This window comes from Ornithodoros turicata, chromosome 3, assembly GCF_037126465.1.
Source record: "Ornithodoros turicata isolate Travis chromosome 3, ASM3712646v1, whole genome shotgun sequence".
Taxonomy (NCBI): Eukaryota; Metazoa; Arthropoda; class Arachnida; order Ixodida; family Argasidae; genus Ornithodoros; species Ornithodoros turicata.
In genome coordinates, this window is record NC_088203.1 from 34,980,293 (window position 1) to 35,052,381 (window position 72,089).

General features: G+C 44.9%; 1 protein-coding gene across 3 annotated transcripts; it reads right to left on the minus strand.

The window, feature by feature from the left end:
* Positions 1–22,085: 22,085 nt before the first annotated feature.
* On the minus strand, positions 22,086–58,210 carry LOC135390204 (acetylcholinesterase-like). 3 transcript variants are annotated; one of them, XM_064620162.1, is made up of 9 exons: positions 58,022–58,210; positions 48,402–48,655; positions 38,064–38,370; positions 30,764–30,980; positions 29,958–30,193; positions 28,435–28,635; positions 25,557–25,811; positions 23,636–23,862; positions 22,086–22,367 (listed from the first exon to the last, which is right to left on the minus strand). In XM_064620162.1, exons 1-9 carry the CDS (start codon positions 58,085–58,087, stop codon positions 22,220–22,222), a joined length of 1,911 nt encoding a protein of 636 aa, XP_064476232.1. In that variant the 5' UTR covers positions 58,088–58,210; the 3' UTR covers positions 22,086–22,219. The 3 variants fall into 3 exon arrangements, with proteins under 3 accessions (XP_064476232.1, XP_064476233.1, XP_064476234.1); XM_064620163.1 differs by lacking the exon at positions 58,022–58,210 and adding an exon at positions 56,799–57,003; XM_064620164.1 differs by lacking the exon at positions 25,557–25,811.
* Between the last annotated feature and the right edge of the window lie 13,879 nt (positions 58,211–72,089).

Sequence of the window (72,089 nt, forward strand, 5' to 3'; positions counted from 1 at the left end):
ACATGTTGCAGCTGCAGCACAGACTTTTGTTTTGTGACAGCATACTTTCTTCCAGTTGCACAAAAAAAGAAATATGTTTTACACAAAGAAGAAGGTATTACCACTGCAAGGTGCCAATAGCGGGCAAAGAAGACTTTCAAGAGATGAAAGCACTCATACCAATAACATAGGTATGCGTATGGTGTTGGGGGTCCTCACTCCACAGCTGTTGGCCCAGCTTTGTGCTAAAGGAAGATTGGATACCTCACTCAGCAGTGCAAACAATTGAACAGTCATACAATAATCATCAGACACAAGAAAATATGCAACATTAAACAGAAACTAAATATATCATAAAAAACATAAACATGAAACAGCATTGTGCACCCGCTACTTCTTAAAAAAAATTTGTCTGCACTTTGCCATACCACTAACAGACAGGAAACAGAGAGAATGGGGAAAATCGCCTGTGATTGCCTAGTTGCTGCCTTTAGAACTGCTTGTGTGAATTAAAGTTCATGCACCCTGCACTGACACAACCGTCAGATGTCAATCATACTACATTGATCTTTGGTATTTTCTTTTTCATGTATATCACCAAGAAATGTATCAATGGTCAGTATCATCACAGAACTCTCAGAATAAAGATGGCGCATGAGAACTTACAGTGTGGAACGAGGTGCAGACCTCATAGTCTTCATTAAAATATGCGCAGACCGGCTTCAACACAAAGATATGTTGTCCTGGGCAGCCGTTTTCATCACGGGTGCCCTATATGGGCTGCAGCAACTTTTTGCGGCTTCAATTCCAGTCTCCTTGGGCACATGACACAGATACGTTATGTATAGATGAATGTATTTGGAAGTGCCTTTGATAGTCATAAAGGTATACTTGAGGTAGTTTGCATTCACAGCAGAGTACATACTCGTTTGCTGCTTGCTTCTTGTCTGTATACGCCCAGACCCTGTCTGGTAATAAAATAGAGAAAGAGATAAGTCCACAAAAGTATTTAAAAAAAAGGGCCTATACAAGAAGATGCCTGAAAAGGAACAGGCGTTGTCTGCAGGGTGTCGAACCGAAATGTTTTTCGTTCCGGTTTTTGTTCCGGGTCTATCATAAACGGTTCGGTACCGGTACTGCTCCAGAGCAAAAAATAAATAAATAAATAAATAAATAAATAAATAAATAAAAAGAATAAAAATACCGGTTCATACAGGTTTTAACCGGTTCCACCCCTAGTGGGCATATGCGTTCCCAGAAGAAGAAAAATCGATTTTGCAAAATGTAAAGCCGTTTATTCCGCATACATCGTGTTTAATATTAATAGGCAGCTGAGAAATTGGTAGCTCCTGGCTCCAGTTAAGAACTTTGAAAGAGAAACAATCCTGAAACAAAGGAAGGCTGTCCGTTCAAATAGGCCTTCTCGATGTGGAACGTCCATTGGAAGGACGATGTGGAAGGACGAAGTCCATTCGTATATCGACGTACATTCCACCGTAACCGTATCCGTGATATGACTTCAGAACACGTGACGTCACAATGAAAAAATGGCTAAGAAGCAAGCGAACTGCATTACGTAAAAACCCTCAGACGTCAGTCTCATTCGCCTATTCGTAGTCCAAACCGGCGAAGTTTTTTCTTGTACTGAAAACCGTTCAATTATTTTTCTCGGTTTCAGTCCAGAGCGAAAAAAAACGTATACGGTTTCGATTATGTTCCGGTTCGCACCAAAATAGCGTTTTTTTTTCGGTTTTCGGTTCGCTCCGACACCCTGGTTGTCTGCGTCAGAGTAAAAGCTGTATAGCAAAAAGAGTATTGTGCTGCTACAGTATCACTTCATCATGCAAACACCGCTCAGCTAACGAAACGTGTCACAACATTATCGCGTACCCTTCGCCAGATTTTCGTTAAACTCAGAGACGCGCAATCGTTATTCTTCCCATTCAAAGCGGGCTTTGCTTGCTGGTGCGCCATCAGTGCGATACCGTAACTTGATACCCGGTCATATCAGGCGATGTCGACGAACGCTTTTGGTGCTAACAACGAAGATACTCTAACGTATACGGGACAAGGGAAAATCAGGGTGTCGAACCGTAACGTTTCTCGTTCCGGTTTTCGTTACGGTTCTATCATAAACGGTCCGGTACCGGTTCTACTCCGGAGCAAAAAAATAACGGTTCATACCAGTTTTAACCGGTTCCGCTCCTGGTGGGAATATTCATTCCCAGAAAAAAAAATCAATGTTGCAAACTGTAAACCCGTTTATTCCGCATACATGGTATTTAATATGAATAGGCAGCTGTGAAATTGGTAGCTCCTGTAAGTCTGTTCAAAGAGGCTTTCTCCTTTCTTGAAGCGCATGACACAGACGGACTTGTTTGTCGTGATGTCATACGTAAACCCTTGCTGGATTGGTGTGATCGCGTCCCATCCGAACGGCTGTTGTTGCTTCCGAACCAGTAGGCACCACCGCTCGAGTACAACGCAAAGCGAGGAACACTTTCACTCACAAACGCGCACGACGGCTCCGTTTTCTTTCTTCGTGTCCCGTTCACAAAAGAGGCGTCACTTCGCACGTGCTTGCCTTCACGGGTATGTAAATGTATTCAACTTCGCAGTTCTCAAACAAGGGACGAGCTGCGCGACATTACCGATAGAGAAGCCGTTACGCAGCCCTCTTGTGTCGTTGTTTAGTTGAGGAGAGTTTGGGGGAATTAAATAAACGAACACTACGGCACATTGGTACAGAGTCACAACCGGTCAGAGCTCACTTCAGAGCACACGACATCAGTTTCATTCGCTTATTCGTAGTCCAAACCTGCGAAGTTTTTTCTTGGACCGAAAACCCTTTTAGAAATTTTTCGGTTTCCCTCCTGAGCGAAAAAAACGTATACGGTTTCGATTCTATTCCGGTTCGCACCGAAATAGCGGTTTTTTCGGTTTTCGGTTCTGGTTTTCGGTTCGCTCCAACACCCTGTTGAAAATACGTCTCGCCTACGCTTTTACCAACATTTCTGCTACTGTTTTATCCACATGTTTGTTTCATGCATTCTGTATAGAGCATTGATATTTGCCTCATAAATAGTGCAAACACTTAAAATTATATGAACGACGGGTGTACACAATGACCTCATGCGATCAACGTCGGTTAAACGAGATCAAGGGTCCCTCGACTTGGATTTGCGATTCAACTACCTTTCGACAGCGCTGTGAAGGATTTCTAAAATAAATATTGCGTCCCGAATTAACCTTATTAATAAAAAGGTGTAAGGGTCCTCAATCTCGGTTGAGCGTTCAATCTCGTTAACCGGCGTTGGTGAACCCCGGCCTGTATTTCAAATGTCCACAAGGGTGAACGCACACCCATCCACTAGTTCCAGAATGTTACACATTGCTCGTTTTAGTGGTTTTAAAGGGTAAGTTTGAAGAACATGCATGGCTACGACGTGGCCAGTGTGACAAGTGAGAACATAGCGGACGGCGACAGCATTCCGTTGGAGAAGGCGCCATTCACCCCGTATTTGGTAATAACACACAACGGCGGCGCATATTTCCCTTTATTCTCAAAAGCTGACAGCATAAAGGGCATAATAAGAGTTCACATACCTTCAAAATCTTCTTGCGAAAGCCCACGAGGGCAGGCACAGCTTTGACTTTGACGGTTTGACAGTCGGGGCATACTTGCGTTCCTCACACAGGATCACTCTGGTTTACACTTCGCAAAATAAACTTCGAGAATAAACTCCCCAAAATAAATCATGAAAAAATCCACGGTGTAAAGATAAAGCCGTAAAAATCAACTTTTGCGATACAAACGTTTCAGATTCAAACTTTCAAAATAAATCGTCTCTGATTAATCGACAGGCACGACAGCCTCAGAGCAGCGAAGGCGTTTGGCTCCCCCGTCTAAAAATAGTTCCCCGCAGGCTGTGGCTCTTCGCGGTGGGCTGGGAACGAGAGTACCGAGTCTGGACGAATCGTTTACTGTATTTTTCGCCGGCTATCAGGATTCTGTTGACGCTGCAGTTAATCCTTTGTTCTGCTGCTCGCCTGTCAAATTTCAGTATGTCGAACTCCGAATTCGTGTCGTAAGTCACCAAATCAGTTCCCGGTGTTGGTTACAGCTATGGTGGACACCTGCTGTATGATAAACGTTGTCTCGGACATCGCCATTCTCCTGCAGGGCTGCCTTGGTTGTGAAATCGGCGAGTTGAAAAGTGGCAATCGACAAAAAAGCCCGACACCTTGTGGATGTGTTTTGTTTGTCCGTCTGTGTGGTTTCCAGCCTCAGAACCGTACAATCGTGAAATCGGAACTTGCCTGTGTACTTTCCTGAATCTGGTTTTCCTTGCGAGCCTACGTTCTGATAAATGCAGGGAACAGGTACTGGACAGGCTCTCGAAATGCCTTTCTGAAAATAAGCTGTATATGAATGTGAAGAAACTGTTTGTTTGTTTTCAAGTAAAAACTATTTTCTCTCGGATGAATAACTTGAGTCAGCAGAGTTGCCTTAATTTTTTGTAACCAGCATACGGTAATCTCAAAGTGTAACGAAATAAGATTCTAATTTCAGGAACATCCACATTGAATCGCGCACCCTCCTAGACAACGATTTGCCATGCAGAAGCTGCAAGAGATGTATCTAGACATAATACTTCAAGCACTTTGTTTTCACTGGTCTTTGGATACCCTGCAACCTGAGCATGCCATTTGCAAGGCCTTAAAAACCATAAAAATTTATCACAGAAATTTTTGCATCGTTTTTATTCACGTGGATATACAGTGCAACTTCTGGTTATCAGATGTCGGAACTGAAGAAAACCAAGAGCCATAAGTAACTGAAATCAGAAGTGTGAGAAATGAATGGCACCCTCTGTTGTATTTGTTTGCGTCCCTTTCTCTCCTATGATCTTCACATTCAGAAATCCCCAAGTACGTTTATTAGTAGGTCACTCTTTATGCTAAGCACCCACGCCAAGAAAAGGTCTAAAATTTACGGTACCAGCTACTTCATTGTATGCAATGGTACCCTTGCACCTATTTTTACAGCTTATAAATATTGTGCTGAAATATGAAATCGCTATAAAACTTGCGTCCTGCGCGACATTACATTAAATGTGCTGATTGCAGTTCTGCAGCGATGTTTCTCCCTCACGTTCAAGTTAAAGGGGAAAAAAACGCTCCGAGACTTACTCTCACACAGCCATTATTTCAGGGCCATGTCCTCACACTAAACGGTCACGAGCGTGTTTTTGAAAACTATAGCGGCACATAGGGAAGCTGACGTTGCATTTGCACCGACCTTCTATTTCCAATAATTAAACGAGACCCAATTACTACATCCACTTCGGATCTAGAACATGTTGTCATCCCTTATAACTGCAAAAATATGATTTCTCTAAGAATAAAAAAAATCAGTCCATGGACACGCTATATGCACCGCACCTACTAGAAATTAACCAGTGGTTGCTGAAAATATACTGGTATTTCTGTTTTATGTGATGTATGGCCCACATTTTCTTTTTGACCAGCTATGCCAGTGTGGGAGCTCGTACGCCAGACTAGCTAATTCCTCCTCTTTGTCCTCCATGCGGTCACGTGCATGTTACATTACAAGGAAGCTAGCTGGCACTAACAGATCCAAACAGGTGATTTAACATGAACACAATCAGATAGCAGAGTGAATAACAACCACCTTTATTGACTTAGTGTGCTTGGTCGATGGCGACTGAAGGTGGCATATTTCTTTCCTCACAATTGTTTTATTGGTTTGCTCCAGCTAAAAACAGAAGCCCATACACTGAGCAGCAGGGCATAATAAAACCTTCCATAAGCATCACTTTCCCTCTTTGGCTTTGGCAAGCATGGCTTTGCCTACACAAGCATGACTTCGACATAAATGCTTTGTGCCGTGATAAAGGGTACTATGACTGTGTTCGCAGTACCATTTAAAAAGTTGGCACCTATATGGCTAGATTGCCGCCCCTTATTGTGTGTAGATATTCTGATGCCTGCAGAGCTGTAAGCTGTTCTTCCGGGTGAAAGAAAGCTTGAAGACTGCATACGTTGTGGCTCACTGCCAAAGACATACGGTTGGAGAAGAAATTACTGGACATAAAGCACAGTGAGGCATGCTCCACCCAGGCCACAAGAAGGTACCATTACTTTGAGCCACATTCTGTTAATACAGCAAAAACACCTATTTCCACTGAGAGAAAGACTGTGGGCTTTTTTTTCTGTTGTGGGAGAAGGGCACACGAGATCATAATAAATTGTTTCCAAAAGCTGTTACGTCGCATTCTGACATGATCTGAGCCAATATGGTCAGCTGATGCAATAAGATCTACAGAAAACACATGCCAGCAGATTCTGAACATGCTATAGGAGAGGGTCTGTCCTTGAAATGATGGGATATGTTCACTTTCCAGATGACTTCAGGTATGTGAAAACAATCATAAATGTTGACAAAGCTGTTATGAAGCAGCGACTGCAACTTATCTGCAGAACTGGGCAGAACAGTAGAGTGCAAAATTTGTTCAAAGTGTGCTATAGCGTCATACAGATGGGATATGAATGAGCTGACGAAATATTTTTCTTGCGTAAGAACAAATACACCTGTAGGTTCTCAAAATGTAAAAGTAGAGTGTCGATTTTGGCAGGAGACAGCCACAAAGGCATCTTTTTTTTTTCCTTCATAGACGACCTCAACTGAAGAACAAGCTGCAGCACATTATGGTGACAGTTTTTTTTTCTTTTTTTTAAAGAAAAATAAACCTGTAGATTTTCACTATGTTATACGAGAGGACTGGTTATACAAATAAGAAAAGGTTTCTCTTAGACGACCTATATGTGAACATACTATCTGGAAAAAAAGTAATGTTTTGCAAGTGCTTGACATTCTCAAAAGCTTGGTTCAACAATGAATATAGATCAGCTTGATATTTTTATGTGACGCTAATCCCCATGCAGCAGTTTACAAGCACAAATAATCTGGGGCTCCTTAGAGAATGCTAATCTGCCAGAAATTTATCGTAAACTGGACTCAAAATGTGCTCCATTCTTGAGCTCTCACCACATCACCAGATTTATTCTCGTTCTACATGCCCTTTGGGATGGCAGACCCGTGCTTCGCTTCTAACACCAATGATGTATATAAGTGTATAAGTATATAAACGCAGAAATGATGTATATGTGGATGTCAGAAGGAAGCTCATAAGGGACAACTTTCTGATATTTCGGCACAGCTTAATGCACCCCCATTGTTCAAGAAAACGAAATGATGATTTACATTCTATATATGCATCGTCCAAAAACTGCGCACAATTTTTTTCAGTGATATTTAAGAGAGTCAAGCTACACCTCTGGCTGGTTTTGGCTGGAATAGCCCAGATTGTACAGTTACACGAGCAGATGTATGTCAACATTGAAAATATGAAGGAAAAAATGTATTTTAAAATGCCTCACTCAGTTTACTACTTTTTACAGCATACACATTGACAGGTGTTCTTTATCATAAAATGGTTTTATTGCCAAAATCCATGAGAACGACCGTCATCGCATTAACAAGTTTCAATTGTATACCAAGTAATAACAAACATGTGCTTACTTTTTCTGCAATCAAGACGTAAATTACGTCGTTGAGTTGCAGGCTTCAATGAAAAATTACTGCTAGTGACGTCACTGCTGAGTGAGTACGTCACTGCTAGTGACGTAACATGTGATGCCAGTGTCTTTCACCCCATCCCATGTTATTCCATGAGGAGTTAGCATCAGAATCAATGAGCTTGCATGATGCACTTATGAAGGGTTATTTTATGTGTGCCGATAAACATACTGCAGTGCTAATTTAAAATGTAGTTTGTGGCTGTGGAGCACACTCATATTCAGTATGCCATTTGAACTAGCGGAGCATTTTCTTGCATAAACATTAAATGAGTGAAGACCCCAAAAAATGTAAGCACTGTTTACGTGCATTTGACAACCTGCATTTTTATTACTGAGAGGCTCTCTTCGTAGCAATAGGGCAAGGGTGCTGGCAATGTGGCACATGTTCATAAAATGTAGAAGAGACACAGAAAAAAATTGACAGCATATGATGATCTCAATCATGTCATTGTGTCCGTGTTTCTCTGTCTCCTGTTCTACATTTGTTAATCTTTTTGTGTAGTTGCTGGATTTTAGCCCAACAGCAGGGGTCAGCAATTGGAGAACACCCAGAACATGCAAGGCATACATTTCCTCATTCTCCGCATTCCTCATTCAAATAACGTTGAAGAAGTAACCGTGCGAAGGAACAATACAACAGTGAAGCTGGCTTCAGTACATTACAATATGTCACATGTAACAATATACAGGGTGTCCCAGAAAACGTGTCATTGAATTATAATAAAAAAACTACGCCACCTAGAATAACGCGGTCAACAGCATTTGTTCTTATTAGGTTTTTGCCACCTCCTAATGTGAATGTCATGTACTCCAAGTTTAATTTTGTAAATATTTGCGAACTGAATTCGGAAATTTGCCAAGTAAAGGTCACTTTTTTACCCCACCAATACGAAGAGCGTGCTGAATTCACTCAAATTCATGATAATTCACAGTGATATTTACGAGCTATCCCATCGAAAAAAATAGCCGAATATCATGCTTTTCGGAGCACCGGACCATAGCGCGCGATGACTTTTTGAGCGCAATCGCTCGCAGTGCGACGAAAGGAGGTTCCGAAGCCAGCCTACAGAGTGATAGTAGAAAAAGTAACAGTTCCTAAAATTGGGAGAAGGAAACATTATCCCAGCAAATGTCGGACGTGATAAGCCGTGCTTGTTTTATCTCTTTCTGCGATGTCGGGGAGGGCTGGGTTTCCAACCTCCTTTCGTCGGACTGACAAAGATTGCGCTGAAAAATTCATCGTGCGCTATTCTGTGCGACCTCCGTAGAGCATGATGTTCGGCTATTTTTTCCGATGGGATAGCTCCTGAATATTCCTGTCAATTATCATTAATTTGACTAAATTCGACACGCTCTTCACATTGGTGGGGTAAAAAAGTGACCTTTACTAGGCAAATTTCCGACTTAAGCTCGCAAAAATTTACATAATTAAGCTTACGTTACACGACATTCACATGAGGAGGTGGCAAAAACCCAGTAAGAACAAATGCCATTGACCGCATGACTCTAGGTGGTGTAGTTTTTTTATTATAATTCAATGACACGTTTTCTGGGACACCCTGTATAGCATACATCAGTGTTTCCCAAACCGTGTGTCAGGATCCCCATTGAGGCCGCGATAGCCCAAGCAGTGCCCAAGAGAAAGCAGATGAAGTGAGCGCAATATGCGACAAAACCAAGGAAACTATCTCGCTACAACCGCATTATATTGAAGTTGTTTTACAAAAATGCAAGTTCAGTTCAGCGCACAATCTGTCGGGAAACAAGCTAACTTGCAGCAATGCTTTCAATCAAGAGTATCCCTCACTGTATCATGACGGAACCCAGGACCTACATCAGACGTCACTTGCGCGTAGTATAACATTCATATTACTGTATTAGGGCAGAGTTCAAGCTTCCTAAACAAGAGCGCGCACACGCAAATGCACAGACGGTGATCTGAGTTGTCTCGCGACGTAAACTCCCAATTATTAAGACACATGCACAGACGGAGAAAGACATCAGCTGTCACACACACAGCCATCCTGAAAGCTATGCCCATCTTCGTTGATGCACCCACGAATCCACAGGAAAACTGCCGAAGCTCTCCCACTAGTATTAAATACCTGTACCTTGAACTGCAAACAATTTGGTGCACACTCCACAAAACGAGAACAGCTGATTGCTGATTTCATGGGCGCGGCCATGCGTGCCGAGAAAGGCAGTTCAACGTTCAACAGAGGGCCAATTTTAGCTGAGTTCGAAGGTGGCGCAAGTCGTCGGTGCAACAATTTCCTGAGTGAACTGACCTCGATCAGCTCAGATAGCCAACACTTTCTCGTTCTTTTTCTTTTTAGTATCATTTATTATTATTTTTGTTTTTCCAATTCTAATCCCAATTCAAATTTAAAATATAAATGTCTGTTACTTTTGTTTAAACTTTTTCACAACATGATCAATTCATCATTATTTTAAGTTAATTATGCTGCACGTCAGTATGGCTTCAGAAATAATGAATTTTGTGTAACGCTTCCCCAGCCCCGCACAAATTATGGTGTACAGTTATTCTGTTACTTTGCGGGAAAGCATTGGAATAGTCTTCCGTCACAGGTACGAGAAGTATCTAGTGTCGAGATGTTTAAGCGGCTGTTCTTCTTCTTCTTCGTCTTTCTCCGCAGTGGCGCATAGCACGGGGCAATTGGCCACGAATCATGACATGAGGGCCCAATTAATGACGGTTACGTGAAGCGATGAGAGGATGAGATGAATGAAATGACTGAATAAAAGATGAGCGGGGGAATGGAATGACGACCTGACAATCTACCAAAAGACAGAATGGAAGATGCCGACAGTGGAACATCGTGAGCACGGAGCGGGACGGCTAGGAACATGGCGCGTTGGGATGAGTAGCGCGAACAGTGGAGAAAAAAGTGTTCAATAGTTTCGTCTTGCTGGCAGTAGGGGCAAAGAGGAGAGACAGAGCGGCGAATTCTATGGAGGTAGTAGTTTAGTTGGATGACGCGACAGCGAAAACGCGTGGGCAGAACCTCCATTCGCCGCGAACCACAAAGGAGAGGGTTCCAGCCAAATTCCAGGTGCGCTAGTTCAGGCGCTAGTTCAGTTGGGTTAGGTTGTGATTGACTTTCTTGTTGTCTTCTTCTATTTATTCTTCCTTTGTAACGTTTATTGCTGTTTATGTATCGACGCTGAAACTGTCTCGGCAAAGTTATTTCTGATCATATTTTTTTTTATATGTTTCCATTGTTTTGCAAAATGTGTTGTGTTTTTTCTAGGCGTATCAGATTATTAGTCATCACTGTAATTTTTACGGGGACCGCATTACAAAAGTGTGTGTTAAGTTGAAGAATTGGCAACCCTTGATCTTGGTTCAGTTAACCAGAGTTGGTGAAACCGGGCCTACGGAAGTCATCGAAATATTCATCACATCACCAACCAAAGTTTTTAAAAATAATTGAGTGCTAGCATAAAGTTTTGGCAATTGTGAGTAGAATTTTAACTGCTGCCTATGTAGCTGCAGCATTATTACAACTAATTCAGATAAAGTTCAAAATTTGAAGGTACTCTACTCTATCTTCCTCTGCATGGTACTAAAAATTGTGATCATTCGAACTGCTCATCCTCTTGGCCCAGATTCTGTAACAGATTCTTCAGCCATTTGTGTTCCTATTTCTGGTACTGTGGCAAACTAGCCACTTCACCTACATACCAGCATTCCTAGGTTACATAGAACACGTAGTTATAAGAGTAGTTTAAACCCCCTCGCACAAGTTGCAGATGCTGTTCAAGAAAATTATAACAAATGGAGTTAATCGTTTCAACATCAACGTTATTTTGAGATGGGCAGGGAGTTTCATCGCCACGGGCAACACTGTACCCCATAGCTGCTGGTGGTGTGAGGAAGGAAATTAGTTCCCATGGAATCCAAAATTGTCAAAAGAGCTTCGAGGGCAGGCGTTTGTGTGCTCGATTTAGCCACAGGCCAAGCAATTTTAGAGAGAGGGGCACAAGTCCAGATTATTGAGAGATCCGAAAATGGCAGTTTGGAAAGCTTGGTAGCGTGGGCAGTGACAAAGAATATGCTCTGGGTCTTCTAGAATACTGCAGTGACAGCATCTGAGGCAGTCAACTTGCCTCATGTGGTAATGCCACTGAGCTGTAAATGCCCCATTGAGTCACAGTCCATGAGTCACAGTGCACCATCTTGGCGAGAAGTGTTTTGTGGCATCCAAAAACCAAGCTCTGGCTCAACATTGCTCAGTATAGACGGGAGTAAAATGTCAGTTGTCCATTGACAAGAAGACAGTTTGTACATTCCATTGATCTGTTGGTCAACGAGATCTGCTTTCTACATGAACAGTCCTTTGCTATCTTTCACTGTGATCTAATTAAACACCTCGCTCCTACGACGGTGTTCCCGGCACACTTCACATGATGTTTACGTGATTAACGTCGTGACAAATGGTTGACAGAGCAGTTTTGCGGTACGTTTCATATGTTGCTCATCCTGGACATTTTTCATTACCCCATTTCCTCTCCAAAACAGGTATGACTGCATCAATGTCACTTCACCCATGAATTCCTTCATGAGTTGCACGCGTGTTAGCGCAACCAAGTCGTTACACATCTGAAAAATACCTGACGAAATCGGCAGAAGAAACATATGCTTTATTAGAGCTTGCAGTGATTATCCTTTTTTATGCAGCACATCTGCAACACCGTTCGAACCATACGGCTCCGTCGTTACTCAGTTTCCTCAGATAGCCTCATTCCCAATGGTAGCCGAACGGCCGAACCGCTGAAGCGTTGTTCCCCTAGTATTGATACGCGTAGTTACGTACGCCTATAACTTAATAAAATTAATGAATAATTGAGAGATACATGCTGAATACGACACAGAATTGCATAAAGACTCGTTATTCCGGAGTGTGACCGTGTGAACTTTCTTAAACACTGATTTTCTCACGTGAAACCATGCTTAACACTGGACAGCATGACCCAATGTGATTTATTTTGACAGCGTGAATTTCAAAGGGATGGATTTTGAAGGGTGGATTTCTTAGCGTGCATTTCAAAAGTTTTTTTATTAAGAGTGGGTAACAGGGTACACCCCCTCACACGAGTCCCAGTTCTGAAGGCCATGGAGATCCAGTGCGCATGCCCAGACTCCTCCTCCCCCGCGAAATAACAGGACACGCGTGTGATTTGAAACAAGGGATCGCGCCCGTTATTTTCGCGGCGATATGCCAGTATTTTTCACGACTATTTTTTACAGCGTGCTGTTGCTTGTCAATGTCCTGTTTGTTTCATGTCATTACATAACCGTGACTCATAACATATTGGTATTAAAAATTGTTCCACTCACTGTGATGCTTGAATTTGTGTGGATCTCACTGATGCTGCCCCATTGCATAAACATCTGCGGTCCTTTAAATTAGAATTATTTGCGATACAACTATTAATCAGAAATTTAGTACTTTTTTCTTATGAATATAATATTTTATTTATTTTTCTGACATGTCGCTTGTACAAACTCACTGCAAGTGAGCGGTCAAGGTCAAATTAATGTCATTAAAGTGTAGTGTAATCAGTAACCACATTCGAAATTATTGCCATCCGTAATGAGCAACATGAAAGCGTTATTGTAGTGGTACATTAATGGTCTACCAACAGTCTGCATACCAAGTCGTTAAAACGACCACAGCGGTGAAAGCCAAATGAAGTGCACAAGAGGTAGGTAGACTGTCTGTATACCCGGTACAAAGGAAGGAGCATACTACAGGAAGGTGACATGGTATAAAGGAAGTACATAAAGAGGACCACTAAAAGGTGAAAACTGTTTTTGGTATCGGCACGAATTTGCTTCTGTCACAGATTTCCCACAGTGGCGGGAATAAATCAGAATGTCGAAGGGAAGGGAAGACAAGAGAAGCCTTATTGGTTTCAGTACCAGTTATTTTCTGCTACGATGAAACTGATGTGGAAACATTATGCACAACAGATGACGTGTGTACAGAAGGTTTGCCTCGACGCTTTTGATACAACCTAGTCAAATAAATGACAAAGATTGAAGACGTTCACATTTACTGTAAAACAGGACGCAGGTATCACATCAGTAGAATCTGCAGGATATATCATACTTCGCTCTCGTGCCAAATGACTTGCATCCAGAGTTGCCCGCTTCCGCGCTTAGCCGGCCAGGGAAGCGATAAAACCGCATACTTGCCTTGGTTCTCGGGACGGTCAACGACGCAGCAAGATGGGCCACGCGCATCTGGGGTACCCGAAACGTACTGGTCATTGCAAAAGTAAAAAAAAAAAAAGAGAAAGAGAAAAAATCAACAGCAGCTGCGCACGGCACGAAGGCAAGAGCGGATTCGCATTCGGTACGGTTTTGCACCCCCTCACCGCTTGGGTGGCTTGGGGCGCTGTCGTCGCGACCTCGAAACACTGGCTTAAATACGTTATACATATCACGGTTACCTCGGCTCGTTTCCGCTGTCGGTTGGTCCGCCACTGTTTTTCAACGTTAGCACGTATTTCTTCTTATCTTCATATTTTAGGCCTTATCGGAGAAAGCGTGTGTAGAACGAAAGAAAGATACCCACATGAATTGTGGACGAAATGCCTACGCTCGTCGTCGTTGTCAGAGGCAGAAAGTAAGTGAGTTGCACCTCATCGTAGAAAACAAGGCGCGTCAAACGAATGACGCACAGAAGTATGCACAGTCCCACATTTTCTGTCCAATATTTTAGGCCGTATTACTTATTCGCGTAAGTTTTTCACTCTTTCTCGCTCCTTCTTGACTGCTGTTTGACCTAGAGCAGACGACGTTATGTGTACCTTCGCGTTGGAGTCTAATTGGGTGTTAAAATGCTTCAAATGACGTAACAATAGATAGAGGTATCTGGATGGCGGTATGTCTAGTCTCCCGTATCCGAAAAAAAATAGTTTTTTATTAACTCTGCACCAGTTATGAAGGACGAGTATTGAACAAGAACTTGTAAATAGAATTAGGAAGAGTAGAAAAACAATATTACATCTATTACCAGAGGTCGGCACTTTGGACCGCCGCTCACTCATGCTCACTCACCAGCAACTCGACTCATTGCCCGCTCACTCATGCTCACTCACCGGCAGCTCAGCTCACTGACCGCTCACTCATGCTCACTCACCGGCAGCTCAGCTCATCGCCCGCTCACTCATGCTCACTCACCGGCAGATGAGCTCATCGCCCGCTCACTCATGCTCACTCACCGGCAGCTCAGCTCATCGCCCGCTCACTCATGCTCACTCACTGGAAGCTCAGCTCATTGCTCGCTCACTCATGCTCACTCAACGGTAGCTCAGCTCATCGCTCGCTCACTCATGCTCACTCAACGGTAGCTGAGCTCATCCCTCGCCCACTCATGCTCACTCACAAGCAGCTGAGCTCATTGCCCGCTCACTCATGCACACTAACATGTTCATCGCTCGCTCACTCATGCTCACCTTCTTCAGGATGCTCACTCATGCTCACCTGCACAGGAAAACTTGTATTACACATAAGTAACGAGGGCCGTGGTCGGAACTGGGGAGATATCGCTCCTGTTGGGGCGGTGGTAATCTTGTGGGATACAGGTTATAGAGCAATGCAGGACACAGGAGTAGCGACGGGGGGGGGGGGGGGGGCTGAAGCCTTCTCTCGAAACCGCACCTTTGGTAGTACATTTCGGAGACGTAAGAGAGAGAGAGAAATCCTCCCCTCCCACATAAACCTTCCCATTTTTATTTTTTATTTTTTGGCTACGCCCCTGATGCAGGACGCTTATCACCAAAATGTAATGGGCTACACTCTTAGGAAAAAGCGAGTCAAAAGGGAGTCAAATGGTGCTCGGACTCGGACACCATCGCCTACGCAGAGGGCGTTGCAGCGACTTCCATGATTGTATTTAATTAAGGGTGTTGCGTGCACTTCCGTCATGGATGGGTGTTAGCCTCACTCCCCAATGTTTATGACGAGGTTTTCTAGACTATGCAACAGTGAAATCCCGTACTTTTATTCACTTATTAAAATGAGCATGAGTGAGCGGCGGTCCAAAGTGCCGACCTCTGATGGGGAATAAAATAAGGAGCCCCTTCACAATAACGATCGAAGCCCGATGGTGTCCAGAAATGTCAAAAAAGCTTTGAGTGCAGATCATTGCTGGACTGGATTGGGCATGGGACCAAGCAATTTCGATAGGGAGAAGGGGCGAGAGTCCAGCTGACTAAGGGACTCGGACAGTGCGGTTCGGGAAAGTTGGTAGTGGGGGCAATGCAGAAGAATGTGCTCCAGATCCTCAAGAGCGCCACAGTGGCAGCAGGTGGGAGAGTCAACTCTTTCATCTCAGTTCAGGCAAGCCGGTCCCCTTTGGTCCTCCGATTTCGTTGATTCTTTTTTATGCTAAAGCCACACCTCTATGATGAACAGTGCCACTGGTCCGAAACTTGAGATCGCAGCAGTTGCCGAGAAAAAAATTGACGAGCGTGCTTGGGTGGCGTCGTGCGCTTCACAGAATCTTCCTCGGGTGGTACTTTGAGGCTGTCTTGTCCGCACCACGAACGCGCTAGAGGAGCGCGAATTTTTTTGCGCGTTTTACAGATGCCGGACTACCAGATAATTTAAAAAATCGGGCATTTCCTCTCACGAACTGTTCTATAAAAAATCGCGAAAACGCTCGTGAGCGCGATTTTGCGCACATTTTAAACTTTTATTACGGAAGAAGTACGCATGGTAGAATTACGAACTCTGCACCAATTGAAAGATAATTAATTGCTCTTTCCAACGACGTATTACGCATAAATGTGAGCGTTACTGGAGAATAGGTAGAATGAGACGAACCATGCTCGATCCGTGAAAATACGCGAAGTTCGTAGGTCAATTCCTCAAAAACCCCACCTATAATTTTGGCAAAAAAATTGCATGGAATCCTGATTATATTACCTTTCCAATGGTGTAAAATTTGTGTATTCTAAAAGTTTAGAACCGAAATGCCAGCGCGCATAAGGAGAGCAGATACAACGCAGCCATGCGGTTCCAACTCCGGCCACCCTCCGGCGTTTGTACTGATCGTCGACGAAGGGCACCTGACTTCAACGTATCTATGCTACACTTCATTTCATCACCGCTTGTGCCTATGATGGAGATTTCATGCCATATCGTATTTCGACTACGGACAGGCTGCAAAGAAGAAACTTTGGTATCAGGTTGCGTGACGCGGAGGCTATAATATCTTTCACCCAAACTTTATGCCCGCGTCCCATCGCCTTTGCCGGATGTACATACGGATTATAAGTAATAAACGAACCCGCACTGGGGACACCAGACGCCAGACTTCCTAACAAAAATGACCTTGCTGCGGTGTGGACAGGTTCATTTGGTCGCCGTGTGTGGCCAATAATGCACGGACCTGCCGTCGACGATGCAGCGGTTGAGTGAGGTGTCTGAATAACTTTGGGTTCGTCAGCGTTGGAAGTCGTCTACATGGCTCGGAACATTTATAGTGAGGAACGTGTGTTTTGTGCCGATTATGCACGTCGACATCGGAAAAGGATTCTTCGCCAGAGTGGATTCACAACTGTGTCAAGCCTTGACATCGGCGCGCTGAAGGCGCTTCTCGACCCTGAGCGACGTGATGAAGTCAGCGGTGAGGACCAACTATGTAAGAATTGTGCTGCGCACTTTCGTTCAGCAATTAGTGATCTATCGCAGTCCTCGCCCGTTGCTGTATCTGACACAAACTATGTTCAGAGCAAGAACATTATTGAAGAAATTAATAAGAGTATTTCGACGGAAAATATCGACATAACCCCGCTGCGGAAGCCGGCGTCTCTCAAAAGGAAACAAATGCCGTCGTATGCGTCACGGAAACGGAGAGAAGTTGGCGACGCATTGAGCAGGTCAATAAGCCGCAGAATACGTGATGCATATGACGTAGACGAACCGACCACCTCCGGAACAGACTGCACGAGATGTTCTAGCCTTTGCGCAACATCAGGGCCGCTTATCAGAAGTGCACCTCCAATCAAGAAAGATACCAGATTCTTACGCTTCTTCCTGAAAACATGACGAAAAAAGAAATAGTAGGACTGATCCCGGATGCAACGAAATATGTGATAGAAAAATCAAAAAGTATGAGAGGGAAGCAGGGCGTGTGGGCCGATGCCGGACAAGTATGGTGGGCATCCTGTCAGCGAGAACGACGTACAGGTTGCACTCCGGTACTATCTTGAAGACGAAAAGGACTGTTCTGTCCAAAGTCCCAACAAAAAAGACGCAATTCGTGTCACCAGAGGCGGGAAGAGAGTCGCTGTTGCAAAGCGCTTTATGACTCGTTCAATACGGGAAACGTTTAGCCTGCTCAAGAGCGCTCATCCGGGCATCAATATAGGACTGACGAAGTTCTACACACTTCGGCCTAAGTGGGTTCGCACAGACCCACGTCCGGAACAGTGCGTGTGTTTGTACTGCGCAAACTTTGATTTGATCATCGCGGCCATAAACAGTGCGTCATCCATCCAGCTAAGCAGAGACCAACTGAATGCGATGTCTGTATGTCCTGAGTCACAAAGGACATGCTTTTTGCAAGAGTGTCGCAGTTGTCAAGGGGCCAAAAGGATCAACCTACAGAAGCTAAATATGGACCGTGCCGACGACGTTGATATGGCTCTCTGGGAATCTGGTGCCCTCATTAGGAAGACGCTAAAGGCATCGGTAATCCTGAAGGCGGTCAGGAAATGTGCTGCTCTGTACACCAAGCATGAATATACAGGGTGTCCACGCTAAGTGTGAACAGATTTTTTAAAAATATATCAATCACTTTTTCCGAGATGAAATCAATTGCAATATAGCATATGCTGAAGGGCACTCCCTAGGGGGGCATTAACAGATTCCTAGGGCAATGTCTTAATTAACTTTCAATAATTAACTTTTTAATTGTAAAAGCTACGAAGTTGCTCCAATGAGAACATCTGATCTCTTGGGTCACCAGATACCAAAACCGTTTTCAGAACAAAAATCCGTTCGGTAGGTCGTCCGCAAAAAATTCGTGAAGGAACGCCATTTTTTTTCTTTATTTGGTTTATTGCGCATCTTCAAAGAAGCGGCTTTCCTTTACCCCCAGTGTGAGATTGGGAAGGAGCACAGTGCCGCCTCATGCGTCGAAGATTAGCTTTAACTTGCGGAAACAAAACAAAAACACAAATCTATCGGGTGACTCTATCGCGACTGCCCTTATCTTGGGCTGCATTTTCTGTTTTCTTTTAATCTTTTTCCAGGACGCAAGAGGCGATAGTGTGCTCTTTCATCCTCTCGTATTGGGGGCGAAGGAAAGACGCTTCTTTGAAGATGCGCAATAAACCAAATAAAGGAAAAAAAATGGCGTTCCTTCACGAATTTTTTGCGTACGATCTACCGAACGGATTTGGTATCTGGTGACCGAAGAGATCAGATGTTCTCATTGGAGCAACTTCGTAGCTTTTATAATTAAAAAGTTAATTATTGAAAGTTAATAAAGACATTGCCTTAGGTGTCTGTTAATGCCTCCCTAGGGAGTGCCCTTCAGCATATGCTATATTGCAATTGATTTCATCTCGGAAAAAGTGATTGATATATTTTTAAAAAATCTGTTCACACTTAGCGTGGACACCCTGTATATACAACATACAAAGAAGCACCATTTGGAACGAGAAGGCCTTCGTGGATCCAAGACATGTCGTCATGCACTTCGATTTTGCAGAAAACTGGAGAGTCAACTTCTCAAGTGAGGTCCAAGGGCGCTATTGGAAGACAGATCAAGTATCCTTATTCACCTGTGTTGTAACCACAATGTCTTCGACAAATAGTTTCGCAACAGTGAGTGACGACCTATCTCACGATACTGCACATGCTCTTCTTGCCCTCCAAAACATAACCGAGGCTATACAAGACATACTGCCCGTGTTTTCCCATGTGATATACGTGTCCGACGGTGCTGCAGCGCACTTTAAGAACAGGTTCCAGCTCTATGAAATGGGGAAAAACAACTTGTTGCTGCGATGGATTTTCTCTGCCAGTGGCCATGTAAAAATGCGTGCGATGGGGTCGGGGGCTCTTTGAAACATAGAGCAAGCTTGGATAACTTGCGATGTCCACCTGCTGAAGCTATTCAAACCGCTGAAGATTTTGTGTGCGCTCTCAAAAAAAAAAAAAAGGAACACGTCACGGAACTGCTGCACATTCCGTCGGCTCAGGTTGCAGCCTTTCGAAATTCGAAAAAGGATGAATGGGAACTGGTTCGGCCAGTGACAGGGATCCGTTCATCCCATGCGTGGTACAAAGCATCTGAAAGTCATGCAGTATCTGGAGTTCAGCTAGGAAGAACCGCCGAGGACATGTTTGAACCTCGGTTATAGCTGCGATGTTTTCAGCACGTCGAACGATCAGCGCATTACGTCTCGCTGGTGATGTTTTCGAGAATGTGCATACAAATCTGTGTTTTCCAACAGAATCAGTTTGTGATGCCGCTCACACATAGGTGACATTTGTTCCCGATTCCGCTTTCGGAGCTGTGTTTTATATTTAAAATGTATGTATGGCTCTTTCATGCACCGTAACTACATTTTACACTTGTTTTAGTGTCTTTGGTAAATTCTCTCTAAAGGTGAGCAATAGCAAATCCAGTCACCAAATAAACCACATTACCGGCTGGCTTGCAATGTTGTATTATTCCTGTACTTCTATGCGTATCAATGTATTAGGCCAGCTGCCCTGCTTCAAGAAGGTAGTTAAATACGGACCACATCTTAAGCGCCTGTCAACAGAAAACAAAAGATTAGAACGAAAGATGGAACCGTCGGACCGCATTGTACCTGCTCTCCTCATACACGTAACATGATAGCAACGTTTGTTCTTTGCACCCTGTCCTTAGTCGAAATACGATATGGCACGAAATGTCCATCTCAGGCACAGAAGGTGATGAAAGCCAGGTTCCCTTCGTCGACGATCAGTACAAACGCCGGAGGGTGGCCGGAGTTGGAACCGCATGGCCGCGTTGTACATGCTCTCCTTATGCGCGCTGGCATTTCGGTTCTAAACTTTTAGAATACACAAATTTTACACCATTGGAAAGGTAATATAATCAGGATTCCATGCAATTTTTTTGCCAAAATTAAAGGTGGGGTTTTTGAGGAATTGACCTACGAACTTCGCGTATTTTCACGGAGGGAGCATGGTTCGTCTCATCTTACCTATTCTCCAGTAACACTAACATTTATGCGTAATACGTCGTTGGAAAGAGCAATTCATTATCTTTCATTTGGTGCAGAGTTTGTAATTGTACCGTGCGTACTTCTTCCGTAATAAAAGTTTAAAATGTGCGCAAAATCGCGCTCACGAGCGGTTTCGCGATTTTTTATAGAACAGTTCGTGAGAGGAAATGCCCGTTTTTTGAAATTATGTGGTAGTCCGGCATCTGTAGAACGCGCAAACAAATTCGCGCTCCTCTAGCGCGTTCGTGGTGCGGACGAGACGCTCTCAAAGTACCACCCGAGGAAGATTATGTGAAGCGCACGACGCCACCCAGGCACGCTCGTCAATTTTTTTCTCGGCAACTGCTGCGATCTCAAGTTTCGGACCAGTGGCACTGTTCATCATAGAGGTGTGGCTTTAGCATAAAAAAGAAACAACGAAATCGGAGGACCAAAGGGGACCGGCTTGCCTGAACTGAGATGAAATCAAGAAGTTGTATTCCTGAAGATCTTGCTCACTCATGCTCACTCAACTCGCTATTTGCTCACTCATGCTCACTCAACTCGCCACTTGCTCACTCACTCACTCAACTTGCCGCTTGCTCACTCATGCTCACTCATCATGCGCTCAACTCTTTGTTTGCTCACTCATGCTCACTCATCCTCTGCTCAATTCTCTGTTTGCTCATTCATGCTCACTCATCCTCTGCTCAATTCTCTGTTTGCTCATTCATGCTCACTCATCCTCTGCTCAATTCTCTGTTTGCTCACTCATGCTCACTCACTCGTCCCCGGCTGTCCGTTCGCTCACTCATGCTCCGCTCATTTTCCAAAATGAGCATGGGTGAGCATGAGTGAGTATGCTCATGAGTGAGTTTTGCCGAGGTATGTCTATTACACGAGTAACTCAATAGCTGCAGGTAGGACTTCTTACCCCGTTTAACTTTTTCAGTAACTGTCACCACTGCAATGCAATGACGGACCGATTAAAGCCCGAATACCACTTCTTGCCAAGCCGACTCTTCCAGCTTCAAGTTTCTTCAAGCCGGTTCTTACCAGTTTTCTTACTGCGCCGAACAGGACAATTTTTATGAAATGTTTGAACACCAGACACTTCTAGCAGAACCCCGCTGCACGTTCGGAATCCCTCAAGAATTGAGACAGAATTTCTTGTACAAGGTATTTCACATCCGGTATATTGATTTTTCCTCACTTACGTACACGAATTTCTCATGGCACAACACAATGGATAAGATAGAAAGTGTACAACTTTCTCAACATTAGACTATTGAGTATTTGTTGATGACGCTGACACTGACGTTGACTGAGCTCAGCCGCGGACGATGTACTGCCGCAGTTTGGAACACTTGTCCACGGAGGTAGCTTGTTTTTCCAAACCCTTTACAGTGATCGCCACTGCCAGTGGGCTGTCGCAGCTATACGGCGGCCAGGGCGCTCCATCTACGGGCGGCAATGTGCTGCATTTTCAAATGGCAAATGTAAGCAGAATGCGAACTCCAAAAGCGATCACCTAAGCCGCGCGCTACGTTAATGACTGGCATATTCGGCAGGTAGTGAGGAACTTCTCTGAATCCTAGAGTCGTGTTCGACCTATCACTCTAAATGGCGCACCCGATATGTACCGCATGAAAGAGGACCCGCACCTGGGCTGAGCGGTACACATAAGGCAGAGTCGTCAAACAGCAGGTACAGTTCTCGACCACCGCGAAATTCAAGCGGCACAAGGGCTCCGACACCCATCCGTACCGGCAAGGTACCTTCTAAGCGCAGTCAACAGCTGTACCTCATGTGTACCGCGCAGTGGCGGATCCAAGGGGGGGGCGGTTGGGCGATCGCCCCCCCCAAAACGTCAGTTTATGCATTGCATTTCCCTCTCCCCCTCCCCCACTGCGCGCTCCGGCAAAGAAACCGCCCCCCCCAAACCGAGGGTCTGTATCCGCCCCTGGTACCGCGTGTTTTGGGCGCATGAGCACGAACGCCTTCTCACGATCTCCACGCGCTGCAAAAATATTTCGCGTGATTCCGAATACCAGGCAAAAATTCGCTTACGCAGCAGTGCCGTGATGGCTCTGCACTGTCAAACCGACACAACCGACAAAACTAAATGTGCAATATCTGGAACCTGCGACCGTGAGGGATCGCACGTTCGGGAAGAACGCGTTTCTTCCAACTACTGGCAAATCAGTTTGTTTTCAAACGTCGGAGAGCAAAGACGGTCCTGCTCGGTCTTTGAAGAAACTCGCTTGTCGTTTTAAGATCGGAGTCGTTTGAAGTGCGCATTATATCTCTGAAGTAGCTATTCCTCCACACAACGCATTTTCGTTCATCTTCGCTCTGATTCCCAGTTGTTCTGATCGCCGGCGGGCTAGAGACAACGACTGAGGGATGGAGACAACGAACTCTGCGCTTCGTGCACGAACGTCGATGCGTGAATAAGAGAAGCCTGGACTGCACTTAATACCTGGATTACACAAGCAAGTAGGTATGTTTCTCAGGCAAGTTTTGTCGGTTGCATTTTGACTTTTTCTTATGTTCTGCGGAAGAAATGGAAGTTGAAGAAGAACAGGAATCCAAAGGCGTGGAAAAGATAAAGAAGCGTGACTACCAAGCAGCAGTGGTCACCTTTCGTTGTGCACCGTGTAGCGCGGATGTCTGACGAGATGATGAGACAAAAGCGAGTGATGAAATGCAGGGTCATTGTCTTTGCTCTCTGTACTGAACTTACCCTGTCTTGGCGAAGTCCGTGAAGAGCGCTATGGTACTCCGACTAAGAGTTATCTCCTCTTCCGTTGCCAGACTTTCTTCCAGGAGTGGCTTGCCGAAAACGAAGGCGAGGTCATCGTATAACGTCGGACCAACTTCCTCCAAACACCAAGGTCCAAATGACGGCTTGTGAGTCCAAATGTACACGTAAGCAGTGCTTCCTTGAGATGCCAGGTGAGAAGCGAGATACTGGAATTAAAATATACACTGTGGTCATGTCACACTTTCTCTCATTTTCATTAGACGGACTCTTCCGAGTTCGCACAACGAGAGCCAACGCAAAGAAGTGGAGCACACTAATTTCCCATCTGCTCCGTCGCAAAGGAATAGGGTAGCTTCGCCAACTATCCGGTCGGTTATAGTGTTACAGGGAGCACCCCCATGACGGCTACACACGGATGTTCGCATGTTTTCCGTGGTGGAAGTTCTGCGGGACTAGCCGAATCCCAGAGCACAAGCGGCACTGCAGACGCTTGCATCTCCTGTACCACCATCATATTCCCTTCTATTCTTCACCCTTCCCTTCTCCACCCCTTATTGTGTACAAGCAGCCAATTGACATGCCGGCTGACATCACTTTCCCTTAACACCCCTCTCCCAAGTTACTGGGAGCGGGAGCGTGGTTGGACGAGAGGACGAAGTATACTGAGTACGATCAAATGTGCAACTAGAACGACGTGTTACCGCGACAACGCAGAGCTGGTTGCCAAAAACATACACACCGTCACTGCATGATACGCCACCACATAGTTAAAATCCTGCCTTTCAAATGGGCTCCTTCACCACATTGTGGGCACACCAATAGCCGTACAAGCAAGAAAATGCAGGTGAACTAGAAATATGGTGCTAGAGGAGGAGGGTGCGCATTCTTTCGGTTTGGGCATCCCTACACGGCACAGAGAGTTACCATAGGGATAGTCGCCACAGAAAACATTAGACTTTCCCTGAGCGCTCTTTGGAAGGCTCCTCGTACCGTAATGATGCAATATATTAGTGGGGTGGATATGGCAGCCCGCAGAACAAGAATGCGCATGGCACACAGTTGTATCACGCCTGGTTCCTCTGTTGTATGACGTGATAAAAACTACATTAACAAACAAGCATTTGAAACAATGCAATCTCAACCGTACAAATCAACGATTACGAGGATGTCCAATAAAAATCTGGGGAAAGCGCTTCGGCTCAAGTATTTGAGGAGCCCCGTTCATCTGTCCCCAAACTGATTCGCCTGCACCTCTGCAACTTGACATTAGGCAGAGAAGTACAAATATTTACAAGATATACACATCATTTTCAGGCCACATCTGGCTGCCGAGACTGCTCTTCTGCGTGGTGCCGTCGAATGGCTGCGACGAGAACTACTCTCTGGTAAAATTAAATGGCGGTAAAATTTCAGTGATGCCGAGCAGTAACTACAGCCATCTTATGTGTGCTGTACCACTGCGCGTTAAGACGACTTATTCGCCCTCAGCTAGTTCTTTTTCGTTTCATGTCATGCTGTGTGAAGCGCAGCATGCTACGCTCTCAAAACAGAACTTCACCACAAAACACGGTGAAGGACAACCATTGTACAGGATGATATCCTTATCACCCTGATTTGTGGAAAGCATAGGTGTGTGGAAAGCATAGATGTGGAAAGCGTAGGTGCATAAGTGTCGCAAAAAAGCATACGCCTCCCGTTTTCAACAGATTAGGAGCCAGAACGATGTCATTCGGAATGATGGTTCGGGCTAGGAGCGTGCAACGCCGTGAAGTTCTGTTTTTAGAGTGCACAACAGGCAGTTCTCAGACTCCCTTTCTACACAAACAACACTAACTATAACAACGCATCTATATAAAAACAGCTGTATAACACAAGCTATAAACGAGTGTCATGTCATTACCCTGACGGGGCAGTTGAAGAGAAAATCTCCCAAGATATCTTTGGCGATTTCTTTGCCCACATCACTTTCCCAAACAGAGTCGTTTGCATAGAGCTTGCGAATGGACTCGAAGTCGTGTACGTTCACTGCCTTCAACTCTTTTTGCGCGTACAACGTCACCAATGGTTCCGCATTAATGTCCGTTCTCAAGCCCATTTCTATTTTGTGCATTTCCACCAGGAATCTGCCTTCATCCAGGACATTTCCCAGTAGTACCTGGACATAATACATGAGCACACAAATGAGTTACGTATAAATCACAGATATGGTCACTTCAAAATTGAGAGCTGTCTGCTGAGCCGCAACTATATACTATAGTTTCACGCTAGAAAACTGTCCTCCTCATAGTTCTTCAACGCTCTCTGAAATCTAAGGACACTGTCCTAATGTAGGTACGAAAGGTAAGTGAAGACTGAATCATGGTTACTGGATCTTGCTGCATAATGCGCGTCCACCAAGCAATCCGGTTCGCCCACTGGAGCACAACAACAACTTTATTTTATGATGATGATTGGGGAATTTCATCGCCAACATCCGTAGTATAAAATTTAGCACTTACCGAATATTTCAAATTCCCCATAGAATCCCACTAGAGCATGCGTTGTTTTGCAGAGAAAAATGAAATGAGTGACGTATAGTACGCTATTCAAGACGACTTGCATAGACGGATCTAACAAGTTTTATTTGTAGGAAGAAGCCAGCACAGGTCAGGTGCCGCGATCGTTTTGAACGGTGGCTGTTCTTTTAGTTGGCCCACTTGCAGTTACTGGTTTCGTCGGCAGCCGATCGTGAAGTCTATCTACACTTGATACACTTATTTGACAGGTGTACGAGGACATGTCGTTGTACCCGCGGTGGGAAGTGTATCACTCACGTGAAAATTAGGATCTAGACGCCCTTGCATAAACGTTGATGAAATTATTCAACGGTGTCCTCAGTAGCATCATTATTTTGAGTACAGCAGCACGTGCCCGGAGCACGACTGAATCCACTGACAACCCCACAAATGAATTTCCTCAGCGTCTCCTAGACTCCTGTGCGTGCTGTCGAAAGATAAAACAGCTTGTTCGATGTCGAATTTAGCAAGCAAGCTCTGGAAAGGCACTCTCTACCTTGTCAAAGCTTTCAGTATTGGGAATTGACATTAAAATGATGAGAATCAAGTGAATTATTTGTGTGCCAGCAAAAGGTATCACTACGTTAACCTCGATCACTACCAGTGCCGGGATCTAACTCTTCCTGGCTAACTTTGGTTTGCTCACTAGAAGAACAGGTCCCGATTTTCTCTTCAGTGAAGACATCGGCAAACTGGCATTCTATAGCTCAACGTATTAACCGATTTGGGCATACCAACCTAAAAGCAGCCTAAGATGCTCCTGTGCTAAGATGCATGTAGAGTTGAGGGTTAGCTTAGGGTTCTTAAGTTAAACTAAGTGACACCCCCTCCCCCCCACACACACACACCAAGACGAAACTAGCTCCCCATTCATTATCATAAATAAAGTTGTTGTTGACAATTTACTGTGTCTTTTTTAGTATAGCTAACTAAAAATAACAATGCACGTACAGGATCGTCCTCTCTCCATCTGGAAATACGAAATTTCTGCCTAATGACTATCGGACTCCGAAGGTGACGCGTGGTTGACACTGTCACAAAAGCTTAGCACTTGCAGCGTTTTCATTAACAGGTACAGCATATAAACTAAATACAGTAAGATGACCCATGCTTGTATTATGGAGCCACTTATTTTAAACTATATAAACTAAACTACGCATTAAACTAGACTGCGCTGACTGCGCAATCCAGAGTGAATGCTGACTTCCTTAACGCACCCTGAGCTTAACTAGCCGGGCTTAGCATTACGGCACAACTACGCTGAAGGCGTTCGTAAACAACCTGTCAATGCTATAATGTGATCATCAAATGGTATAACACACGACGAGGAACAGGACAACGAGTGGGTCAAGAAACAGCAGAATAGCGCAGTTAAACGCACGAACTCTGCCTCTCGGTTTAAGTCACCGATGCAAAGTGAGGCCACGTGATCCTAGTTTCTCTGCAGAAACGACAGCAGAGCCGAGTACACCAACTGTTGCTGTTCGCGCGTAAGCGCATCCCATGAAAGCTATAATTACAAAGTAACATGACCGTGCGACCCATTAAAAGTATAACATAGCGTCGTCACACCCCCGCCCACCACCTCAGTCTTTTCACGATATACAGTAATAATAATAATGGTACCGTGGTGTTACGCGTAAGGTTTGTCTACCCAGTCTGGCGACATGTTGCACGTGCCGCAGGGTAGGACTGCAGATAATTTCAACCACCTGGGGTTCTTTTGACATGCGCCGGAAATCTCCGATACACGGTGCTGAAAGCAATGTTTACCTCCTCCTTATTGCTACCGCCCTCGGCCGGGATCGAACCCGCGATCTTGAGCTCAGCAATCCAGCACGTTACCGACTGAGCTTTTCGATTTGAATGCTTCAACCAAAGCACACAAAATTTACGGTGAAATTGTGTTTGATATCACTCAAATCAGAGTGAAGCCGTTGGACTACAAAACGTGTCAAAAAGAAAAAAAGCATGTGCCAGCAGGAACGACCGTTCCTAATGGCTAAAGTGAGCTTGTAGTGGCTCAAGCCCTAGTAGGCCGTGTATTTTCCCGCCAACCATGCCCAAAATGCGGGAGGTGTCTTCAGCGGAAACTGTTGCTATGCCTTTTGCAAGTTCCCGAGCCGCTTCGCGACCCGCTGCTGAACCTGTCGTGACCCCCCTGGGTGTGCGGCCCACAGTTTGTGAAATACTGGCGTAAGCGAAAAGATGTGGTAACAATACCTGTTTGCCTTTCAAGGGATAAAGGTTGACTAAATGGGGGAGACTATATGGTAGATAGTCGGAGTAGAATAGTACATCGAAGTCGTAGTTCTTGTACATGCCTCGGGAGCTATAGGTCCTCGCGTCCTTCGCCCGAAGACAGGGCCACCCACCGCGCTCACATCCCAACATCTTCATCACCTTTGACGGCATCGTGCTTCTCTACGGAGTAAGGAGAACAGTCAGTCCGCTCATTGTATTCAAACTGGAGGAGCTCACACAACACACAACATCGACATGCTATATACGTTTCTGAACAACAAACGTGGGGTATTCTTCCCTAGTTCCTAAAGGAACTGTATAATGTTAATGGTAAACCTATAGAAACTGTGTGCTTTTCTGAAAGCTAGTGACTTGGAAGCTTCAGATACGTAATACTTCTGCTGTGCACTGAGCATTTTTTTTAGCAATCTAATTTCAAAGATTGCCGCGCGAAGCAAAATTTGCGGACTCTGTGACGCGGCAACCTGTCATGAGTTACGTAGTGCTTCAATATCACGTGATACCTGACCGCCAATCCGAGGCAGGCTCCCACTTCCTCTTCCTGCTTCCCGCTTCCTCGGTGAACGGATGATTCTCTAAAGTCCGAAATTAATTAGTACGAACACTATGAAGAACTCAGAGGTGATGACTTCTGTGTGTCATCACAAAGTCAAGTTCTGCATGATGGTGTCTTAAAACATGGTGGGTATATTTTACTTTACAGTCTCTTTAAACCTTGCATGAAGGTAACCACGAAAGCAAGCTGGGACGAAGCCTTTCTGGCACTGCCTTCGAAATACTCCCATGGTATCATTGCTATCGTCGTGCCTATAGTCAAATCTGTGTTCTCCTCTGGACGTGCACTGGCCAGGGTGAAAGTACAGCTGCCGGGGTGAGCTTCGCTGGTGGAACGCGGGAAGCCACACACTGGCCTCCGTTGCTATAGGGTCCCGGCAGCAGCAGCTGCCCACTGACGCCAATAATCCGACAACTATATTCCACTAAATTGGGTAAGCGAAGCCGTTTTGCCAGCACCAGCAGGGTCATGTCACGTGCGCGAGTCTATCAGACCCAAAAGAAAGCCGCGGTGCTTGCACACATCGCTCGACCATAGCCAGCATTCCTGTCACCATCAACTAGCAACTATGTTACTGAAGCGTCGAGTTCATTGACATGGTCGTCGATATGTCACGGAAACCAGGAATCATCAAAAGGTCTGTTCCTGAAGCCCGAATATACATGTGCCTTGCCATCTCCACTGCTGTTCGTTCCTGTGATATGGTAACGCCTAGAATGCTTTCCGTTTCTTCCGCGCTGCCTGCATAACTTAGCCGTTTTGCGTTTCTCTATTCACATTTTCTCTAGTTGTTGTCTCTAGTCTCTAGTTCTCCCGAGTCATTCCATGTTCCTTTAAATGCATTCTTTGCGGCGCATTATTTCTTGACGCCCCGCGAATCCATGCTGTGTGATTTTCGGTTGCTGCCGTTAGCAGCAGGACTAACCTTGTACGGACGATAGAACGACCCACTCTGTAGAATGAGTCTTGTGAATGTCTTGGCCCAGGTATTGACGGGAGACAGCATATGATAACCGATGGACACTGCACCCGCCTCGTAGCCGTGCAGGACTACGGAAGACGTGTTACCACCGAAGAACATAATATTTTGAAGCACCCAGTCGAGGGCTAATAGCTGGTCGTAGAGAGCCACGTTTCCTGGAGCGTCGTCAGAACCGTCACCTAACAGGAAGACACAAGGTGACTGAGTTTCTTTGTTGAACTGCACACCACACTGACACTACGGCGCATGAGTGACTGTGGAATAGATAGATGGGTAGATACATAAATTGACATCATAGACGACGACGACGATGACGTGCCATTGGATTTTAGACCTATATCGCTTCGCCCTACAATTTGGACGATTGAACTCGTTCGTCATCAGCAATTATACCAGTGTTCAATCTAAGAATGGCGCGAAATGTAGTTCGTCAACGCTAACAGAGTTAGTTACTCCTCCTGTATATACTGCACACTGCACCGCCATCAGGTGGCGGGGCCATAGGTTTCCCACAGTTTTACAGCCGCACCGCTTATGAAGACAGAGTCGTGCGGCTAGCTATTCCAGCCAATAGGAGTGAGCGTAGGGCGAGGCAAACATGCTATTCTTGAGTTGATTAAAATTACGAGTACCCCATCAGACATGAGTAACAAAAAACATCTCCACAGAAACTGAGCATGGCACTGTAGGCGTACGCAGTTTTGTTCAATATCAATCCTAGCTAGAATAGAAATTGAAGGACCACCTACCAAGAAAACCAAGCGCGTGTAGCCGATAGTTGGGCACAACGACGATAACGTCCCCTAGAGCACACAGAGGAGAGGCATCGTAATCGCTGTTGGATCCCCACTTGAAGGCGATTCCATAGAAGAACACAAGCGTAGTCTTCTGCACGTGCCTCGGTTGTGGTACGGAAGGCGTCCACAAATTCAAGTGAAGGCAGTCCTCAGTGGTCTCGTTGTGAGGCTAGACAGGTTGCGATCATGAAGATTCAGGGTGGCTTATCATGTGGACACATGTACACAACTTAGTGCCATATCGAAAGCAGGACTGTGAGGGCAAAGCTTCTGTGGCAGACCACAGAGAAATTACAAAAACGCGTATGCCATCTTGTGAGAAGTATTAAGCAGGCACAATTTTCAGATGCGCTCACAATATACAGGATGTCTCAGTTAAATCCCCGGGCTAAATAATTTGCGAACTGGTTGACCAATCGAATAACTTTCTTTCTTACAAGTATCTGTCTGATACCGGCAACAACCTACTCACCTTGTGAATGAGTTGGAGCCGCTCACTATTTAAATAAAAATTCAAACGAGTTTCGTGAAAAAACAACTTCTAATACAGGGCGCCGTCGGCATTAAAATGGGTACTACCCCTTTTGAGACCTTCAGTGGACACCTTTTAGAGAAAAGCTGCAACCGACGCTGGTCATTTGTTGCAGTAATTAATTGGTTTCCGTTCACATATCTTTGTCGCGGCTTGTTGTGCTGAAGCGCAAAAGGACGCTCTTCCACTCTCATGTCCACCAATGAATTACGTCCTTACACCAATGAATTACACTAATGAATTACGTCCTTTCCGCTTCGGTGGCAGATTTGTCTCTAAAAGGTGTCCACTGAAGGTCCCAAAAGGGGTCGTACCCATTTTAATGCCGACGGCGCCCTGCTTTAGAAGTTTTGTTTGTTTTTTTTGTTTGTGTTGTTTGTTTTTTCACGAAACTCATTGAATTTTTATTTAAATAATGACCGACTCCAACTCATTCACACGGTGCGCAGGTTGTAGGTGGTATCGGACAGATACTTAGATTGGTGCACGGGTTCGCGAATTATTTAGCCTCGGGATTTTTACTGAAACACTGGGTATAAATAACGATTGTGTCTTGAAACACATCTGTGGAGGGTAAAATGTAGAAAACTAAACAGGCGCAAAAAATGCACTTTGATGCTCTTTTACAAAGATCTACAGTTGAGGCGCGACGTAAGTGAACTGGCAAATCATTCCATATCTGGCTCCCATAGTAGGTGAGGAAATCAACGTTAATCAAATGTGGGGCACTGAAAAGTACAAGGGTCGTTCAAGGTTGACCGAGACTTTTGCTGGAGTAAAATCAATGAGTAAGTGCAATTGAGTAAAACTTTCCTGGGACGAAGTACAATCCCTCCCAGCCGCATGTGCAGCTGTGCACGTGAGACAGCAGCGGCTATCATGGCGGCGAGCAGTGTGTCTGTAGCTGTTCCCTAGATGAGTTCTCCGACACCTCAATTGGGACCAGAAGGGAGTGCGCATGGCAGTCTCTTAGCAACTGCTGAACCGTGTTGAAACCGAGGGGGGCGAATTTTTGCAATCAATCATCACATGTTACGAAAACCTATATACATCATTTTACCGCAGAGACAAAAACAAGCAGCGTCAAGGCTTCCCCAACGCCAAAGAAAAGCTACATGCAGCCGTCTGCTTCGGGGACCATGGCAGCTGTCTTTTGGGACATGCGGGGTGTCATGCATGTGGACTTTTTGGAGCAAGGTGTCACGATTAATGCCGAGTCCTACTCCAAGTTGATAGAGGGTTTCGTCTGAAACGCACTTCGCAAGAAAATACCTGGGATGATGCTAGAAAATGTCATTCTTCTTCACGACAATGTCCGACGTGACACGGCGAATTGGACGGTAGGAACAGTCCATAAACTATTTTGGTGTTACTTTAGACTCTATATCGTCATGGAGGTTACAAATTGATAAAGTTGCTGGAAAGTTGAGATAGTCTTGCCATTCGCTGTTTTTAGAAAGGCAGTGCTTTCCCGAGCGCATCCTGCGACAATTATATTTTGCCCTCGTCCAGTCCCATTTACTTAACGTATGAAAATGGATTTTTCCTTTCTGCAGACTTCTTGTGGACTTCTTGTTTCCTGTCTTGACAGTGTGTTGACTTTGACTTCTTGTTCATCAAGTCAACAGGAATTGCTATTGAGATCATTTTGACAATCTCTTGAACTACCTTATGTGTACCTTCTGTGGACAAGGTATATATATGTCGTTGTTGACAGTTTGTGGACTTTCTATGCGCCTATGTAGCAAGTACTTATTTCAACCGTTTTTTTAAACATAGATGAATTCCGTATAATTAATTACTGCATTATCGGACAGTAATGTCCTGAGAGGTCGACCTCAATAGGATACCGAGCGTCCCATAGGGCGGGGGGGGGGGGGGTATAAGTATATAGCGGCATACTTGTGGCTCTGTTCATTGGGAGACAAGCTGTATGGGTAATATCAGCAATTCCTGGGTGCGTTGCAAAAAACGATGTGGGGTGTACAGTACTCCTAGGGGGTGGAGAGATCCGTGGTATCGGCTCTCTAAACAAAGCGGTATTTGGATCTGAACTTATAATTAAATGTAGTAGCTTGGACGCCACTTCGCCACTTCTTATCTACATATTAAAACACTAAATACATTTTCCATGGCTTTGAGAAGACGGTTCCTCGTATTACCAGGGGCGTTCAGGTCAAACCGGGACTTTTCATTTTTCGCAAAAGTAAAATGAACTTGCAGACGAGAAATTAGTTTTATTTTTCAACAGAATCCCCAACTGGCACTAATGCGCATGTCCCAGCGTTTCAGGAGGGCTTGGATACCAGCAGCGTAGAAATCCTTACCGGCGCGTAGCAGCCATGATTGGACCGCATTCTTGCCCTCGTCGTCGCAGCTGAAGTGCGGCCCCCAAGGAACGCCTTCAGTGGCCCGAAGAGATGGAAATCGCTGGGGGCGAGGTCTGGACTGTAAGGGGGATGTGGGAACAACTCCCAGCCAAGTTCCTGTAAGGTGCGTGTCGTGAGGTGCGCGGTATGCGGGCGTGCATTGTCCTGTACGTGGAGAACTCATTTGGTGATGAGGCCCGGACGCTTTTGCTTCAGCACCTTCTGCACATCCACGAGAACCTGGCAGTAATATGCACTATTTATAGCACTACATGCACTATTGATATCGAGACTTGTTATCCGTCGGTCCTTGAGGATCGGGCGCTCCACAAGTTGGATGTTCTCAGGAACTCTGACACTTGGCTCTGAGCCGCCCCGGCCGGGATCGCCCAGCACTGATGTACGGCCGTCTCGGAACCGTTTGCACCACTCAAACGCTTTGCTGCGGCTAAGTGTATCGTGACCATACTCAGCCTGAAGTTTTCTGTGAATTTCAGATGACTTTACGCATTCATTCAAGAGAAACTTCATGACAATTCGCTGTTCGATGTGCGCGCTCACCTCGCTGTCCGCTATCTTTTCCAGCACGTGTCTCCTGTTTCACAAAAACTTTGGACCACCACGAGGTGAACGCAGAGGCCTGTCGCGTGTGAAAATTACGAAAAAGAAGTAGCTCGAGCCATTTGTGTACTCAGGAGGCAGAAAGTCCCGGTTTGACTTGAACGCCCCTCGTATTTATACTTCAGTACAGTAGACAATATATTTCCTTATGCGACCTAACTTATAACTGATGCGAACACATGAGGATCATGCGCATGCGACAGGTTTGCTGCACATTTTGATTCTGCGCCTCCGTGCCTGGCCCTCTCCTCATCATGGAGTCATCGCTATTAGCATCATCGGAGTGTCGTTGGAACGGTTGCAACATATTTCAACTGTGTCAGGCTCTCAGCGTTCGCTCGTGAATTACAGAACAAAGGAGGATATGATTTTGCATCGTAAGGGGTAAGCTGTGTGATAGAAGTGTGTCATCAAGCTTCCCTTATATTCCTACGATGACTGTTGTGCTGTAGGTTTTTGTGCGTTTTGAGCAGCGGCTGCAGTCTTCCGTCCCGTCAGGTATCAGTTCGTGGCCGGTGTTGATTGTGCTAATTTTGTTCCCGCCTTTGCATGTCTTACTTTGTTGAACAGTAAGCCGGGTGAACCAAATTTGTTGTTGGTAATACAATTTTTCTCGGTTTTACTCACTTGCGTTTGAACATTAGTAATTTGCGATTGAACGCCTTATTCTGACACATTTCTCTCCAGCGCTTCAGAGCCGTCGCTTTCGCCGAAATTCAATGGATTTTGAAGTCCACCGTTATCGTGGGTCACCAGAAGAACTCAGACCGCAACCGGTCGTTGACTGTATTGCGCGACGCGACAGTGTGCCATAAAGCATGTGTACGTGTGGAATACTTCACTACTGTGTGCGCGGGATGTTTTGTATGATTGTGTCGACACTGGATACCACTCTTAAGGTATGCATTTTCGGAATAAAATAGATGCCTATATATAGTTTTGCAGTACTTTATTTCGTGTATTTTATGCGTGTTGCGATTCAGTGAACAATACAACGGATAAATTCAACTTCGCTCAAGTCACAGAAAGTCCATGAAAAACTCTTCACATCATACGCGGGATGGTGTTAATCGGGCTTCAGTAAATCATGTATCTTCGAGTGCCTCACTTAACGGTCGCTAAGCCTTTTAAAAAAAGAACGAAGGTAACTTCGTGGGTGACGCCGACTCATTGACAGCTGAGTCACAACAATTAGTCAACAGAGAAATTGAGATCACATATAACAAGACTTACACATGAACGTAACATGGAATTTGTGTAAAGTATATGGAGAGTCTACTGAAAGACCTGTTACTTTCCTGTGAATAATTGCCAACAACACTTAAAGTTCCATAAGTCAACATAAAATCAATATGTGAGGTAAACACAAGGCTAATAGAAAGTCTACTGAATGTCTGTGCTCTCTGTTGACTAAGTTCTGTAGAATGGAAACAAAAGATCAACAGCCATTTTTGTAAGGAAATTTACTGTATTACCTCTTGGGATAACACCCGTGTGATTTACCTAATTGTTTCTTAAATTACAGAAGCGAGCTCTGAGAATAATAACCGTTTCGAGGCATCGGACTCATGCTGCTGGGTTGTTTTTTCAATTGAACATTGTGCCATTTCCAGATCTTCTATATGAACGACGCGCTCTTTTGATACATTCAATTATAACTATGGGAATACCGTTCCAAAATGATATGTTCCGGGCGTGTACTAGAAGCAATAGAAGTGTGGTGTTGGATCAGTACACGCTCTTTCGTCCTCATAATGTATACGGTGCGCGACTAATTGCGCCTTTTTGCCCCAAGCTTTGCAACCTTTTGGCAATCGAGCTAAAAAATCGTATATTTCTTATTAGAGACCTGAGACCTGATGAGGAAATAATGTAACATTATTTTCTAATCACTGTATTTCAGTTTATATGAGGCCTCTTGAATCTTGTGTGCTTCATTTTGTTTTACATCATGTATTATGGGTGTCCTTAAGTATAGCTATGCTATTGGACCCCTATCGCGGTGTTTCTGTGTAGTTTTTAATTGAATTGAATAACAAACAAACCATGGCCGAAATGCGCTGGGAGGTTTTGCCCCATGTCACCTACAGCGCACATTTAGTCAATACCCTTTAAAAAGCACTTTGGAGAAGAGACTTCCACACAGATGAAGCCCTCCAGAAAGATGTCCGGCAGTGGCGACGGTAGCTGCCCATTTCTTTCTACGCCCAAGGCATCAAAGAGATGCCACAACGATGGCAACGGTGTCTAGACGCGCGCGCTGAATACTTAAAAACTGACGTAGTTTGGTGCTCCCCGACTTATCCATTGTATTTACAACAACAAAAGCGTTGCAGACCGTTGTATTTGGCTCGTAACTGAGATGACGAAGAAAGGGGATCAAATGTCTAACAGCAGGTGTGCAATGAAAGTGTGTATAATCGACCAACCTTATGTTACTAAAGATTCTACACGTTACGATTGCAGAAAAGAGGAAATTCAGAAGAACCCAAAAGGAGAATGGTACGCAGTGCCGCTTCTGGGTCAAGAGCAAGTTTAGTGGGGCTATTGACGTCATATGCCCCAAGAGCACAAGTGAGGCAAGAATAGATAAAGGCGTGAGAAGTGTATTAAGATATGTTTTTATGCGTTAGTGAATAAAAAAAGAGCTGTAACCTGCTGCGCTGCGGACGTCGTGTGGGAAAGAGCATGTAACTGCAGGACGACTAATCACTTAAAATTCATTCATTAAGTTTTTAATCAGATATTATCATGAAAATGCGAGACAATACAATTCGATGCGACCATTGTTCGAATCACCCTCTCGGTCAAAAATCGTGGAACGAGCACGTACTTTGAGATATAAACGGCCAAACGTTGGTATGCAAATGAGGTGAAACCAGAACTACGCACTTCTCGAGCACAAAAAGAGGGAAAGGACGTTGGTGTCGGAGGGCCACATGTTTTGTAGCTATCGAGCTTATTCGAATCAATGCTTTCTGCGCTTTCCGGCCCAAATAAGCCGACGCAATGTCCTTTCTGCGCTTGAGAAGTGTGTAGTGCTGGTTTAGCCTCATCTGCATACCAAGGTTTGGTGATTTATATCTCAAAGTACGTGCTGGTTTCAGGATTGTCGAGAAAGATGGTGGATTCAGATAATGGTCGCCTCTGGTTCTGCTGTCTCACATTTTCTCGAAAACATATAATCACAAAGTTAATTAATGAATATCAGGGAATTAGATATCCAGTAGTGACAGCCTCTTTCCAGCTTTGGTTTCCAACTTGGTTTGGCTTGGTTTCCAGCCTCGTGGAGAGTTATACGGGGGCAATACAGAGAGAACGATACTCTTACCATTTGGTGTGGTGTCGGTTTTGAGATGGATTTGTCGATTTGGGTAGTCGTTTTGTTTTAGATAGAAAAATAAACCCGGGACGAGAAAACAATAATTTTGGTCCTGACAGTGCTCGAGATACAACTTTCGACATTTTCTGAGTACAGCAAGCACACGCGTCGCCGCAGGATAGTGGTGGGGGACCAGAAAAGTTCCTCTATTAGTACAGCCCTCCTCTCCATCTTTCTTCCCTGACGTCCTCCCCCTTTTCATACCTTCGATGCATTTCTATCCCTCGACTACTGATAAGGTTCCTCAGACGCCATTCACCCCGCGACACTCCATCTTTCGAGTGCCCATAACAAAGAACCAGAGCTGTGCACATGCATGTCAGTAGTATAGTAACATCTAGGACTTACCTCGAAAACTGCTGCTATCTGTGCTTGAGTGCAGGGCAGCTTGTGACGCGTAGCATCTATTACCTCCTCTCCTCCCACGTAGTGGAAACCACGTGACCGACGGAACCTGTTCTGACCGGTGGTGTTTCTTCCGAAGGGGATGCCCAAAAAGCTGAAGAAGGGGATCCCCTGAAATTTATATTTTCTGCCTCTGTACCGACCAGATCTGGTGTCCACAGTGATCACATCTTGCTCCGTGTTACGAAGGTAGTAGTAAAGGAACAGGAGGACGGATACTATCAGCAGCATGGAGAGGACGAGAATTTTTCTGCGGGGAAAAGGAAATTATCCACTTAGAGGAAATGCCATTATGGTTAGCAATAAATGTAGAAGTTGGATTTGCGACCTGCAACATGCGGGTATGTACGCCATAATCCTTAGTTCACGCAACGCACAATACCAGTCGCGCTTCGCGTGTGACATCCATATATCAAGAGTTATTGTTAGCGGGTACCTGAGCATAAAATTTTCAACTTGGCACGTTGAAGCAGTCGTCCAGCAGCACGATCAAGTCGTCCCGATCCGAAATTTCGGGGCTTTCTAAATTGGGTGGTCGACGAGGTTTTGGACGTAGAGTTCACTTTTGGTGACTTTCGTGGTGTAAATTGTGTTAGTAAGTTGATCATATTCACAAGAAAAGCAAGAGCATTTTTAAAGGCTTTATTATTTAGACATTTGTACAAAGAAAGAATATCCAGTCTAGATGTAGAAGTTTATATGTTATCCACATTTAATAGGACATTTCATATATATTTCTGCGTTCCCGTAGCGCAGGGTTGCCACTGGTTTGAGCACGTGCTGCAACTTCGTTATCCTACAGCTCGTGTGTCGAAGGTAACACAGTGTCAAAGATGTGGCTAAGGGTTTTTGTAACATAGTTTTTGTGCGAACGGACCCTGGCCTCAGGTCGCTTCTACCAGGGCAGACCAGTTTAGCTACATCTCCGAATCGATATTTTCTTTTTTAAAACGAGATGGCTACACGCTGTGTCTTGCCATGCAATCCACGCCCCACTCCGCAAAGTCCTCATTGTGTGCGACTGCGGTCGCAACTAGAGACGATCGTAAGTGCTGCGCACATGACCACACTGTCTGGGTGTATCCCGTTTGAAACCATGAAAATAATCTTTCAAAAATAAACGCGTAAGTACCTACTGTTAAAAATATAACTCCCAGAACATACGCTTAAAAACCAACGCACAAAAATAATCGCCAAAATATCCATGTTTAACTAAAAACGCTAAGGAATCAACGGTTAAGAATACATAGTTAAAAATAAATCGTTTCAGAATCCCCCCAAATCCACCCTACAGTTGCTAGAGTCATGTGGTATGGCCCAAATCAACGTGAACTGCAAGCAAGGGGCTTAAACTAACACTCACAGGACCAAACTAGCCTAAACCATCCCAAACTAAAAGAAACCAAACTAACCTAACCTAACATCATCTAACCTGGCGCAAATTGCAATCAATCCGCGTCCGTGCTAGATGGTGAGGGGATTTTGAAATAGTTTATTTTTAATGATGGATTATTAAACGGTGATCGCTAAGCGGGGATAGTAAGGGGTTTGTTTTAGGGGATATATTTTTAACCGTGTATTTTTAAGCGGATTATTCTTGAATGTTTTATTCTTAAACGTTTATTCATAATGGTGGATTACGGGGACCCCCCCCCCCCCCAGAGGTACTGGTGTGACGCATTGCCCCCTTCCGTCGCGTACCCTGTGCGGACCGTACCCCCGGCACCCCTAGCACCCCTCGTAACGCCACTGGACACTCGCGCATGCGCTAGCAAGAGTTGTCTCAGACATGGTAATGCTCAGAGGCTAGGAGGTATGCATTTTCACTTTTAGGCAGCGAGAAACACTCATGCATGGGTACAGTCACCGATTCTCTATTAAGCGAAACAAAGTCGACCTCCCCGTCTAGTTCGCGGGTTACCAGCCAAGATTATTTCGCCGAGCTCCGATTTCGAGCTTCTACGTCCTCTATCCGCTTTTGCGCCACCAGTGGCTGACGACAAAAAAGACAATAGAAGAAACCTTCCGTTGTGGCATTCCCGCGTAACGCCGAAGCGCTTCAAGAAATGTCGTGAGTGTAACCATTGATACCACCACATTACCGCCAGCAATGGGGTAGAGTATCACCAGTGGGGATCTACCTCTCCACACATCCATGTACGCGACTGTAAAGACGCGTGAATTCAATGTCAAAACGTTCGGCTGCGGAGCCGTAGTTGAACCACTTGTTGGTGAACAAGTACCGTGTCGTTACGGACATAAGCCTAGTTAGGTGCTCGAATATTGCTCGCTCGAAAAAGCTTTGTCCGAAAAGACTCAAAGGTACCCGAAATACTACTTGTTTTCGATTGTAGTGCCACGTTCGATCATTCAGTAGCATTTTCGTACAAGATAAACAACCCTAGAATATCCCCAACTGTGCACAGCCGATGTTTTGAACCCCACGCGTTCCAACCCTACTTTCCTATCTTGTCCAGTGGTATATTGCCCGACCACAGCGCCCGATTGCTCTAATCTGCTTCCAATGTGAGACATGGTCTTTCAAGTTATGTGGCATTTGCCCGGTGGTATTCTCCGCCACCGCATCGCTCGCTGCGACCAACTTCCGGAGTGAGAGTGCTGCTGGAAACTCATCGACTTTTTTTTGCTACTGTGTTGCGGCCACTGATCTCGATTGTAAAAGGCTGGATCGCGGATAGGAGCGCGGCGCTGATGGCGGCAACCGGCCGCCATCTTACTGTACCCAAAACAGTAGCCGCAGCGATCATGGCAACTTCCTGCAATTACGGTCGTGCCAACCGTACCGGCAAGGATACAGGGCCGAAATTTCTACAGGTGAGTCATTCTTTATCAAGAAATAAATAGGCGTCCATTCTGTACATTTATTTGACCATTATGAAGTGTTTTTTCGCCCAAAACCAGCACTGGGTGCAAGTTGTTTGATCGCTCTTCCGAGGTTCAATCGAAGACACTTGCATTTTACCCGGCGGCAAATACAGATTGAGTGCATAATATGCTGGAGAGAACATGTTACACTACACTGATAGTGGTGTCATCAATATGTGCGTGCGCTCGAGCGCTTTTCTGCATGCATTGCTAGCACACGGTGTTCTCTACGGAAGCCAGTGCACAGCCATTTCTTTGAATCATTTTCGCGCACAAGTTCAGTATTACGACGTAATGAGAGCAAGAGAGTCAATGTTTTTCATGCATTGGTATTGTTTTCTGCCTCGGTTTGATTTGTGACAAAGAATCCTACGTAACGGTGGTGTGGTGTGACTTGGATACCGCCTTTGTGTCTGAGCTATGTTGTCAGCTTGTTGCGATAATAATAATTGTAGCTTGTCGTGTTATTTGTAGCAGTGTTTAAGGCAAAAGTGATCTCTCAATACAGGTTCCTCGCAGGGTCTACCCAGAGGATCGTCTGTGCACTGTGATGCGATCGAGCTTACAGATAAGTATCATGTTCCTCATCCACGGGTTCCTACTTTATGGGGAGGAACCACCTCAGTACACGCACTGTGGTGAGCCTCTCTCAAATTTGCACATTCTCTTTACATGTTCACATCATGGAACACATCACTTCAGAGAGTTTTATATACACCTTAGGCCCCTTCACCCAGCATTGTGTCTTGGTGATGAAGCTATAATTCTTTTTAGAACAGCGTTTAGACGTTGAAATTTTTTAAAGATACCAGGATTGTAAACCCTGTTTTAAACTGATGTTTAAACATTTATGCAATGCTTTTACTAAACAACATATTTATTTTTAACAAGTTGCATCCTAACCAACGTACTCTCCTTCACAGCTGCCTCGACACACTCAAGAAATGGGTGCAAAACCTGAGCAGTGCAAACAAACTCCGATCACCGCAGCACCTCCAAAAAGTAAAAGCCAATGTGTCACATGAGATTTTTAAAGGTATTCATAGTATATAATACCTTGTATTAACTGTAGATCTAACCCACCTCTACAGTATACACCCTCAGGAATTAAAACTTGTTGGGGAACCGTGATCATTGTTTCAGTTAATAGGCATGCACATATATGCTATAAGAAGAAAATTATTTCTTGAGAATGCACTACTGTTCATGCAGCTGTAGGTTTACCTTAGGTTAGCTGTAGGTTCGGCCTCTTGGGACGCTCTGTAGTTGTCTTAGCTGCAGGAGGAGTGTCCTCCAACATGTCAACTACTTGCAAAAATATTGACGTATTTAAGATTATGACACAGTTTGAAGGATTTCAATTCAGGAAATTTGCAGTGACAGGGCCTGTCAGAGTGAGACCTACTGAATATTTTATTGTGTCAAAGTGGCGGTTCCTTCAGGATAAGAATATTTTAGATGGGAGCAAAAAGCTTGAAATTAACGAAGTGTTGTTTGCATTAAGCAGTATGTAATACACTGAACATATAGGCAGCAAAACAAAAATTTAAAATTCAGCATGTATGAAAATTGGGTGCAACGAATTTACATAGTGTACCTGTACATTGTCATTCCTGAGATATATGTTATCATTGCAGGGAGGTCACAAAACAATAAACGTATTGTTTTGTCACCTCCCTGCACATTCATTGTATCTTGAAATCAGGGTGTCGAACCGAACCCGAACCCGAACCGAACCCGAACCCGAACCGAAAACCGTACCCGAACCGTTATTTTTGCCGGAACTGAACCCGAACCCGAACCGAAATTTTCGGAACATTGATGGACCCGAACCGGAGCAGAACCATAAAAAACAATAGCGGTAACCGGTTCGCAACAAAACGGTTCGGACATAGAAGTCAGCACAAGAGTTCCTCTTTATCTCCGAACGAAGACACATCGGTATCATCATCACGCGCCTATATCATGGATTTCAGAAATTTTCACCTACCAGTCAGACGACGACGTATAGTAAGTATACTTTCAGCATCTTTTTAACATGTTGAAGCACAGTTGTCCTTGTGAGCGCCGCGGCTGGCGCCCCACGCACGCGGTGATGCGGCGTCTACTCTTCAGAGACGAGGTGCCACGCGGACGAATGCAACAGGAATGGAGTAGGCCAGTTATGTAGCTCTACACGACGAATATGTGATCAAATAAGCGCCCAAGATTTCTTTTTACACGTGAGCAGTAAAAATTAAACAAGTCTGAAACATGAGAAGTGGAGAAGGGGCGTACGCAGAACGGTGCCTGTTTGATTGGTCGTGGTTTGAAAAGTAAATGTGGTTCTGCTTATTGGTAGTGTAGTTGTGTCGTGATACATTGCCTTTGTGAGGTGGATTAACTAGAGCTTGGACAGAGTAAGGCTGGCAGGTTTATTTTCGACATGCTTCAGTACGGTTTCAGATCGATTCACGCTGCGAAGGCAGTGTGCCGGCAAGTACTGTCGTCTATCTTACGCTGTCCATCTTATTAGGCTTCGTTTAAGTTTATCTTGCTGGCACTGTGCGTGTGAAAAAGAGATTTTGGGAATAGAAAGTAGCGGGACAACACCGCTTCATCAGCGTGGACTCTATTTGCAATAAGTGTTCATCCATTTCTTATTTCTCTCGCTAAAGAGCTACCTCACCGCTAAAGACGTCAATGCAGACAACAGCAGTAAGCTATTAGCCACGCATTTCCTGATAAAAACAGTTTTATGGAACATATAAAACGGAAGCGTTGAACCGGTTCGGTTTTTGGCGTGGCCGAACCGGAACTGAACCGGAACGAAATCAAAACAACGCGAACCCGAACCCGAACCGAACCCGTATTTTTTGCGGTTCGACACCCTGCTTGAAATGCATATATGCAAGAATAAATGTGTGGGCTGCCGCTTCAGGTTCAGACACGTGTACACCTAGAGATAAGGTTTGTGCGATAGGAGGAGACGCCCCTGTCTCCGAGATGTTACTTAAGCGACGGTGGAAGGCAGCGGGAGTTAGTTTTTCCTCAACTGGGTCTTGAGGCGACACGACGCTACTCTGCACTAGAACATGTAAGACAAAAAACCTTGTTTCTCTTGTTCAATTGCTGTGTTCGTGTTCTTCGGGGCTGCGGCGCGTCGATTACGAAACCACCCCGGGTTTGTGGGCCGCGGTTCCCACAAATGTTGAACTTGGAAAATGTATATCCTCTTTATTCATAGAGCATAACATCACCTATCTTCCTTACAGAAGCATATCGTGTTACTTCTTTGTCACGCAGAATGCACAAGCAAGACACTTCTATACCACTAAACATCACGTTTGACATGATTCAGTTGGTATAATTTCATAGACAGGGTACACCAGGGCTGAAGTTTCAAGCTCCAAATCTTCATGTTGCAGTTTGGAAACCATACATGTGTAGTGCAAGAGGGCCCTCGCACATTAAAATGTAAGATGGGAGTCACTGTTAATGCAAGTGACTCCTATGAGAGAGACTGACGCTGAAGAAAAGTGTGTAAATTGCGGAAAGTTTCATAGAAGATCTTCAGAAATCGTGCCTGGTTTCACGGCAGTGCTACCACACTCCCTTATAGATGACGATGATAATGATTGGAGTTTCAGATGTTCAGCTGCATTTTTTGCAACTTGCTCCACATAACAAGCATGACAAAGTCACCAGTGTATGGCAGGCCCCCGTCCCTACGCAGCTTTGTTCAAGCTGCAGTTCTGTTCAGCAAAAACATGTGAGTACGCAAGAAGAACATTCAATTTCACCTGCAAATGAAGGAAGAAACAAACAAAAAAAGAAGTGCTGTACTTGAAAAGGAGATAAGTCTTGTGTCTCAAGGAGGTGTTACCACTTACTAAGTAACTTGATTAATCTTACATCAATACCTAGATTAACTGGCCTAAGCGTGATCTAATTGCGTGAAGTAATTGCTTGGGATGCTTCGGTGTGTTCATATTTGCAAGGCATTACGTCGAAGACACCACTGTCGTTCACTAAAAGACAATTTCTTGATTGATATAAATCACACTAAACACATACGCGTGTCTAAAACAACCACTGTGATTGTACTGGGCGATTTCTTTCTACCACGCGGGTATATCCTTTCTGGGACCGTTGTGTTGCTGCCAGACGTGTTGCCTCACCGGCTTGCGCCTTTACGGAATAAAGCTTTTCCGTTTGTCACTTGCTCTGGGTTAAGTTCCTGAAGACACAACATATTTCTGGCGACGAGGATGGGATGTCCGACCAGAACCAGCTATGCAAGATGCAAGCAAGGCAGAAGACAGCCTCTCAGATGGTAAGCCTGAGCATCGTTAGAAAGATGGCAACTATCGTTACAAGTGGAGCCCTTCGATGAGTCCGTATCGGACTGGGAGTCCTATCAGGAAAGACTCACTGCTTTCATTCGCGCGAACCAAATTCCCGAATCTAATCAAGTTGATGCTTTTCTGAGTATGATCGGGCCAAAGACCTACAAGCTACTGAAGAGTTTGTTAGCGCCAGACCCGCCGACAAGTAAAACCTTGGAAGAGCTCAAGAAAATTTTGCGCGACCACCTTTCACGGCGACCATCGGTTATTGCTGAAAGGGCGAAATTTCACAAGAGAGTGCAGCAGGAAAATGAGGGCATAGCAGAATTTGTCGCAGAGTTGAAACGTTTAGCGGAATACTGCAATTTTGGAGCAAATCTTCAGGAAGCTCTACGAGATAAGCTCGTTTGCGGATTGTTACGGTTGGACATCCAGAAAGCTCTCTTTACGGAAGATGAATCTCTGACTTTAAAGAAAGTAACAGAGAAAGCACTGTCACTAGAGTTGGCAACTAAAAACGCGACAGAATGCCATTCCAACTACGTCGCTCAACCCATCATCCAAGCGATATCAGTGAATGAAAAAACCGGGAAGCAGAGGTGTTATCGCTGTGGTTCAGATAAACACGGCAACGGAATGTGTCCTTTTAAAACTGCTGTCTGCTTCCATTGCAGAAAAACGGGTCATATCAAGGATGTTTGTAAAAGCAGAAGCAAGAGTTCACACCCGAAAGTTCAGCGGCAAGTCAACAAGAGACAAGGGCACCAGCTGAAGAAAGAATTCAAGTCGATGGGTGAACTCTACGAACCTGAGCCAGCGCTGCAGCGGCTTGACTCAGCGGGGAAGAACGACCCTATCTACTTTACACTGAATCTGCAGGGCGTCCCACTTCGCATGGAGCTGGATACCGGTGCGGCTGTATCGGTGATTTCTCAACAGCAGTACCGCTTGGTGAGGAACTGTGCCCCATGTCAGCAAGAAAGGCCTCTGCCAACGCAAGCCCTACTACACCCATGGGCCTGGCCGACGAAGCCTTGGTCGCGTCTCCACCTAGATTTCGCCGGCCCATTTCAACAATGCAACTTCTTAGTAGCAGTGGATGCCCATTCCAAATGGCCAGAGGTATTTATTATGCGTTCAACTTCTACAGACAGCACCCTAACGAAACTCAGAGAAATGTTTTGACGTTTCGGATTGCCAGAGGTCCTGGTATCAGATAATGGTCCCCAATTTTCCAGTGAGCAGTTTAGAATTTTTGTCAAGCAAAATGGGATAAAGCACATAAGATCTGCTCCATACCATCCATCTACAAATGGACTAGCAGAACGTTTTGTACGGACCATGAAAGAGGCCCTTCGCAAGGATGTTCACCGACCTCTGGAACTTCGTTTAGCTAGCTTTCTCCTTGCTTATCGCAATACGCCTCATGCTACTACGCAGCAGTCACCGGCTTCGCTACTCCTGGGTAGGTCGCTACGAACCAGGTTGGACCTGCTGAGACCAGACCCAGAAGCCACCGTCCGGTATAGACAGTACAAGGGGACCCATCGGAGGCCTGGCAAGCCGAAACAGTTCAGGATTGCGGCAGAAGTTTTTGTGAGGAACTTCAGAGATGGGCCGAAGTGGTTAACTGCAGTAATATTATCCCGTTCTGGACCAATGTCCTACGTGTTGCAGGTAAATACACCAAGAGGAAATCAGGTCTGGAAGCGCCACGTCGACCAAGTCCGGTTAAGGGGTGCAGCTACGTTGGAAATCGACGATGCTCTGGATAGCTCAAGTAGCGCCCAAGTCTCTCTCCCACCTGACAACATAACTGACGGTACTCAGCCGAGGGACATCGTGGGCCAGACTTCTGTCGAAGAAACGGCGGAGCGTTCTCTCAGTCCCAGGCAAGGCCCAACAGATCCTCTGAGGGACCAAGCACTGGAAGGCGAACGACCTTCGCCTGAAAGAGCAAGAGAACTCTCCCCAGCGTTGCCTCGGTATCCACAACGTCAGAGGAGACCCCCGGACCGATATCAACCGTGACTGTGTAGTGCCTTGAAACTGAAACTTTTTTCTCGAGTGTTTTCTTTTGTTTTTTCGAGTCTAAGGCTGCCGGACCCTTCTTTTCCGTCCTGTTTCGCGGTGTTTCTGCTTCGCAAACAATTATAAACTTTGCACTAAGTGTGGAGGAATGTAGAAGCTATCTTATCACGTCCATGACTATCTTCTTATCTCGTCACAGGTAAACACCTGCTACACGTGTCATGTCAGTTTACCTTTTTTGGTATCGTAGTTTCTGCACAGCGCGCCGCCGCTATCTACTTAAAGAAATGCCGAGTGTAGCCGACGGTTGTTTTTGGTTGTTCCCCGGGAGCGGTAACGTGTTGCTGCCAGACGTGTTGCCTCACCGGCTTGCGCCTTTACGGAATAAAGCTTTTCCGTTTGTCACTTGCTCTGAGTTAAGTTCCTGAAGACACAACACGTTCTTTGTGGAACAATTTTTTGGCCAGAACGCAGCACGGGAGATTATGTACATGGTTGGTTTAATCTCATTTCGTTTCTTATTGAAATATTGGCTGGGAAACACCCTGTAGTACAATCCCCACCGCTGCACTGCAGTGACGGTATAGTTTCGGAATGCAAAACATAACGTAATTAAGAATCGAATGGCAGGACATCTGTGAAACACTGTTAGGATACATCAGTATACTGGCACCTTACAAAATTGTGTGTCGACAAACAACGATCAACGCCTGCAGCGCAATAAATACTCACAATCTCTGTTGCCTCCCATTGCTTTCTACGGGCACACACAGCGCTTTAGGGCCTCCCAACATGGCGGCCCGAACGCGTGCCTCTCCCACACGAGCCCCTCTCCCATGCGCGATCCAGCCTTTTTACATAGAGATCAGGGGTTGCGGCTTCCATTGTCTGAGAAGATCCCTCAAACTGGAGACAGAAAGGTATAGCCGGAGGAAGTTGGGCGCACCCCAAAAATACCCGAAGGAGCACGTCCTAAGCGTGAAAGAATCGTCCCGCCACAAGACGGCAAACAACTCTACAACTGTTCAATGCATACCTTGTGTGTGGCCTGGCGAACTGTTGGTTCTCTGACTTGATGCCAATGTTTCTGGAGATGGATGGCGGGACGTCGTGAACAGACATTCTGCGCGACCTGCTGGCGTCCTGGAAGACTGGGCGGTCAGCGCTGATGGGCTCATACGGTGCGCACAACGGCATAGTGTCCCCTTCAAAGAATGACAACTTTCGGCTCCCAGGCTGAGATTGCTTCGTAGAGCTGATGACAGATTCAAACCTCTGGTCCCATCTCGCCTACGACAACACACGTTAGACAAAACATTCAGCGTCGGGCATGGGATGAATTCATAGGTTTTGTGAGATCATGGCAAAAATGGCACTCTCCTCCACTGGAAAGCAGGCGACTTTATTATGTAAATGTTCCATACCCCACAAGGTGTGCAAGGGAAATACGCCTAAGTTGATTGAGTCAACCTCTTCAAGGGATCGTCTTGCACACTACACAGCATCAGCCATTGGAGCTGCTGCAGGCAAGAATTATGCCGTTTGATGGGGAATTTGCACAACGACGCTGGACTGATGGGGGAAAGAAACTGTCTTTACTCTGTAGATGGGTAGAAATCCAGCGAACCGGTAGAGATGTAGGAAGGGAGTTGCCTCAGGACAGAAGCCGCCGATATTTCGAACAGAGACTGTTCTTCTTCTGGGCACCGTCCTCATCATTGGCATGGTATTTAAAGGGGTAGGTGTGACGTGTTTAAAGGTTCATGCGAACTGTGGGTCAACAGCCCGGAGGGAAGAAAGGTCCGTACGGGTTTTTACGGCGGGAGTGAATGGCTGCTTTGTTAGGGTGTGGAGGGGATTTCAGGGGGTTCATGGTCACCCATGAACGCACTTTGCTCTGTCGACATTATTGTTTACACCAAGCAGCTTACAGGAAACATGTATAATAGTATAGCATATCATCCTTCATCTGAGAAGGCTTTGCATTAATTAGGTTAGACCCGGCCAGTTTAGGTACGTTAGTTGTAATCAGATTTCTCCAGTGCCCCGTCCCGCGGTTGGTTAGACTGCGCCGCCTTGTCGCCATCGAATCGCGCGTTTTTAGCTGACGTTCGAATGGCTTGCGGGGTATGTTGTGTTCCTACTTAGCTTGAAAATGTGATTACATAAATATGCGCATTTTGGTCTATTCGCGACAGATGAATCAAAGAACATTCGTACAAGCGCCATGTACGGATATGCCATCGTAGTGTGACAGGCGCCTTTCTTTTTGTTTTTTGACGTAACAAGCGTAAAGTCAGGAAACGTGTACGAATATCTTTTAAAATATTTGTGGCGCCTAGACCACAATAAATCGAAATGAGGATTATTTATGACAAATTTCGATGCAGTTCCGCAGCCGGGCTTATGGCTTTTTCTTACAGGAAAAAATAATAATAACATTACAAAGTTGATACAATCGGAAAAATAGGCGTTGATTGACATTAAAAACGACCTCGACTGTCGTAAAACACGTATGAAAATGTAATTTAATAGTGCTTTTTTGCAACAAAATCCCCCAAATTCGTCAATGACGCAGATAAGCAGCGCCACAGCAACGTAAGTCTCATGCCGGAAGCGCGACAGTGCCCACTATTCACTAAATGAGCGGGAAACTAAGGTGCGAACACCAGAGAGTACATCGGACGCAGAAGACGATTTTCGTTCGGAGGCTTCGCTTCACCGATTCACTCGAACGATTTTTCACTAGGACGCTATCCCTAATATCATGTAACTCGGAGTCGCATATCGACTTATCGCCACAAATCCCCTCCGACAGGGCCACGTCAACCAATCCACCGGTCGGGATAGGTGCGATAACTCGATACGATACGCTTCTGTCGCATTCATCTACAGGCACTTATGGCGACTAAGGAATCCTCGCTGCGCTGGCTGCCAGCTAGCGGCATTGTCCCGAGGACACGAATATGCCCATGCTGCAGCCAGCACGTCCTGGACCAGCGAACACCTGGCTTCAGGGCACTCGTTTATCAACAAGACACGTGATAGCATTAACTTACTCGTATTCTAGAAACCAGAACTACGACATGGCAAAAAACATTGGTACAGATTGGTACAACGCACACTGGTACCAACGCAGATTGGTACAACCATTGCAGAGAGCTATGTGGTAACATTCTATTTACTTCGACATGAGCAAGATTGGGGCGACGGCCATGGCGTAGAAGTAGATAAATACCAAAAATACAATAAAGGGAGCTCGTAGACGGGAGATGGGTGATTGACGGACTTACGAATACGACGGACTTACGTATAAATCTGCCCCGAAATGTTATTATTGGGTGATTGGCATGATTGACCTACATACAGATGATCTACGATTGCAAGTTTCCCGGAATAACAAGCGCGAAGCGGTAATATCACTACCGCAAATCGAAAACATCGTAAAAAAAAGAAGAGCTGTAGAAATCATGAATTGCTGGAAAGGCTACATGGAGCTTGATCAGAATGGGTTCGATCACTTGACAGTAACCATAGCTTAAACTAGATTGATCCTGCACAGGGGCCAACAACGAAATTGTGTCGCAGTGAAGCCTACTCATACAAAAATTTGCAAGGCAGGGTGCCAAAAATGGTAACATGGAGGAGCATTTGTTAGTGGTTTCATGGCGCCTTGATTGTAGACACTGCAATCACGACACGTTTGACAGAATTTTGCAATACATTAGCACAGCATATCCAGGACTGGACTTAAAAGTCTGCCGAATTCGTTTTCCGATACGCCGTCCATTATGGGTGCCCTTACCAAGCAGGCTGTGGTGAGAACTCAGTGTTACATACTTCTCGCATCTATGTAATACATCAACCGCAACTACACTAAATCTTCAGTTTTCAGCGGCTTACTCATTGACAAACCCTCCAGGTGCACATGTCTGACTCAACCTCAGATTTCAACACATCAAACACGCACGAAAACACGGCCTAACCTCACCTCTGGGTCTCCAGTGACTGCAATACTCAAAAAGTGGCCTAACCTAACGTTCATGTCGGACGGCACAGCACGTGAGCACAGCCTCCAGTGAGTCCAATACACAAAATGTGGCCTAACCTAACCTTCGTGGCCGATGCACACTCTACGTGAGCACAGCCTCCAGTGAGTGCAATGCACAAAATGCGGCCTAACCTAACCTTCGTGGCCGATGCACACTCTATGTGAGCACACCCTCCAGTGAGTGCAATACACAAAATGTGGCCTAACCTAACCTTCGTGACGGATGGACACTCTACGTGAGCACAGCCTCCAGTGAGTGCAATACGCAAAATGTGGGCTAACCTAACCTTCGTGACCGATGCACACTCTACGTGAGCACGGTCTCCAGTGAGTGCAATACACAAAACGTGGCCGAACCTAACATTCGTGACGGATGGACGCTGTACGTGGGCACAGTCTCCAGCCAGTGCAATACACAAAATGTGGCCTAACCTAACCTTCGTGGCCGATGCACACTCTATGTGAGCACACCCTCCAGTGAGTGCAATACACAAAATGTGGCCTAACCTAACCTTCGTGACGGATGGACACTCTACGTGAGCACAGCCTCCAGTGAGTGCAATACGCAAAATGTGGGCTAACCTAACCTTCGTGACCGATGCACACTCTACGTGAGCACGGTCTCCAGTGAGTGCAATACACAAAACGTGGCCGAACCTAACATTCGTGACGGATGGACACTGTACGTGGGCACAGTCTCCAGCCAGTGCAATACACAAAATGTGGCCTAACCTAACCTTCGTGACGGATGGACACTCTACGTGGGCACAGCCTCCAGTGAGTGCAATACACAAAATGTGGCCTAACCTAACCTTCGTGACGGATGGACACTCTACGTGGGCACAGCCTCCAGTGAGTCCAATACACAAAATGTGGCCTAACCTAACCTTCGTGGCCGATGCACACTCTACGTGAGCACAGCCTCCAGTGAGTGCAATGCACAAAATGCGGCCTAACCTAACCTTCGTGGCCGATGCACACTCTACGTGAGCACAGCCTCCAGTGAGTGCAATGCACAAAATGCGGCCTAACCTAACCTTCGTGGCCGATGCACACTCTACGTGAGCACACCCTCCAGTGAGTGCAATACGCAAAATGTGGGCTAACCTAACCTTCGTGACCGATGCACACTCTACGTGAGCACGGTCTCCAGTGAGTGCAATACACAAAACGTGGCCGAACCTAACATTCGTGACGGATGGGCACTCTACGTGGGCACAGTCTCCAGTTAGTGCAATGCACAAAACGTGGCCGAACCTAACCTTCGTGACGGATGGACACTGTACGTGGGCACAGTCTCCAGTGAGTGCAATACACAAAATGTGGCCTAACCTAACCTTCGTGACGGATGGACACTCTACGTGGGCACAGCCTCCAGTGAGTGCAATACACAAAATGTGGCCTAACCTAACCTTCGTGACGGATGGACACTCTACGTGGGCACAGCCTCCAGTGAGTGCAATACACAAAATGTGGCCTAACCTAACCTTCATGACGGATGACAACTCTACGTGGGCACAGCCTCCAGTAAGTGCAATACACAAAATATGGCATAACCTTACCTTCGTGGCCGATGCACACTCTACGTGGGCACAGCCTCCAGTGAGTGCAATACACAAAATGTGGCCTAACCTAACCTTCGTGACGGATGGACACTCTACGCGAGCACAGCCTCCAGTGAGTGCAGTACACAAAATATGGCCTAACCTAACCTTCGTGACGGATGGACACTCTACGTGGGCACAGCCTCCAGTGAGTGCAATACACAAAATGTGGCCTAACCTAACCTTCGTGACGGATGGACACTCTACGTGGGCACAGCCTCCAGTGAGTGCAATACACAAAATGTGGCCTAACCGAACCTTCGTGGCCGATGCACACTCTACGTGAGCACAGCCTCCAGTGAATGCAATACACAAAATGTGGGCTAACCTAACCTTCGTGACCGATGCACACTCTACGTGAGCACGGTCTCCAGTGAGTGCAATACACAAAACGTGGCCGAACCTAACATTCGTGACGGATGGACACTGTACGTGAGCACGGTCTCCAGTGAGTGCAATACACAAAACGTGGCCGAACCTAACATTCGTGACGGATGGGCACTCTACGTGGGCACAGCCTCCAGTGAGTGCAATGCACAAAACGTGGCCGAACCTAACCTTCATAACGGATGGACACTCTACGTGGGCACAGTCTCCAGTGAGTGTAATACACAAAAGTTGGCTAACCTAACCTTCGTGACGGATGGACACTCAACGTGACCACCCTCCAGTGAGTGCAATACCCAAAATGTGGCATTAACCCAAAACGTGACCGCGACGGCACGTTGAAGTTAAATATGGAAACAATATACCACGCCAGCTATGCGAACGCCATCTAAAGAAAGTGTGATGCCGATGCGGCGGCACAGTCTAAAGCTGCACTCTTAAAAAAAGGGTGTACTTTAACTCCTTTTTTGCCACATATATAACACCCTTTTGGAGAGTACAATCACGCTCAAAAGGGTGTCTCCTCACTCCCTCAAGGGGGTAGCATAACACCTTTCTCCCTACTGGAGAGTAATATTACTCCCCGGCAGGGAGAAGGTGTTATGCTACTCCCTTGAAGGAGTGAAGAGACACCCTTTTTTTTAAGAGTGTGGGATCGCCTGTAGCAAGCCCAGGAGGCTCCCCACAAGTCACCAGACAAACGTAACCTAAACTAGATTAATGTGATCTAAAATGGATTAAATCGCCGCCACCTCAGCGCGCCCTCGAGCAGTTTCAACTACTTCATTGTGAGATTATAAATGGGGAGCTTAATCGCCAGGGGCGATCCTCTACCCCATTTCTACCCCATTGCAGTATCATTGCTACAGTAAAGGCCCACTTTGTCTTTGTAAATTGTTCGTTCATGAAAATGCGTTTGTCACACAGATATACACTATTAATCTGGCTGCTTTTAGGGCCACGTTGAAAATGCTGTAACATCTAATTTAAAAGTTACACTACATTTTTGACAACGTTACACACCTTCTATATGTATGTCACAGTAGAAGGTACTCGTCGGTAATATAAGTCACTGGCCGGGTGCCAGATGGTGTAACTTGTAAATATTTGTGTTCCCTATCCATAGAAGTAACGGTGGTGTTACTTATAGGTTTTACCCTCACTTGAGCGTCCTTGGCCACGGGCTGTGCACGTGGTTTTCCCCCTTTCGTTCTTCACCATTCGCCCCTTGACATGCAACTGCCTGCAGATATTGGACGCCATTTTTTTACACTGAAAATTTACCAGTTTTGACATCGTATGAGTTTCTTCATTTCGGAGGTTTTCGGCTGTCACCAGCTCGAACTCTGCTGACGGAGGTCGCGCTGATGTGTCAAAGGTAAACTGTTTCTATGCTCAACACGTTCTGCATGTCATTAAACGCACAAACTGCTTTTTCAGGCATCATGCCGTTCTCAGGTACGAACGTTCGCGGTGTTCGCATTGAAGGTGCACAGGAGATGAATGCGACTGCCCAGAATACATCTCTGTGACAGCAGAAACTGGAAATCATAAACGCATATTCCGCTGTTACTGCTAGCATGGAACCGGAAGGTACTTGGCACTCTCTCAAATCGGTAGGAATGTCGATTTAGTTGAGGCTGTACCTTTGCTCAATAGAAGGAGAGGAAGATGTAATTTTTATGCGAACAATTCCATTGACACGTGAAGAGACACGATAGCAGCGCGCACGTGTGCGCAGCGAACACGTCCGCCTACCGACCATGTTCTCTCATGCCGTGTAAAAGCAACGCTTAACCCCGCATCAGTCGCTGAAGGAAGAACAGGCATTGAGATGCTCGTTAAAAAGAAAAAGAGAAAGAAAAACAGTAAATAAAATAACGTTCAGAAGACAGCGAAAGGAAATGGAACTCAACAAGGAAAAAAAAAAAAGAACTAGGTTTTAATATCGTACCTTGGATATAATGTATAAGCTTGAAAATTGCTTGAGATGAGTTTCAGTGAAATTCATTGACCTTCCAGAAATTCTAGAAGATTCTCTTTTTTGCAGCGTAACGATTTTGCCGTCCCTTGACTAGACCGAAAAACGAGACGAACTTCCCGATTATATTAAGCGACCTAGGGCATCTTTCCTCACGCCATGAATATTTCTGTCTGTTGATTTTATTGATTGAATTAATGCGTTAGTAGTGAATTTACCGACAAGCAGAACTGAAAACACGGGCGCCTGGTGCAGCTTTAAGCGAAAAATTCACGATGCGGTGGTCCATAGCGAAAGCGAGATTCTTTGCGTGTGATAGAATCCTGCATTACGAATTTTTCTTTTAATTTTAGTTAGGAAAGTAAAACAACATTTAAAGTTGAGCATCGCCTTTCAAATTTATTTCGCTCTGAGGACGCGTTCAACCTTTTTCCGATGATTGCTATATTCTCTCACTTGAGTAACTTGAGTGTCACTTGTGCATTCTGTGTGCGGCAGAGCCGTTCCAAAGACTATTTTCGGATTTTGTAATAATGGTAGTAAATATATGTAAGGGAACAAAAACTACTGTCTGTCATTTCTTGTGGTCTTTGTACACTGACATCAACGTCATCACCACGTAACTCAGGTCGCTATTGAAAGCCAGTCACAAACGCTGACGTCTGAGGTGGACCTGACTTGCTCTTATAGTTAGTCCTTTCGTGGCTAGCTAAAGGTCTTAATCGCAGCAGTCTCACAGATCAGTCTTTATGACTGGCATTTAATAGCGACCTCGTCCCAGAAATTGAGGTACGGTGCCCGACAACGGATTACGGGACACGAAGTCGGCGTAATTTTTCCTCAGCGTGATACTGTGGTCGTCTACACGACAGGAGAAGTGGAAAACAGAAGAACCATCCGTTACTGCTTCTGCTTTTCACTTGTCCTCACGTGTCGGCGGCGGCACTGTCACGCTGAAGAAAAAGTACGCCGACCTGGCGTCCCGTAAACTTTTGTCAGACACTGTATCCTTCACATAAAGATAACGGGAATATACTTCCCTGAGGCTACGATAGAGCCTCTAAGCAGAGGGTACAGAATTCAAGGCAACAGTAACCTTAACAGAAAGGTAACGGTGATAATTCCATAAGGCTACACACAAGCCTCTACATAAGGGTTACACTTTCTAAAAGGGACCGTACTCTAAACATCAAGGAAACCGTGATATTTTACACCGTAGGTACACCGTAGCTTTTACTCAAAAGAAACGAAAGGGAACACTGAACACTTCTAAATAGCGATAATTTCTTGGCCAATTGTTTGCCTTTACTATAAGGGTACGAAGCTAAGAGTGTAGTTATATTCGGCAGCGCTTTAGAGATCCTGGCGGCAGGCCGTAACACTTCGTAAGAGGCGCAATCTGCTACTTACCGTTGTGTCGGCATTTGATTGCATGGTTCGACACCCTAAGCTGCTTGACAGCGTCTGCGTCTGTCGGCAATTCTTCACGCGAAGTGCAATGCGAAGCCTTCCTACTTTTTCTTCGACTCAAAATGTGCACGAGGACATGCGCATGTTCCTATGTCTGACTTCTTCGTCGAATCATCGAGGTGTAGTGGCAAAGCCAAACCAGTACTGAGGGTGTGTTCCAATAGTTGGCTATATCAGAAGGCGTCTGACTTGACCACTAGGTAGACGTCACAAGGAGCGGATTTCGAACATAGTTTGCGCCACGTCCGCCGTCTGTCGGACGACGTAAGAAGTATGTTCCGCACTTGAATAAAAGCTGTAATACGTCAGTTAAGGCCTCCTCACACTAGGGAAACTGCCGCAGAACAGGCGGTGAAAAACACTACCGCGCAGATCTTGTGCATGTGTTCATGGTCTTATCACACTGGGAAAAGGAGAAACACGGAGCAACAACAGTGCTGGCTAACATTGCTTCGCAAAACGCCAATCACGAACAACCACCCTGTTGTTCTAACTCCGCTGCCATATGGCGGCCTCCATGGGGCCTGTGTCTACAGCACGTGTGTATTTGAAGGATGTCTCGAAGCAAAGGCTACCGGTAGGCCTAATCTACGGTTCGCCTGAAATTTTTCGGCGAAGTACATGTAAGTTTTGACTCGTATAGCTACTGGGAGCGCTTGTAAGGCGGATGTTCTCTCATCAAACCAACTTTCCCACGCATTGGACGCGTCATACCGTCTCTTCAATGTGTAGTCTGCCGCGCCTTTCTTTTAATTGTTTTTTCCAGTCAGAAAATTTTTGAACCTGCACCTGTACCTGTCGTCCTTTGTTCCTATGTTTCACGCGGTGTATTGCAGGAACTTATTTAATGTGAAACAGTCAACACATATAAGCACAACATTTTGTCATTGGCTCCGTGCCCCAACTTTCCTGTATGTGCTGTGAAGTGCACGTGTTTCTTGCATTACTTTTCCATGCATGGCATGCGTCATACCGTCTCTTCAATATGGACTTTGTTGCGCCTATTTTTTTCAGTCACGCCATTTTGGATTTACGTACGCAGCTATGAGTACTTGCCGTCCTTTGTTTCCAGGTTTCACACAGTGTATTGCAGTAACTTATTTCTTTAAAACTGGCAACAGAGCTCGGTATTTTGACTCACGATACTTCACGATCACAATCACCTGATATAGTGTACGGCCATTCCTGTCGCACGCGTAGTCAGCGGTGGTTTCAGTGGTGTCCGTCATCCCATACTACCAGCAAGACTCTTTGCAGCGCCGTGCCATACTGTACTCACTCAGCCGAGGATCGCTGGTTATCGCAGACTACCACGCTACCAGGAAAAACACTTTTTCAAGTCATACTGCTGATTGCCCTCACACGTCCACGATATTATAAAACCAGATCATGAGGCATTACTAGTGTGCTCATACGATAGATATAACAACACACCTCCCACCCCACAGCGCAAGTGGCTGACTCTGTATCATCGCTATTATGATACCTGAGCGGTCTGTGAGAGAAAACAGCTATTTCATTTTTGAAGGGATAGGGGGTATGTTATCATAAATGGCGACAGTTTATTGGTTGTAAATTCTGACATACAGATAGTAGTTCCAATAAAAAGCAGGTTCGGCGCGATCTTCGGTTTGATCGTCGTCAAAGATTGCTGGTTTCGATGTGCTGAATACTGGCGTTCGGTGACATTTGGTGTTTAGTGTCTGTCCTCCGTTGCGTAATGACGGCCTCATCTGACAATCTTGTCGTCTTGGAGGGCTTTATGGTACCTGACTTGTTTAAGACCACTACGAGTATGTTGGTAGCACGGCGTACGGAGAGAAGACGTATATTTATTTATTTATTTAATATTTGTTTTGGCCTACATAAGAGGCTGGAACCAGCAACAAAAAGCCACTGCACGTGGCTTGTCGAGGTCACTGGTCCCATACAGCAGCTCCAGCGTAACATGCACTTCAATAATAATAACAACAACAACAAGAAATAAACAACAATCAACAACAACAATTCTACTAAACAGGACAGAAACAATAATGAAACTATGCTACACTATAGACATCTCCCAAAATAGAATAAAAGTCAAAACAGCATAGAAGAAAACAGAAGAGAAGAAAAAAAATACAACTTGGCAACTCGTAATCAATAATGAAACTACAATGCACTATAAAACAGCTCACAGGTTATATAATCACTATGTGGAGGGAAAAACAATTAACCCTATTTGAAGTATTGACGAAAGCTAATTGTGGTGATCGGGAAAATATTTAAAAATGGTATGCCTGGAACATTGTGACAGTTCTAGAGTGGTTGTATTTAAAAGTGCCGGAAGAGTATGTTTTAGCATTTGCTTGCCATAAATTGTTCTACATCTTGGAACAGTCCATCTTTCATGATGCCGGGATGGATAGAGAGGTGCTTTAGGAATCAAATTTCCAATATCCTACGTTATTATTTAGAATTGCGGCCCTATAGGCTAATGATAATTTCTAGTCATACAACTGGGGTATAGGAATAAGATTATGTTTTAAAAAAAGCCCATCTGTGGTGTGATGATATGACAGACCCTCAACAAGACGAAAGACGAAAGAACTTTTTTGAACTACAAGTAATTCTTGTAAGCCACTTTTGCCGGGTTTGCCGATACCAGAAAACAGTAATTTACATGGGAGTACACCAGGGCATAATAGAGTAGAAATAAAACCTTCTGTGGAAGTAAGTGTCTGTTCCGATAAATCATTCCAACAGCAGAAGATACTTTTGAGCGCACGAAATCAATATGTTGTCGCCAGCTCATTAATTTGGTGAAAAAAAAAAAAACCGAATGTTTTAACAGATTCGACCCCCTCTACGTAGCCCCCCCCCCCCCCCAGAAAAATTTGGGAGCACAGACTTGCATTCTTATTTTTGAGTTGAAATAAAATTGATTTAGTTTTACGTACATTGATTTTCAACTTATTAATTTCAGACCAGGTATATAATCGGTGAAAAACATCATTGGCTTTCTGTACAATTTCTTGACCATTATCACCAACAAAAAAACAAACTAGTGTCATCAGCGTAGACAATAAACGTGGTTACTGGTCATATGTTAACGATCTCGTTTATATACATATTAAATAATAAAGGCCCTATTATGCTTCCCTGGGGTACCCCGCACGTAACATTCTTAATAGAAGAACGACTACTGTTTATAAGTACACATTGTTGTCGGTGTTCCAAGTATGAACTAAGAAGAGAAAAGCAGACACCACGAATACCATATCGAACTAATTTTTGTTTCAAGATAATATGACAAAGAGACTCGAAGGCCTTTGAAAAGTCGACAAACACACCCAGTGTAAGCTTTCGATTTTCAAAGTTTCTAAGAATAAACTTTCTGTTTTAAGAGCGCGGTTTCAGTTGATCTTTGTCTACGAAACCCCATACGTGTTGTGATGCTGTGATAAACGATTTTTTTTCAAGGAATGATAATAGCCTGTTGTATATGATTCTTTCGAGGGGTTTTGAGAAAACTGGAAGTATTGAAATAGGGCGATAATTGGATAGTTCATTCACATCACCACCCTTGTGTAAAACAGAAACCTTAGCAATCTGCAGTTGCTTTGGGAAAACACCAACTGCCAAACAACGATTAAATATATGTGCCAAGTAAGGTATGTCGCGCAGAACATGTTTTACCGGTGCAATCTGCATATTAAAGAAAATCAGACACTTAGAGCTATTTAGCGTGGAAAACGCAGATATTATTTCATTGAAAGATGGAAGTCACTGAAAAGGTTAGCCAGCTGCAGGACTCGAACCCACATCTTCTGCATTACCGTTCCAGGGCTCCACCAATTGAGCTGAGCTAACACACCTCCCCAGCGACTTCCAAGGGCGCGTCATCTCAAGGGACACATCAACCACTCTCTCTCACTCATCCCCCTTTCACTCTTACATTTTTCTCACTCATACACATAGTCATACGATGGGATCGACGCAAGCGGCAACTGTTGAACATGAGAGAACTGATGTTCTCAGGCTGGAACAACATAGAAATGACAAATACATACAAAGCCTCAAATTGCCTAAGAAATGAACGATGAATCGAAATTTAATCGAAAATTAACGATCATCGTTAATTTCTTAGCCAATTGAGGCTTTGTATGTATTTCTCCTTTCTATGTTGTTCCAGCCTCATTATATCACTTCTCTCATATTATTTCGGTGTCATCAACCGGTAGGAGGAATATTGACTGGCTAGAATTATACGGAAAATCATCACAGACATTTGTCGGTTGATTATCATTGTTGTGGGAAAACAAACTCGCTAGGTAAGTGTCGCAACACTCTGCCATATCAACGCCGTCTACTGTTTATCCATTTATATTAATCTCGTTAGCCAAAGGTGAGTTTGTGCCCCTGTTCAACAGTCTATTCAGGTTATTCCATATAATATTTTAATGCTTAGTCGACTGGGTATTGCAAAAGAAGTTAAAGGTACTGTAAAGCAGTAGACAAGCATGATATGCCGGTGATGTGACTAGAGACTTTGTTGCTTCTAAATACCATATACCATACCATACCATATGCGGAACCATACGACCGACAACGCGCTACAAATATTTTTAATTTGCCATGAAAGATGCGGCGTAGTGGAGCGGTGCGACGCCTGGTGTCAAACAACCCCCTGTACAGCGGGCAACACTGAAAATTGGTATTACACACTATGGCGTTGGAACTTCGTCATTTTAGTAACCATATTATTAGTTTTCCTGTTTACCTATGCATTCTGGAACCCCTGTTAACAGTTTAACCTGTTAACCCCTGTTTTTGCGAACAAACACAATGCTGGCCGCTGTTCGATGGGGGCTCTCCCTACTTCTCTGCTGCGCCTGCGCGCTCCTTTTATTCGCGGCCTCTTTCGAACGAACAAACTCTCTCTGTGAACCTCTGTGAACAAACAAGTCCCGACGCTGTCTGGCTTCTTGAACGTCTGACACATTTTTTTCAACAGCTCAGCATTTCGTTTCAGTTCGCTTATCCGTTTATCCTCAGATGTCGATCGTTGTGTGGATTGCAGGGGCGGATTTTATGGTGGATTGTGGTGGATTGTTATGTCGGACCCAGTGTTATACGCATGCAATGTGGTTGTCGCCGTATGTGTCAGAAGTACGCATTCATTTCGCATACCTAGTACAGTGTTGCCCGTAATCTCTAATTGTAATTTTCTAATTAACTGCACCGTCGATTGGAATGAAACTTGCACAGTTTTTGTCCTGGTGGCTTGGACTATCGAATAGCCACACTAAATGACATTTGATCGGTGCTGCTTTACAGTACCTTTAAGGTAATAGTTCCTTTCAGCACCTTTAATTTTTTTTTGTAACCTGATTTCTGAACTTTTTGTATTCCTTTAACGTCGCTGCTTGCTTTGTTTTCACAAAGCTTTTATATAACTTATCTTTTTGCCGTGCAATTTTTAACAACTCTGGTGACATACAATGTTTACGGAACTTTTTGTTTAATGTTGTTGTCACAACAGCAAAACGTGATGTATATGCCGTCAAGAACGTATTAAAGAATGCATCAATAGCTTCATTGGGCTCGTCGTAAGAAAACACAAAATTCCAGTCAATGTTGCAAATATCATTTTGGAAAGCTCGCAGTCTGTCTTCTGCGACAAACTGTAATGTTCTCTTCTTTGGCCTCTTTTCAATAACTTTTTGTGCAATCAAGCATACCGGCATATGATCGCTAACATCACCTGTTACAACACAAGTCTTTAACAATGACATATCATAATTCGTTAGAAACAGGTCAAGTAGAGTTGAAGAGTATTCTGTAACACGAGTAGGTGTAGAAATTGTGTTATAAAAACCATATCCATTGTATAACATTGCAAACTGTTTTTTTTTATAACAGAGTTTGACGCCATATCAATATTAAACTCTCCGCCTAAAAAGCCTCATACTTTTGCTGGGAAACAAACGCGAAGTATTCATCCAAAAAAGGGAGCAATGAACACACGTTACTTGATGGTGGGCGGTAAAGGACAGTAAACATAGATTGGTTACAACGGACACTGAGAACTGCAAAATCATCAGTTATGATAGGGTATTCAGGAACCAGTACACAATTACGATCTTTTACAAGGACAGATACTCCACCCCCTCTCCTAGATCTCCGATTTAGATAGAACGTCTCATATCCCTCTAAGCATAATAAAGCGTCTTCACATTTCATAAATAAGCGTCTTCACATTGAGACCATGTTTCAGTGAGCATAGTAACATCCAGAGTACAATTTATATTTTGGAAAACAGCTTCAAGTTTGGCACGTTTGCTTCTTATGAATTGTACACTTAAATGTGGAAGTCGAGTAACGCTTTGATTAGGAAAGATATGACTAACTTCCTGTTGTAGTACATACATAATATATGAACTAAAACGACAGATAACTTCATCTGAATTTCAAAATCTAAAATTATTTTCTGTATGTCTGCAGTCTTGCTGATACGGATAAGACTGACACCGTCTTCTTTTCGTACATACGTGGTGCCGTATTTATGCGAGATGTACTGGTATCCGAGCTCCCTCGCGCGCATTCTTGCATCATAGTACAGCTTACGGTTCATTTCAGTCATGTTTTCGTCAAGGTATATCTCTTGATTCGGCACACATGTCGTCCGTAACCCTTGTTTTTCTTTCCATCCATAAACCTCTAGTTCTTCTACTCAAGAACCTTGCTCAGATTACAGGCACTTTGCGTGGTTTTGCTGGGAGCCTGTGTATTGCCTCGACATCTACTGCTGTGGGTATGGGCAAGTCAAGGACCTTCGCCACTTCCCCAAGCTTTTCCATTAGATTTTCCTTGGTTTCATAGGGGAACCCATGTATTTCTACAATATTGCGCCTGCCATACTGTTCAAGATGATTGACTTGTTCTTTCGTGTTAAGTAGTTCTTCTGAAGTAGCGTGCGACGTATCCATTATATCAATGCGTTTCTTTAGGTTTTTGATTTCTTTGTTTTGTTCAGATAGTTGCTTCAGAACTTCATCATACTTCTCAGACATAATCTGAACTGATGCCTCAGCCTTCTGAATAGTTTCTTTTAACAGTTAACAGTTTTAACAGTTTCTTTTAGAGTTAACAGTTGATCCTTTAGTGGCAGAAGCATTTGAAGCATCATGAAAATTCCATTAAGCTTACCAGTGATAGCTGTGTTGGAACCGCCAGATACGTCAGAAGCATCATGAACATTTATTTTCAGTGTCAATTTCTGTAGTGCTCATTGCATTTTTTGAGGTATCCAGATTTGTTTGTCGACTTCCGGCAGCTTTTGTTCTACATGTCTGACATCTCCATGCGTCTCGTCTGGTCCTTACCCCTGAACAATCCCTGAGGTGGTAATTGTAGTTGCACTCTGTGCAAACCACAGTACCATCTTTCGTAAGGAAAGGCTTACAGCAGGCAGGACACATATCACTTTGAGAGATTTTGTCCACTTTCAAGAGCAGTCAACCGCGTAAAAAGAAAATCACACGCTTTATAGGTTAGAGATACCATCTCACCTAGAATGACAGTAGATTATTAGTCGTACAGTTCTGCAGTTGGCTGCTGACTGCGTGCGCTCCTTGTTGCTTGCAGGTTTTATTGGATTCCCAGGTGGCGTCACTGTATGCAGCAGAGCAGGTCAACAAACACGTGTTGATTACGCAGATTATGTCATGCCTATAATTGATAGATGTAGTGACAACGTTATCAGCCGCACAGGTGAAGATGTCTTCCGGGTCCGTGTAACCTAGAATGACAGTAGATTATTAGTCGTACAGTTCTGCAGTTCGCTGCTGACTGCTGTTATATGATCTGTCGATACTGCAATACAAGAAAAGCCGGGAAGAAGAGGGCAGTTGGAATTTTTTTATGCATCTGGAGGTAAGTTGCTGGCTGTCTCCGAAAGTACCTTTAGCTACTAGCTACTACTTACTAGCTAACAGTACCCATGCTGCGTTGAACTGACCCAGGGAGCACCATACCGCGCAACTTAACGAAGAAGCCTGTCTCTAAGCTTGACCATGTACATCGGAACAACGGGGCAAACTGTTGAAGAAAAAAAAAAGGAAGATATTTCTGCAGCGAAGGCAGCATTGCGCTTAGAAGTGTTATCGCTTTTTTCTGACACGGTTGCAGAATCGAACAGTCTTGTGAGATATTACTTAAAATATAGCTATATATACTTCGTGTTGCTTCCCAGGAAAAAGTAAAAAAGTAGAATTGCAATTACAGCTAAAAAAATAGAAACTGATCACATATTCCTGTCAACGTAACTGAGTTACCTTCACAGTTACTTTCCGAAATAATTTGAAACAAGAAGGAAAATGATTCCGGTTCCTTCAGTGCAATCGAATGTCTCTTTAACCTACGGCCTTCTGTTTTCTCCACATCTCTTTTTGTCGTTCCAAGTAGGGTAACCAGCCGTGTTGTTTCCGGCTCCCAATCTTTTCTCTTTCTTCATGATCCTCATCAGTGAGATCCCAAATTGTTATTTTCTGTTAAATGGACCGTTTTATAGGGCATGGCATTGTCGTTTGTGTTTTTTTTTTTTTTTTTCATCTCTGAGCTCTTGCGCCGCTTTATTTCAAGAACATGCCCACCAATGCTGTAGTATATGTTAACTGTGGTAGTCAACAGGGTATCACTGCTGAAGGAGTTTAAGACAGTGCTGACATTTTTCAACTAGCATTTTACGGCAACTGTTTCAGAAACGACGATAGTTGCAGCTTTCCCATTTTCCCTTTTTCTATTATTCGAAACGTGCTGGCTAATAAGAAAAGAAAACTACAGCGGTTCCAAAATGTAACTAGTTACAGGGATAAGGTAACTAAGTCGCACAAAGTTATTTTCAGAGAGATTAAATTCTTAAAGCAATAAGTTACCATTCTCTAAAACTATAGTTGCTCTAGCTGCTCACCAGCAACTAAGTTAGTTCCCAACCGCAATCGAAAGAACCTTCAGCATGACCGGCCACGACATGCACTCGACAGCGTAGAATCATCATTGTGATGTTCTCTAATACCATTTTTCATTCATTACAGCTGATGCACAGAGATGAGCACGCGGCCTGTGAGTCGAAACGAAGAAAGTGCATGGCAGGAGGTCGTTCTGCAACAGTTGCGCGCCCGCAAGTGAAGCTGACGCCTTCACATGAGGTACAGCAAAAACATTCAACGGACTGGTGACTGAAATGACCCCGGTTGATGGGCTGCCCCTAACCTTTCCCACTGGTTTGGGCTTCCAGAGGCTAATGACATCCATGAGGCTCAATCTAAACGTTGTATCGCCCAGAACAATAACCCGGCAGTTAGAAGATCCTGCCAAAAAGTGCGCCTTGCCCAGTCTTCGTGAAGACATCAAGAAATGTAAAGAAACACGGTACACTTCACGATAGACCTGTGGTCGAGCAGAGCCACGACTGGTATACTTGGTATTAGGGTGCATTTCATTGGAGACTGGGAACTTGTAATCCACACCCCAGCATTTAAACATGTTTCTGGACCTCATACTGTTTGCAATATCAGGAACGCAGTCGAAGGGGAGATGCTTCAGCGTGGCGTAGACAATAGGCAGATCGGTTGTGTTGTATGTGACAACGCCTCCAATATGCTGAAGGCATTCAACATGAACATAGTGTTCAGCGAAGTATGGCTAATGGCAGCAGAGGAGGACTCTACAGCCGGAGTTGGCGAACTAGACCAGCTGGAAGATGACATGACGCCATTGGTTACAGACTCGCCACAACATTGCCATAGGATCGCGTGCTGCGCTCATACCCATCAGCTAGCGGTCAATGCTGCACTGAAAAAAAAAAAAAAAAAAAAAGACGCGGGAGGTTCTGTGGTCTTGGGCTTGCTAAGTTCAATCGTCAATATATTTAGAAGATCTAATCATTGGACCGATGAGCTCCGAAAAAAATGCGAAAAAGACGTCATCCCTCCCACCGGCACACGTTGGAACTCACTGCTAGCAGCTCTTAAACGGCTGACGCAGGTACGCATGCAGACTCTTCTAGCTCGAACCAGATATCAAACTTTGGCTAATAAGTGTGCTATTATTCGAATTGACGATTTCGTGCGCGATTCGTGAACAAACGCCTCTTAACAATATTGTGCCTTACTTCCGCTAAATGTTGGATTTGCACGTGTTTTCCATCTGTACGACTAGATATTTTTTTAAAATCCTTTTACAGCCATTTTCCCTTCATATAGACTTTCGTTGTATTTCCCAAGTTTCCATGTAGGTTTCCCTGTGCGCGCTTCTCAAATGTTGCTACGCAGTAAGAGGTGTAAGACTAATCGCACAATCTATAACGATTACTCATTCCATGTGATGAAATATTTCAAATAGAAGTGTATGAGGCAGTGGATACGCTTGTCCAGCAATACAATGAGCTGCACCCCTCCAGGGCAGTTGATCTCACCCCTCCAACTTTTACGTTGTCACGACTGCATGAAATCCGAGACTTGCTCGAGCCCCTTGGCGACGCAACGGATGCGTTGCAGGGTGACGGCGTCACAGCAGCAATTTTCCATCTATGTATATCGACAGTCTACATGAAAACAGAGAGCTTCAACACAAGCGAGTAAGCAAAAGCGACTTTTGTAATTCATGTGACATTAAAACTAGGATGAATCGTTTATTACTTGAGGTGATAATCTACTTTATTCCATACTGAGAAAGTGATGTGTGCCAGGCTACGAATAACGAGGAGAAATGCAAACACACACTACCAATAAATTTGAACATTAGAAGAATGATTTAGCTGTGTATATGAAAGCAGACAATGTTACAGTAATGACGTGCGCCTTATGCGGTAAAAGACTCCTTTGCTACCTGGATGTGCAGGTTCCTCTTAGGACCAGAATAAAACCCCATTCCTGTTATAGTCACCAAAGCTTAAGTTTAATGTGTGTCATTAATCAGCAGTATTTCAGTGTTTGTTTTCGAACGGCAGCACAATAAGATCCGGTGCGCATTTTGCGCATGGCAACCATTAAAGGGGTGGCTGTGAAATTATCCGCAAGCATCACATAGCAGTATCTCCATCTGTCCATTCCTCTTAGTTGCAATACTTTCCGGAATCTCCGCTTTTGTTTTAAATCTAGTTGAGTGGGTCAATTTACGTGGACCGCCATGCTTCGTATACAACCGGATTATGATATTTGACATCAGTTAACATGACCTCCATTACAGTTTTCAGTGTTTGGTGCAGAGTTTTTGGAGCAGCTTAACCGAAGGTTGGAAGCCACATTGTAGGCCAGCTTTCTAATAGCTGTCTGCGTCCTCAATCCAAGAATAAATATCAGAATCTTCGAGTCAAACGTCGCGAAGGGATTATCGAAGCCAAGTTCTTCGGAGGCAGTCAAGGCTGTGGAACATCTACTCGACGGAGTCGAGAGGGTACTGTACACAATATTTTTTTTACTATAGTTAGTCAGAGTGTCATCCTCAGGGCGGAACTGATTACATGACTGACTTCAGTTTAGTGCTGATAATTTTAGTAGCATATAAATTATCTGCCTGCTAACGATCCTGCCGGTGCGGTCGTAGACCGTATATAGGCTGTTCTAAAAAGTACGTGGTCTGTGACCACGTCGATTTACGCGTACATTATGCCGTGTTTGTCCACTGTAATTTGTTTCGTATAATCCATTAGGGAGACAATTAGCCATAACGGCAACATTAGGACAGGAAACCTACAGGAAGTGATAAAGGCTTGTTTTACTACAAGCCTTCGGTCGTGTGTATCAGTCTAGCGAAGTCTGGCCTGACTATTTTGAGTCAACTTAATGTCTACCCTATGAACATGTCTAGTTGTATGTGGTGCACTGCGCAGTTGTGATCATACGGAAACTTTCTATGTTTTTGCATGCTGAGGCCACGACCTTTATGCACTGTTGCATGCCAGAAGCTGCAATAATATAGGGTAACTTATTGTGTCTGCAGGTCACCTGCTGATCATTCGGCTTTTGAAACAACACGTGCTTAGGAGAAGCGTAGTTGGACATGATTCCTGTAGTAACACGCGAATTTCTAACAATATTCCTGGGTTTTCCTCAGCTTTCAGACATATGTCGGCACAGTTCCCCTATAGAAGTCGGCCCAGGACGCACATTTCCCCAGGGCGTCAGTCGTGACGTTGGTCACATACGTGAGGCCGACAACGGCAAGCCCTTTCACCATTACCACCACCACCATCTAACAATATTCTTCCTTGCAGGCTACATATTATTTCACGGCTACCAGCGTAAGGCCAGTACCAACAACTTCTACGCCAGGTGTACAGTGGGCATATCTAACGTTGTGGGTGTACGGCGTGCTTCATGGGGTATACCCACTCCGGGAGGCTCAGCAGTTGCCTGAACTGGAGCGTTACCTTAGCGCGGGATACTACGCTTGGAATGTGCTCTCCTTCTGGAGGAATAGTTGTCACCATCTCGAACTGGGACGTCTTGCCCAAGTATGCCTCGGGATACCGGCCATTTAGGGAGCGGTGGAGTGCCTCTTCTCCGTGGCAGGCGCTCTTCAAAGAGCAAGGCGAGCGTCTCTCGTGCCAAGCACCATAGGGAACTTAATCCTTGTGTGCGAGCACGTCAGGAAAAACAAAAACTGTTAGCTAAAAAAAGAATGGACCGGGGACTTGAACTTTTTTGAATAAAACTTATTGTCCCCCTCTCTTGGTCTTTCGTTTTTACATGATGTCCCACAAATGAGCACAGCGGTTGCAAAGTCCCACCACGATTCCTCCGGGAAGCCGTTCCGACAGAAGCAATTTTTACAAAACTGACTATAAATCGCGTCGCAGCCACAGGCCCCATCACTTGATGACCGCACCCACTTTGGCATGGGCGTGCAGCAAAACAAACCTCTACTTTGTTTCGAGTCCTCGGCACAGGAGCGACCAAAACGAGTCTAGTGTAGAACAACGTTTTATGTACCAAACTCCAGAGGCATTGTGCCACGGCTTTGTCGCCGGCTCCGGAAATATTGTGCTTCAAACGTTTAATAGTGATTTGCATTGCACAGGGGAGATGCAGGGGAGTTTGTATACACGTAAAACTAGTGTTCTGGAGACAGGACGAATTGTGATTTTCTTGGAAAGCCTGGTGGAAGCTGTTACAAAAACGTGAGGCTACATACCATGTCATCGAGGGGGTTGCTTTTGATGCAACGACTGAGCCGCTTTTTGGTAAGCACAATGTTCCACCGATTTTTCGTCAATATACATTTCGTCTTGCAATAGCTTACAAGCATGCCCTGAGAAAACCGAACGATCTTTCCATGCTAGCTCCGGTGCGAGAGATTACGAGGTGCTACACATTTCGCAATCCAGATATATTCCACGTACCCTATTCTCGGTCTAACTATGGCTTGCAGAGAGACTCTTTCCGTGAGCTAAAGGTGATGATGTCTGATATAGATGTTACGCTTGTGTAACCTGTACTTGTCTCAATTTTTGAGTGTACAGGCGCCATTGCCGTGGATCAATTATTGATGTGTTCTCTTTTGGATGTTTGATGTGCTCTACTTGATGAGTTTTGTTTCCATGTCTTTTTCTCCGATTTTGTACAAAATGTATTATTCCTTTTTGCCCTAACCGTCATCTTCTATCAGCCGAAACCAACGTGGCTTGTCTCAGTTTTTTTTTAACAGTTGCTGTGGAAGACGAGGCAGCGAGACAGGTTGACTATGTGTTTATTACCGCGAATGGCATCAGAATGATATGAACGAGATCCTTGTCACGTGAGAGGGAGGCAGGTAATGACTCATTGTCGTCTGCAGCCAGGTTGCCCCCTGCGGCGATGATTGACTATTTGGTTGCTGTTCTTCCGATGCTTCTATTCTGTATAAATGTTGCACTGCAATAAATGCAGAATAATGCATGAATAAATTCTATTCTGTTGCAATAAATGCACGGGCCTTCGGATGATGTTCTGATTGAAAGTGCGCAGTATGCAGACTCGAACACTCCCATCTGTGCTTGAGAAGACTTTCTCGACGATTCCCATCTGCCACTGTAGCCTAGTGCAGTTGGAATCCTTAATTAGAACCACGTCTCCCACTTTGACGTCGGCGGCTCTCAAGACCTTATATGGTATGCGGAGCGCAATTCGGCCAGGTATTCTTTGTGCCACCTGTTCCAAACCTGTTCGGGGTATGCTTGCTGCCTCCTCCACGTGGCTCTTAGCAGATCTATGGATTGGGCGGAGTTCCTTAGAAGGCTCGCTGAAGGTAGCGCCAAGTGAGTTGACGGTAGTGCTGTCAAACGACGTCCTATTATCATGTCGGCCGGTGTTAGAGGTACGGGTTCCCTGTGCTCGTTGTAGACAAAGGTTAGCGGTCTGGAGTTGATCACCGCCTCGACCTCCGTAAGTAATGTTTGCATGTCGGTGAAGTACAGCACGTTCGAGAAAGAGTTTTTCCGATGGCAGATTTTACTGACCTTACCAATAGTTCATAGGATTCGCCCCACCATGGGGCTCTCTCTGCTATGAAATTCCACTGAATTCCATTTTGTGAGGAGTCTTGTGTTAACGGATCTCTGAGGGCTTTCCGCGGTGCCTGAAGTCCCCTCGCCTCGCACTTGAAACTCTTCGCGTTGTCTCAGTACACGGTGTGGCATACGCCCCGTCAGGCTATAAACCTGCAGAAAGCCTGTAGAAATTTAGCATCGGACATGTCTTCGCAGAGCTCCAGATGTACTGCCCTGGTGACAGCGCACGTAAACAAGGCGACGTATCCTTTCTCGTACGTCCTCCTTGTTCGTTTGAGCGTTATTTGCTCCGCGGTATCTATGCCCACCACATGGAAGGGTTGACACATCGTCACGCGGTCTGCTGGTAGCTGCCCGTCGACTTGACCTACATGCCTAGAGTCGATCTTTTTGCATACAGCGCAGTCTCGTATCATGTGCTTGATCTGCTGACGGGCACTGATCACCCAGAACTTCTCTCTTAGTTGAACGAGTGTGTCACGCACTGCAGAATGCATGACTTGTCGATGAGATGCATCAACCAGAAGTCTGCTGTAGTGTGAGTTGGCCGGGATGAGGATGGGGTGATGCTTTGCGAATGATTGTTGACTTGCCTGCATGCGTCCACCAACCCTCAAAACGTCATCCTGATCCAGAAATGGCCTCAAATCCCGTATTTTGTAGTGATGTCACGAACCTGGCAAAGTTCGAGTTCGCAA

Bases quoted from the DNA above. Each gene is read 5' to 3' on its own strand.
- LOC135390204 (XM_064620162.1), bottom strand. From the start codon at position 58,087: ATGACGGACACCACTGAAACCACCGCTGACTACGCGTGCGACAGGAAT. The intron at 48,656-58,021 runs GTGATTGTGATC...GTGTTGTCGTAG, and splicing joins ATGGCCGTACACTATATCAG to GCGAGATGGGACCAGAGGTT. The intron at 23,863-25,556 runs GTAATGACATGA...TTTTAATTCCAG, and splicing joins TCTTCAACTGCCCCGTCAGG to TATCTCGCTTCTCACCTGGC.